Genomic DNA, 68,853 nt, shown 5'->3' with positions numbered 1-68,853 from the left:
AACTTTTAGGGAAGGAACATCTCAAAAGTCTGTTGGGGGAATTTTATCAGTGAGATCTGTGGGTTGAGAAGGAAAAAGATTGGAGGGGAACATACTTCCCAAACTGAGCCTCTCTTAGTAGAGAGCAAACTGAGCATTGTCTTAGTAGCCCAATACCATGGAGACCACCCTGGCCTGTTTGGAAATAGGATTGGTCTAAGAGAAATAATTGTACTGAGAATTGCAAAGGAACAAAGAGAAGGAAAGGCTGGCCATAAGAGTTAAGAAAAGATGCTGAAAATCTGCTCATGATTCAAGAAAAGAGGGAGGAAGGAAACAAGAGAACAGTTCTCCCCAAAGCATATGTAATTCTGAGGTAGGAGGAGGGCAAGTTTTCAATAGTCTCATGGAAAGTTCACTTTTTCAATGTACCATATTTGTAATGTGCAAATTTGGTCATGCCAAACACAGCTGTCTGTGGTCTAGATTTGACTTTGGAGATAACACTCAAAAACAACAACAAACTCAGTTATCCATTTCTTCTAATGTGTGGACTGTAGGGTTCTGCATCAGTCACCACCCACATTCTCATGCAGGTGGTGAATACAAAATGTGTAGGACTTTGATAACAGGCTCAGAGACTTGAAAAAGTAAGCAGATAGTCAAACATCTAGACAGGAAGATTCAGAGTTCCCTCTCCATCAATTCTACACCCTAGGACTCTTCCTCACTAGTCCCCCCAGAAGTCCAGATTGTAAGTTCATTCTGTCTATTCCCCTTCCAGTGTACCAGCCTGAAGCCCACCATTTCTGATAGTGAGAAACACGGAAAGATGGCCCTCAAGGATGCTAAGAACAAGCTGACTGATCTGGAGGATGTCCTGCAGAAGGCCAAGCAGACACGGCCCGGCTGCTGAAGGTGTACCAGGAGATGAATGTCAAACTGGCCCTGGATGTGGAGATTGACACTTACAGGAAGCTGCTGGAGGGCGCGGAGTCCAGGTGAGTAACTCACACAAGCTCCTCAAACATCTGGATGCATGTCCGGGATATCTGGCCATGAGCACAAGTTGAAAGCACTCTAGTTATGGCCACAGTACTACTCTCAGAGAATCATTTAAAAGGTAATTTCTCCATGGGTTATCTTCACATCAAGGCTTCCCACTTTGGCCCAGTGGTGGCTGTCTGAGGTCTCATGATCTGTGTGTTTTCTCCCTCCCTAGGCTGAATGGGGAAGGTGTTGGACAAGTCAACATCTGTAAGTAACTTTGTTTGCCTCCCCTTCTTGCCCTTGCACTCTTCTGACAGGACTCAGGCTGGCAGAATGAACTCACTGTGTCTTGTGTGTCCTTGTCCCCCTTCCCTTCACAACAGTGGTGGAGTCAACCATCTCTGGTGGCCATGGCAGTGCCGGCAGTGTGGGCAATAGCTTAGGCCTGGGTGGAGACAGTGGCTACTCCTATGGCTTGGCTATATGCTAAATAAAATGCAAGAAAAACTTCCACAAGAAAAACAATAACCAATGCTGTTCTAATAATATTTTGCTAATTTGAAGCCATGGCAGAGACCCATCCCCCTGGGTCATGAATCAAATGGCAGTCTAGCCTTATTCCATGGTTGTCCACACGTGGGCAATGGTCTGGCTGCTGAACATGTTGTTAGGCAGAAATTTTGTAACTGGGGGAGGCTTCTGAATATCAGTTACCTCCCTACCACTCTATTATGCAGCTCTAGAGTTTGAGGACAAGGACATGGTGGAAGAAAAGCTTAGGAACTGCCATGCTACAGTTCCTGCAAAATCCCAAAAGCTGACAGGGAAACTTCCCAATGAGCCAGGCTCAGACTCTGGTTCTCCCTCCCCACGTGAGAAGTTCCGGGACAGCAGTTACCTACAGGCCTCCTTCACACCCTTGAGTAAAGACCAGATGAGTCCCCGGTTCTATAGAGGCCAACTATATGCTAGCAGGCATTGTTATTCCAGTCGCCTATGAGTGGGCCACGCAGACAAAATACGCAATATACAGTTAAATTTTAATTTCACGTAAACCACATAAAAAATTTAGTATAGGGGGGCTGAGTCGATTGAACTTCTGACTCTTGATTTCAGCTCAGGTCTCATGGTTTGTGAGACTGAGCCCTGCATCGGGCCCTGTGCTGACAGCATGGAGCCTGCTTGGGATTCTCTCTCCCCTCTCTCTCTCTCTGCCCCTCTCCTGCTCATGTGTTCGCTCACGCTCTATCTCAAAATAAATAAAATAAACGTTAAAAATGTTATAATTATGTCTCAAATATTACATGGAACATACTTATGCTAAAAAATTGTTTGTCATTCATTTAAAATTCAAATTGAACTGCACATCATGTGTTTTTATTTGCTAAATCTGGCAACCTTACCTGTGAAGTAGATCTGTCATTATTATTGAACTATAGACAAGGGCACTCACTAGTGGATGGGTTGCTGTTCTGAATTTCTACTGTAAAAGGGCAGACAGTAGGCGAGAACCAAACTTAAGGCCTTTCCCTCCACCCTACCCTCTCCTTGCCACCTCAGGCTTGGGCTCCAGGCTGCAACTACCCACCTGCCCCTATAATCAGCTCAAGTAACTTCGGACCCTCCCTGGGCTTTCTCACAGTTTTTGCAATTGTCATTGGTAGTTCTTAGTATCCATGCCTTCCATGTGTTTCTATAATTTCTTAGCATTGATCCTGAGGGAGAGAGACAAACCAGGACCAGCTGGTTGGCCATCTTAGCAGGAACTTGAGTCATGAATTGTTTTTAAAGGACACTGCGTTTATTTATTATGTATATGATTTATTAAAATATGTTAACACGAAGGGCACCTGGGTGGCCCCAGTTGGTTAAGCATCTGACTCTTGATTTTAGCTTAGGTCATGAGACCTTGATTTTAGGTCTTGATTTTAGCTCATGGTTCATGAGATCGAGCTCTGTCAGCACAGAGCCTGCTTCGGATTCTCTTTCCTCCTCTCTCTGCCTCTCCCCCCACTCTCTCTGTTTCTCAAAATAAATAAAACACATTAAAAAAAGATGTTAATGTGGAAAAAAGGATGAAAGCAAGTAAGTTAAAATAATAATAGTGATCAATTCTAAAAAGTGGGAATTTGGTAATTGCTCTTTTCCTTTTTGTACTTTTCTGCTACATGAAGATAAACATCCTCATTCCCACTCATGCATATTTTTTAAATAAAGTAAAAATTAAATTTTACTTTATTTAAAAGTGAAAAATACCATTTTTATTAGATGCTGAATTCATACATTTTCTCTTCTGGTCATTGGTCTCTTTGTATGACCACACCACTGTAATTACTAACACTTCCTATTCCATGATGCTTTCTAACCCAGCAATTTCTACTCTTTGTGTATTGTTTGCTTTTAATGTTTTCTGGTTATTCTTGAGCATTTTGTTTTATTGTAACTTACTGTCAGGTAGCCCTAGTTACCTCCGAGTTTTTGTGATGAATGAGAACCCTTTCTTTTCTGTCATATTTTCTAATTACTGAAAGGCAGTGCATGAGAATTACTGATTTCTGTACCCACTTACATCACTAAACTTTATCCTGGTTATAGTGATGAGGTTAAATGAGTAAGAAGTAGAACCAGCATCCAAGGACCGACCTGCCCCCTTTCAGAACCTGACTCTTCGCTGGTGTTAGGGAGGTACGTGCAGTCTTGCTCAGGACTCCAGCTCCATCAGTTCCCCCTCTGGCCACAGGGACAGGTGCAGGAAAGGAGGAACCGACCTAGCATTCCCCCACCACTCCAGCCCTTCCTTGCTTTGCTCGCCCTCTGGTGGGGGTGCCACTACACTGGGGTGCTGCCTCACCTAGTTGGGGCATCTGTCCCCATTTACCATATGATGACATCAGCTGGTGACATACTCACACGCTGAGGGCAAACACCAAGCAGTGCTGCCCTTGAGCTTGAGAATCCCAGCCCACACTGGAAGGAAGAGGAATGACTGCTTTTGCCCAAGCTGGCAAGCTTACTGGTCTCTCCTCCCCCAGCTCTGGACTCCATCCAAGCTTTATTTTGCCTTGCCTTTTCCTGAGAGCCCTTACGAGTCTCTAAAGCATTATGTCCTCTACTCAGACTTTTCATTCATTCTTTAGTGATGAGGGAGTGATGAGTGGAATGTGACTGTCTTTAGCCAGTGCTACCCTTGCCTCAAAAAGTGTCTTCCAAACCGTATATATGTCCCATGTGACTCAGCAACCCAGCAAAGTTACCCAGCAATACAGTTTAAGATGATCTGTGGCATAGCTGGGTTGTAGACACTGCAAATAATTTTTAAAAAGGCGGATACACTATTAAGTTCATGTTGGATTCAATGGAATTGTGTGCTTACCTTTCAAAAAAGCCCCTCTTACTCATAAGAGAGAGAACACCTCCCCCCCTACACACACACGTGCACACATGCACACACACACACAAACCAGAAGGCAAGGACAATGTGTGCAAAGTATGAAGGTGTGTGAACCATGGCAGATCCACTTTGGAGAGGCCAAGTGGAGGTCAGTTCCTTCAAGGGGGAATTTTTAAAGATGTAGGAAAATCATATTTTAAAACTAAATCCTTAAATACCATGATGTCTAAAGAACCTTATCAGGGTACAGAGTATAGGTACTTATCTTATAGAGACATCAAATGCTTCGAAAACTAAACAAAACAAACAAAATTCCATTTGTTGCAGAATCACACCTTCTAAATCATTCCAGAAAGAATCTACAGAAACCTCACCCCTTCTCTGGAGAGAGGATTTCCCTGTTTACCACCAAAGCACAGAGGCCCTTTGATTCTGAGTTGAATTCTTCTCACTGAGGTTTAAGTGTATTCACTGGTGGCTCCAACAACAACCAAGAAACTGACTGGTCTCCTACCCTAATGTCCTTCCCTGCTCCCCACACCTCCCATTTCCCAATTCCCTGCTCATATTCATTAGACTCTGGGCTCACTCCAAGTTGGTCAACTCTTGCTTAATAAACCAGTCCTCACGGGGGAAGGGGAGGAGGGAATGAAAAGCACTTTGACACATTCCTTTAAAGGAGTTAGTGTCTCTCATTGGCCCCATGAGAGCATATCCAGAATACCTACTGGAGGAAATCACTTGGAGGCCGCTGAGACACCTGCCTGTGAGGTCACACCCCTTTTCAGTCCTTTTCCAGGAAGGGAGGTGACAGCAGTGTCCTGGCTGCATCACATACGGTGCTGGCCCGTTCAGTGGAACCTGCTTCATCCCATTGGATTCCAGAAATCTGCCTGGTTTTGCACCCGAGAAGCCCCTCTGCAAAGCTACATATCAATCCATTGCTCTTTGAGTGCAAAGAGAGCCAGCTAATTCAGAGTCCTCCGCTGAGTGGCTCCTCAAAGAGATTAATTCTTGGGGCGCCTGGGTGGCGCAGTCGGTTAAGCGTCCGACTTCAGCCAGGTCACGATCTCGCGGTCCGGGAGTTCGAGCCCCACGTCAGGCTCTGGGCTGATGGCTCAGAGCCTGGAGCCTGTTTCCGATTCTGTGTCTCCCTCTCTCTCTGCCCCTCCCCTGTTCATGCTCTGTCTCTCTCTGTCTTAAAAATAAATAAACGTTGGAAAAAAAATTTAAAAAAAAAAAAGAGATTAATTCTTTTGTAATAATGAGTCATTAATTGGGCTTAAATTTTCACCGCCTGTCTCTGGGCTTTTGAATGTTTACCCCTCTTAAAACAGAGCACAGAGAGATACCCACTCTCCAGTTTACCTTGAGTCAATCACTCCCAGCTTAATGGCTCTCGGTTTCCCGACATCATCATCATTGTCACTGTCCTCATCATCCGTGTGTGCTCACGTGGGGCCCACAGGTCAGCTGGGTGTCAGGCAGCCCAGCATGACACATGTCATGAGGCAGGGACTCCTAGGCCACAGATGGATGCACCATGGGCCCGGCCTTCCAGAGGATGGTGGAAAACACAGTCCCACATCCAGAAGCTCCTGCCCATGGAAAGTCCCAGGTAAATGATGCATCAGAGATGTCTCAGACAGGAACACAGCTTTACAGACAAGGTGGGTGTGTGTTCAACAGATAAATGCAATCCCACCTTAAGTATCCATGGATGGATTCACTCTGTGATTTATCCATGAGAAATGTTAAACCAAGCCAGTTCCCCCAGCCTCTCCCTTCGTGCTCAGGCTGTATCCTCATGTGTGTGTGCCAGAAACGTGGCCTTTGGAGCCAACAGGGAGAGTAAGGCACATGTGAAACCCTCAAGGTCCATCCTGCGATCATTCAGGACACTCACTGTCTGGACTGCATTTTTTTAAATATAATTTAATGTCAACTTGGCTAACATACAAAGTGTACAGTATACTCTTGGTTTTGGGGGTAGATTCCCGTGATTCATCACTTACATACAACACCCAGTTCTCATCCCAACAAGTGCCCTCCTCAATGCCCATCAGCCATTTTCCCCTCTCCCCCACCCCCCATCAACCCTCAGTTTATTCTCAGTTTTTAAGAGTCTCCTATGGTTTGCTTCCCTCCCTCTCTGTCTGTAACTATCTTTCCCATCCCTTTCCCCCATGGACTGCATATTTTAAATTCTGTTATATGGCATCTAAGACGACTTTCACTGTGCCATATGTGTCCATCTTACCTTTCTCACAGCCCGAATTAAAATATTGTCTCCTGGTTTTGCAAGTTATCCCAAGAGGCTAAAATTTTATTTAAAAAATATAAACAGAATGAAGATATTGTCTCCTGGTTTTGCAGGTTATCCCAAGAGGCTAAAATTTTATTTAAAAAATATAAACAGATCGAAGATATTGTCTCCTGGTTTTGCAAGTTATTCCAAGAGGCTAAAACTTTATAAAACAATATAAGAAGAATGATCTTCCTTGAAGCCCAGCAGGCCCCTGGGGGTGAGAAGCATACAGAACAAGGACTGTATGTTTGGCACACAGGGAGCATTGTGGCCCAAGCTCTGTGCGGGGGGACAGGAGACAACAGTCCCAGCTCCAGCTTTACTCTCAATTCTTTATGGGACTCTGGGCCTCACTCTCCTTATCCAGAAATAGAGAACCTCTTTAAGGTGCACTTTGTGAGCTTTTCTGGAGCTGAAGGTGAAGAGCAAGGGCCTGGGGTCTCAACCCCAGATCACACCTGGCCTCTGAGGAGGACATGTCCCTACCAGGTGTCTCTGAGCTCCCCATGCACATGCTGCACCTACTCATATGCATATGGTAACCCTCTGTCATAATGGTTTATTTCCCTGAAACAGTGCTGATGATGGCGCCTCCTTCACGGTCCTTTTCCAGGACCTCATACATCGTGGGTCCCCATGAAGATTTGTTGAAAGAATAAATGAGCAAATGAACAGATGCGTGTTGTATGAAGTCTCCAGTCAGCAGTGCCTCCCAGGGATCACTCGGGGTAAGAGAATGACACTAGAAAGCAAGAAGTAGGGAAGAGCTTCTGTAATGTCCAAGTTTATGAGATACAAAGGTGATGCCAAGCCCGGTATGGCTTCTGGTTGCTACTGCCCAGCAGATTACACACACCCCAGACCTCAATGGGCACCCCCGAGCCCTGGAAGGAGCCAGAGGATGGTGTCAACAGCCTCCCGCCATGCACCAGTATCACCCAGACCACCCAGCCTATGTCCACAGGCCAAGGCTGCAAGCCATGTCCATCTGGTCGGGGTCTCTAGGTATCGAGTTCTCTGTTCACAGAGGCCCAGGAAGAGCTACGGGGGTATTCCTTTTGTCCCCCACTTTCCTCTCGCAATAGTGTCCCTGTTTGGAGGCTCCTCTTCAGCACCAGCCAGAGAGACTTGGTGAAGCACCCTGATCCTGGGAACAAATGAAGCCATTAAAGTGGTCGGAGGCAGCTGGCCAAGACATACCTGAAGCCGTTCTTGTCTAAATCCCTTCACCTGCTTTCTGCGGGGGCCCACGGCGGGGGTGGGGGGGGGCCCTTGAGACGCTGGCATCACACCACCCCCTCCCTCCAGGAGGGGCCCCAAGTATGCTTCCCAGGCAACAGGTGCTTTTTGCACTGGCTATGATGTGAGCGAAGCTCCAGGCAAATGTGAGCGTCCAAAGGAATCAGAATTCCAGCCTGGGTACCAAATGGCTGCATGGCTTTTGACAGTTCTTGCCCTGGGTTTCCTTCCTCATCTCTAAGGTTCCTTCAGGCCTCAAATGCCTGACTCTGCCCCTTCATGTCACTTCTCTACCCAGATGCACCCAACTGCCGCCATGTTGCAACCAGACCGTTATTTTGTGAACGTTCTTAAGACATGTGTGTCCATGTGTCCATGCTTTGCATGTCTGTTGGATGTGCCTGAAGAACTTGATTGTGGAGGGAAGGGGGCTGATCCATCTTCTCTCAGCCACAAGCTTGAATGAAAAGAACACCCCATTTTCTTGCTAAAATTGACAGAAGGGGACTTGAGGGCTGCCTGCCCACCTGCACAAGGCTATGCATCTGCCCATCAAACCACAGCCTGGTATGTTGGCAGAAGGGAGCAGGTCAAACAAGGTTTTGTCCCAAGTGGATGTCCCAAGTCGTGAATCTTGGTGATTTCTTAAGATTGACTGCCACATGCAGTGCCCTTTGGAGAGCAATTATTGCCACTGAATGCAGGAGCAAAGGGAGCCGTGGGGTGGAGGGTCCGACCCCCTTAGAGGCAGGTCAGGTGGTGCCTCTTAGAGGTACCAAACATGAAGGAAGTCAGCTGCCCTGGCATGCATGAATAGCCAAGGTGGGAAAGTGTTCCTGCTTGCTTTGTCTCAGGCACTGCGACAACAGAATTATCTTCTCTCCTCTCAGCCCCTGAGGGCTGTAACTGGCAGAGCCACCTGTGACTGCCCCTGAAGCCTCAGCTCCCCTCTCTGCCTCAGTGTATACTCCAGGAAGAAACGATTGTGTCTGCTTTGTTCACTGATGTACCTCCCATGCATCTGGCACATAGTAGGTACAGGGAGCATCTGGCACGTGGTAGGGACTAATAAATAGTCATTAACTAAAGGTGGGACTCCCCAAGATAGTGGGAGCGGTCCATCCCAGTGTATTGAGCCATGGGGGCTGGGTGGCTTGGGGCCTGGGTACTCTGATACTGTACGCAGGGACTTGGCTCTGTGCATCAAAACAGTCTGCCCTAAGGAATGACTTAATCCTCTCTGTCCCCATGCAGCCTGCCCTTCTCTGACCTTGGCCTGGTTGGAAGTCAAAGCTCCTTGGGGTGCCCCTCTCCCCACTCCTTTGGTCTTGGGAGGCATGCCTCCATGCCTTCTTCTCCTTCTCTACCCAACTCCACAGCCCTGGTTGCCACCCCAGCCCAGTCTCCTTGAAATTCACCACAGCCAAGGGCCTCCGTGTCACCTAGGGGATGGGAGAGACCACCCTGAGCAGGATGGGCAGGGAACAGGGAAATCACAGAGTTTGGCCTCCCAACCTGGGGCACCAGAGCACACACCATAGTTCTTGATCCAGCACTCCCCAAAACTTCAAGAAAATTCCTCCGGACAGACCCAGTAACATTGAGTTGGAGAGACCCTGGAGAATCGCTGAACAGAGACAAATATGTAGCTCTTCTCTAAACTAGAGAACCTAGGAGAGCCTGGGTAGTTCAGCGTCCGACTCTTGATTTCAGCTCAGGTCATAGTCTCATGGTCATGAGATCAAGCCCAGTGTTGGGCTCTGTGCTGACAGAGTGGAGCCTGCTTGGGATTCTCTCTACCCCTCCCCTCTCAAAATAAACTTTAAAAAATAAAAATAAAAAACTAGACAACCTAGCTTGGGTGAACTTCTGCCACATTCCATTTAGGGTGCTAGGAGGCAAGTTGGGGAGAAAGAAAAATACCCTTAACCCTCAGAGGTAAACCAGCCCCCAGATCACCAGAAAACCATAGCGGTGGAAAAATACACTGACCTGCAAGCCAAGCACAGAAGGTCTCAGGAAACAGGCATAAAGGGGTCAGTACTTGGGTGCAGTTTATCTGAGAAGCCTTCTTGGGGGTGAGTTTTGGGTGGAATTATAAACGAAGTGAAAATCAAAACAGAAAACTTCCCTTGGCAGAAAGGAAAGAAGAGGGTATTAATAGTCTCAAGTTCTGAGGCTTTAAAGGGGACGGTGACGCAGGCCGTCAGGGAGTCCGGGGTGTCCTAGGTATTCATGTCAATGTTGTTCACTTGGGAAAAATGTCACACTGAAGGTCAAAGGTCATAGACAAGGGAGTGAACCAGGAAGAGAAGTGAAAGATTTATCCATTTCCTTCTATGTCACCAAAGTCAGTGAGCGAGACAGTCCAGCTCTGGAAACAACAGTCCGAGTAGAAAAATTAGAGAGAGGAGGAATAGAAAGAAGTGGGCAGCCTTGGATGAGAGGCAAACGGAAACAAAATGTGTGGGCAATGCCTGGGAATAGGGCTCCCAGGAGAGGCCATGGGGAAGAAAGGAATGATCCAGGAAGGAAGGCAGATAGGAGTCAGCTCCCACACAGGAAGCGTGATGGGAAAAAGCGGTGGTGGGACCCGTTCCCATGGGCATGGGCTAGGCACTCCCTAAGCCCTGACCCTCCACCGGCCTTTGTTCCATGGAGAGCTCTGAAGGGCTTACTCAGCACAGGTCAGGAAACAAATGCCTCTTCTCTGGGAGAAAAATTATCATGCAATGAATACAGAAAACAAAGACAATTATTTTTTCCGCCCCAGATGCGTGCACCACCCGGCTGGGACCTAGGCACACTGGCAACCAGGTGAGAGAGCACCTATGCTCCTCTTGCCCTGTATCAACAAAAGCTATGATTCATAGGTTCCCTGTGGAAACTGAGACTCTCAAACAATCTCTCGATGGAGGCGAGCCTCCCCCCCCCACCCCTCCCGCCTCAGCCCCAAGGAGGAAATAGCTCAGAGAACAGAGAGCCACCGCTCCAAGTGCCAAGCTGCCATTCCAGGCAGGTGAGAGTCTGCCAAGCCATCATCACATGTGTGTCTCTGGAAGGACACCTGTGTGGGAAGATCATGGAATCTGGATCTGCTTCTCCATAGCTAGGCACCACAGGTTCTGCTCGATTTACCATTCAGGGGCTCAGTTTCAAGCAGACTGAATGCATTTCGGTTCCTCTCTCGCTGTGCTATCTCTCAAAACCACTTCAAGTAGCAAGAAGCCAGCCAGATCAAAGAAAATCGAACAGTTTCTCTGTCTGGCTTCCCCCTGCGGTAGAGGCAGGGAGATGAGGCACAGGAAAGGAGGAGATAAGGAGCTTGGAGACTTCCTATTGGTTTAGACTGACGGGAAGGTGCAGTTCAGTCAACAAGATGAACAGGGGAAACAACACAGGTGTCTTGGGCCCCCTCCACGCTGCAACCACTGGAGCTCTTCTGGTGAAGATTGAGTGCCAGGGAGCAGGGGCTAGTCTGGGAGGCTTCTGGAATAAGGCAGCCTCAGACAGAGCCGGGGGGGGGGGGGGAGCGGTGGGTAGAGCTTTATAAGCACTTTTATTGAAAAAGCACCTTTTTATACATTAATGTGCTTCAGTTCTGTCTTCCCAGCAGGACCACGGGCCTGTTACTAAAGAAAAAGAATGTATATTGTGTTCCTTTTGAATCCCCACCAGAATTGCCATGGGATGGGCTCTCCTCTCATCTGTGCTTGATGGTCCCAGAGGGAGAGAAGACTCACCAAGCATTCACTCAGCATTTGCACGCCCCTAGGCTTTGCAGAAGCTGTTTTTGCACATGAATCCTCATCACAGACCCCACTTCACAGATACCAGCACTGAGGCTCGGAGGAGGTTCATGACTGGCCCAGGGTGCCACAACTAGTAAGTGGCGGGCCGGGATTCAAACCTATCTCGGTCCAACCACAACCTTCCCCAGCAGACAGAGGGTCTGTTCCCGAGAGCACCATAGTGGAACAGACAGGACGTATGTGTGCGTGCATGCACAAGCTCCTGCTCCAGAAGGTCAGGTGTGACCTGCACAATGGAGAGGGCAGCTTCTGAGGAAAAGGAACGGGCAACCAAAACCGGGTGCTTTCCCAAGAAAGATGTGTGCAGTGGGCCTTTCAGGACCTGGAAGGCCAGCTGCGGGAGGGGGCGCAGGCGGTAATTCCCGAGGAAACGCTCAGGAACAGGACTGCCGGGCCAAGGAAGGAGGCCTGGGAAACGGGGAAGGGGAATCGCAGTCACTTGTTTTGACACACAATGTTTGCACAGGAGGGAGTGGGTCCCAGGCCTAAGAAAGCGGTTTAGAAATGAGGTGGTGTTTTTAAAGCCCATTAGGAGATGCATGATTAGGACATGACTGAAAGCAATTAGCGTGCCTCTCATTCGTCTGCTGATCAAGTTGCGACTGGAAAGCAGTTTCCACGTGGGGGAGGGATGCCAGGGGAACCAACCAGTGGCCTTGCCGGTGTTTCCGAGGGGCGCTGAGGGTGAGCTCAGGGTTGGCGAATGCCTGGGGGATGCCATCAGAGGCCTCCATCAGCAGTGCCCGCCCCTCCCCGAGACCCATAAAAGCCCAGGCGGCCCGGGGCGCCCCAGATGCCCGGTCTCTTCCATCCCCCTTCACGCGCACCCGTGTCGGGAGCTCTCGTTGCCAGCCTCGCTCAGCCACCATGTCCAGGCAGTCCAGCATCACCTTCCAGACCGGCAGCCGCAGGGGCTTCAGCACAGCCTCGGCCACCACCCCTGCCACCGGCCGCTCCCGCTTCAGCTCCGTCTCCGTGACCCGCTCAACGGGAGGCAGCGCGGGGCTGGGAAGAATGAGCAGCGCTGGGGCAGGCTTCGGGAGCCGCAGCCTCTACAACCTGGGGGGCACCAGGCGGGTCTCCATCGGGGGGTGCGGCGGCAGCTTCCGGAGTGGCTTTGGCGGCAGGGCGGGCAGCGGGTTTGGGGTCGCCAGTGGATTTGGCAATGGGGGCGGAGCCGGAGGAGGCTATGGGGCCTCGGGCTTCCCCGTCTGCCCCCCTGGAGGCATCCAAGAGGTCACCGTCAACCAGAGCCTCCTGACTCCCCTCAACCTACAAATCGACCCCTCCATCCAGCGGGTGCGGAAAGAGGAGCGGGAGCAGATCAAGACCCTCAACAACAAGTTCGCCTCCTTCATTGACAAGGTGAGGCGGGGGCTGCATCTGTGCAGGGTAGCAGGAACTCTTGGACAGGCCCCCACCAGGACACCCTATGGAAGAGCCGTCCGCTGGACAGGTCCCTTGCGAGTGGGGCCAGATCACCCCACAGGTCCTTGTGGAAATTTCCCTCATCCTCCCTGGGAGCCACCTGGCTGGTTCAGCCAACTCTGAAGAAAGAGTTAACTTGTTCTCCACAGGAAGTTTCCACTGAGCAAACTAACCTAACCCAGAGCAAGTGTTGTCCAGACCCTCAACCCAAGAGTAGAGTCTCCCCAAAGAGACCTCTGAGCTGAGCACACCAGTTCTATGGAAGCCCCAGAGAACTGTGGGGGTAGCTTCAAGGGCTCTCTCATTTCCATTTGGAGATGTCAATTATATAGCTGACAGATGGGTATCAGGTAAAAAGCATATTTTTCTTCTCCCCCTTATTAACTGGAGGGTCTGGCTCTGCCTCCCCAGTTTCTCAAGATGTCCTGCTCCTTCCCTGCAGGTGCGGTTCCTGGAGCAGCAGAACAAGGTCTTGGAGACCAAGTGGGAGCTCCTCCAAGAGCAGGGCTCCAAGACGGTGAGGCAGAACCTGGAGCCCTTCTTCGAGGCCTACATCAATGACCTCCGCCGGCAGCTGGACAGCGTCACCACTGAGAGGGGCAGGCTGGATGCTGAGCTGAGGAATATGCAGGATATTGTGGAAGATTTCAAAGTCAGGTAAGTGGGAGATGGGCTCCTGGTCACACACAGTCATCCCAGGGCTCCTATTTATAAGGACCAGCTGGGTGCAAAGGAGCCAATGCCAGTGCCATCAGGGTGATTTGGAACCTGCAGTCAATATCCCGTGAGATGAAGACAGCATGGTGTGGGATAACAAACGGACTCCCATCTCATGCATCACTATTAACAAGAAGTCTATTTTAATCTGTCCACATGACCTCAAAGGGATGTGTGCATCATCAAACACAACATTGCTACTCTGGAAAGCATAATACTATTTCACAGCCAGCATATTCTTTAGTTCTGCTGGATGTGGGCTCTACTATTGAAATGGTGCATTTCCAGGGCAAACACTTTTGAAGGTAAACAAGGCGATCCTCCTGGGGGAGGCAAAATTTCACTGGCCATCATCCAGGCTGCAGTACTTGAGGTATCCAACAAAAAGGGATGATCCTCCCTAACCCTTTAGCTGGCTTACCCTTGGCTTCTGAGGTGGAGCTACTACTCTACTTACTAAAAGCATACTACTTATACAGCTGCTCTGAGGTTTGGTGAAAATTCATCAGAATCTTCCAGAACAGTTTCCTGAACAGACAAATTTTACCTCATAAAATTAATTTTTTTTCTTTCAGAGAGAGAACAAGCAGGGGAGGGGGCAAAGGGAGAGAGGAGAGAGAATCTTAAGCCCGACGCGGGGCTCCATCCCACAACCCTGGGATCGTGATCTGAACTGAAATCAAGAGTCAGATGCTCAACTGACTAAGCCACTCAGGCACCCCTACCCCACAAAATTTTTTTAAATATTGGAATTGTGCATCTCTAAGACGATGGAGTTGCATAAGTACACATTTCTATTCCTATAAGTTCCATGCTCACCTTCTAGTCTTACAAAAGAAAGAAGAAAAAAAAACATCTGGCAGAAGAAATGATTTCCCCTTTTATAGAAGGAGAAATAGAGGTTAAGTGAATCACCCGAAGTCACACACAGGTCAGTGGAAGAGCTGGAAAGGCTTTGAGGTCTCTGAACTCTTGCTACACCAGAAGCAAGGGAAGATTTCAGCCTGGAAGAATTCAACCGAACACTTGCTCAACATCACGCCTCCTCTTCTCTGTGCTTACAGGTACGAGGATGAAATTAACAAGCGCACCACTGCTGAGAATGAGTTTGTGGCCCTGAAGAAGGTAGGTGGAAAAGTCTCTCAAAGGAGAAGATTCGAAACTGAATCTTGGAGTGTGGGGTGACTCAACCCTTGGGACTCCCAAGAAATGTCCCATAACCCTTGACAGGATCTGGAGAGCTCAGACCTGCCAAAAGGCTCCCTCTGTATTTATGGCCCCACTGACCCTGCTTGGGTTTCTGTGAGCTCAGGGAACTCAAGCTCCCATTCTCTGCAGTCGCCCACCCCAACCCCAAACCCCAGACTCAGAGTTTGCTAAAATCCAACCTAGAAGGGCCAGGGAGGAGTCCGTCCAACTTCTTCTGGACTCACTGCTTGGGGCTGTGGTGTCAGAGAAGGATCCTGTGCTGTTGTTCTAGGACGTGGACTCAGCCTACATGAACAAGGTGGAACTGGAGGCCAAGGTCAATTCTCTGACAGACGAGATCAACTTCTTACGGATGCTCTTTGAGGCGGTAAGAGCCTGAAAATGTTTTTGTCCCTCCTGGGTCTGGAGCCTGGAAAGAAAAAGATGCTGCAGACAATGTTATCTATATAGGGACTCCACCCAGCATCTTGCCCAGATACTCTAAGATGGGGCTGGGGTGATCATGGGGACCTGGGAGAACTGCTTGAAATCTTGCCACCTTAAACCCTACTCCAGCTCCAAGGCTTCAAACCTCCACCCCATAGCATAGCAAGGAGGGAGTGCCAATTCTCGAATCCCAAGTCCCTGGGTAGCATTCCCACAGAATTAAGACCACCTCTCCCTCTCCCTTCCCAAATAAGTTCAAAAATGCCAACTGCCCCTCAGCTCATTGGTCAGGGTACTTCTTGCCCTCTGAAGATGCCTCATTCTCAGCACTGCCACTGTGAAGGCAGAGACCTGGGTCTTTAAAGGGGAGAGAGAAGTAGAGAGTGATGAAGTCACATTGTATGGGGGGCAACAGGGTCCTAAACCTCACTCTATCCTAAAGAAACATTTTATGCTGGCATATCAATCAACATGTCATATTCAGCTTAGTATAATTTGGACCAGAGAACACTGAGCCACCCTTCATGCCCAAGGAAAACACACAGGTAGGGGTCTTGGGAAGCTATGCTGGGGGACACACCCCCATCACACTGATCTGTGACCCAGAAGCTTCTCAGCGATTGGCATAGGAGTCCATAAGTAGCTGTGAGTGCCCAGGGAAGGGTTGGAAGAATCCCTGCCAGGGATGCCAAAGAAAGGATTCCTGACTAGATGGGTAGCCAATTGTGTGATTTGAAGATCCCTCCTTTTCATGCCTTGGTGACGCTGAGTTTACTGGCTCTGCAGGAGCTGTCGCAGATGCAGACCCAGGTCAGTGACACATCTGTGGTCCTGTCCATGGACAACAACCGCAGCCTTGACCTGGACAGCATCATCGCTGAGGTCAAGGCTCAGTATGAGGACATTGCCAACCGCAGCCGGGCCGAGGCTGAGTCCTGGTACCAGACCAAGGTGAGTGTGGGCACCTCTAGGATAGGTTCCGGGACTAGTGTTATCAGAAGCCCCAAATAAGCATGTAACTATTAGCCACAAACCTCAGGAAATACATGAGCATTTCTGTTCATTTCAACATGGCAGATGTGTCTGGTGCTATGCAAAGTCAACCTGAAATGCGTATGGAAACCCAACCATACACATTAATATGTGGTCAGGCATTGTTCAGCGCTCAGGACAGCCATCGTCCCCACATCACTTATGATTTCGTTGGGGCTGGGTGAGACTCTGAAACAACCAAGAAATAGTCATAAAGCTATTTCTAAATGGCTTATTCATTCGACACATGTATGTCAAGTAGGGTTACAGAGTTGTAACTAAATAAACTGCAAACAGTTTATTTTTGGTGTGAGAGACCATGAAGTAAATGGAAGAGGGGGGGTGCGTCAAGAAAGGGAAAAGACCATGTTAATAAAAAGCCTCCAAGAAGAGGTGGGTCTTCAGTCCATTTGGAAGCATCCAGGGACAATAGCTTACCAAGGACAGAGGTGGTATTTAAGGCTGAATAAGCAGTCCTGTGGGGCTAGAAGGCAGAAATGGGCACTTGGCCAAGCAAGAGAGGTTGTATCAGGAAGAGGGGTGTGGGGATGACCATGGAGAGCTACTGTCCAAAGTCACAGATGGCCAGAAGAAGGTTTGGCTTTGGAGGGTGTGGTAGACTGGATAGTCCAATCCATGAGATCAGCTCCCTGACAAATCCAGGCCCCTTTCAGTCTCAGGAGCTCACTTGCATGTGGCATTCCATCTTGTGCCACGCTCAGTGCACTGCCTTAGCCCCTATCCCTGCAACGTGGTAGGAAGGAAGGAAGAGGGTGTCAGGTGCCACGTGTGCACAGAGTGGAGGCAGAGACAGACAGTGAGTGGAGGTGGGATGCGCTTAAGCTGAAATTCATAGTAGCTGATTTACAGTGAACAATTCTCTTTGGGGGCGGGGCCTGTTGTTCCCTTTAACCGTGTATGTCTAGAAACAGAGCAGCTGGGCCACTCAGCGCTTTCAAAACCAGACAGATCTTCCTTCCAGCAGGGACTCTTCTTCCTTGGTAAAGGTGTGGGCAAGAGACAGGGGGCGTTTGTTTCTCCTAAATGAGTGCATCCTGGATATGCACCACCAGATGGAGAGCTCCCTCAGATGCGGGATTTTGTTACAAAGTCTTCAGAACTGTGCCCCCCGGCCCGGCTCCATCCAACACGGATTCCCTGCAGCACACCCTTGCTCCCCCAGCACTGACATCTGGAGGGCTACCAAAATTCATGGTCACATTGGTCTGGATGAAAGCCCCAAGGACAGTGACCAAGTCACCTTCCCACTCCTACAGTTCACCATGCTCCTTCCTGCTGTAGGGTCTTCACACAGGCTATTTCCCCTGTCTGGAATGTTTTCTCCCCAGCTTGTGACTTAGGTCACCCCTTTCCATCTTTCAACACGCAGCCGGAGCACCTCTATCTTTGGAAGGACTTCCCTGGGCCCATCCCCACAACTTCCATATCTGGGTCAGATTCCTTTGTTACACTCCCCTGTTCACTTCCTAAGGGGAACTTATCCCAGTTTGGAAATATCAACTCAATAATATGCTAATTTATTTAAGGTCTATCTCCCCCAATAAACTCTAAGCAAAGGTCTGATTATGCTCTCTTTGATATTCCCAGAGCCTAGCACATGCCTGGCAAGTAGATGTGCCTAAGAAGTAGCACCTCAGTGAATGAGCGAGGGAATGTGTGAATGATCAGTGAATGGGTGGGTCTGCTGGTGGCACTGAGAGCCAGGCTGTGCACACAGGGAGTGCCCAGCCCAGGCGTCTGATGCAGTGACTGAGTCTGCTCTAATTCCATCAGTACGAGGAGCTGCAGGTCACAGCGGGCCGGCACGGGGATGATCTCCGCAACACCAAGCAAGAGATCTCGGAGATGAACCGGATGATCCAGAGGCTGAGAGCCGAGATCGACAGCGTCAAGAAGCAGGTGGAGTTTGGGCAGAGCCGAGAGCTCCTTGCACACTCATTTCTCCTGGGTCGTTCTGCCATGCTTCCAGGACCCCTGCCCAAGAAGTGCTGCACCTCCAGGGGCTGTCAGTAAAGCTCACGGCTTCCTCCTTTTCTTATAGTGTTCCAGCCTGCAAACGGCCATTGCTGACGCAGAACAGCGTGGAGAGCTGGCCCTCAAGGATGCGCGAGCCAAGCTAGTAGAGCTGGAGGAGGCCCTGCAGAAGGCCAAGCAGGACATGGCCCGGCTGCTGCGGGAGTACCAGGAGCTCATGAACGTGAAGCTGGCCCTGGATGTGGAGATTGCCACCTACCGCAAGCTGCTGGAGGGCGAGGAATGCAGGTGGGGGGCTATGCACCTGCTCTTTTCCAGCTGCCGGAGCATTCCTAGGGGCTCGGGTTGCTGTGGCCCCCTTCTCTCCTGGAAAAGGGAGCAAAATGCAGGTGGAACTGGACTATGAGAAAGAAAAAGAAAACAGGCATAATTTCTTTCCAGGCCAGTAAATCATTATTTGAAGTACAACTGCTTTGGGCACCCCGTAGAAATCTAGGATCTGATCAGGTCCTAGGTAATCAAATTCTATCAAAGGAGAATTTGGGTTATGTGGCAGTTCTGGATATGTGGTATGAAAGGCTCTGGGCTGAGAATAAATTGTCCCGGGATCTGGGCATACAGACCTACCACAAACTAGCCGCATAACCTTAGGGAAGTCAGTATCCCTTCTCTGGTCCTCAGTTTATTCAGTGATGGAATAAAGAGGCCAAACCATCAGAGCCCCAAAGCTCGGTGGGACCTTTGCGCTCTGCCAATTACCAGCTGTGTGACTGAGGGCAGATTACTTTACCATTCCATTCCTCATCTGTAAAATGATGATAACCATGGTTTCTATCTTGTACGTTATTCAGAGGGTTGAAACAAGGAAATGCACATAAAGTTCTTGGAACAATGCATGGTACATAGTAAGTGTTGAGAAAATCTTAGCAATCACTCAGTTTCGTGGCTGGAGATACGGGCTTTGGACTCAAATGAGTCTGGCTTCAAAACTGGGCAACTTTGTCAGCTTCTCTGTGCTTCCATTTCCCTATCCATCAAACTGAGATCATAATACCTACTTAATGGGGTCACTGAGAGAATTAAACAGCATAATGTAGGTAACAGGTCCTTTTAATGTTCTAAGTATGTGTTTATGAATGAATGCCAGTTCTGTCCTTAGCATGGTAAAGCAAAATTACTCTAGTTGCTACAATAATAGGCTGATTATTGTTATTGTTATGTTTATGACTCAGACTCTTCTCCACACCTATAATCACCTCAGCACTGCCCAGTGCATGACAACAGTCCATTGTTGAGAGAGAAATCTCCTTGTTCCTTAACAAGCCCTGCCTTTCCAACTGACCCTAGTGTATGATTAGCTTTAATTTTCTCCAGGTGTCTACCTAGTTTGAACCAAAAAAATGTGTCTTTGAGATTACAGGGTTTACTCCTAAGAACCTCAAACTCCACATTATTTCATTCATTAGATTATTGTTTTCAATACTACTAGTATTTAAATAATTTCAAACTCCATTACTTCTGCAATAAAAATAATAAAGGGTTCTTGAATGCACTTAATTGCAGAAATGTTGTTTCAAATGCCCACAAGCTGCTGGACGTAATAGTAACCTTCCTTCTCCCCCTTCCTCCCAACCAGGCTGAGTGGTGAGGGTGTTTCTCCAGTTAACATCTGTGAGTATGACATCCTCTCACGTCATTTGGTGTGCATGTGGTTGGGGACAGGCATCGTGTGGGAGGGTGGAGGGCGTGCATGTGGCATTGGAAGGGAACCCACGAATCAGGTTCATTTTGAGGTCTGAGGTCTTAACTTCTTTAAAATGAGAGCCATATTGGGAGTCTTTTTTTTTTTTTTTAAGAGAAAGTGTGTGTGAGCATGCAAGGTGGGGAGGGGAGGAGAGAGCAAGACAGAGGGTCCAAAGCGGGCTCCCCACTGACATCAGAGAGCCCAGTGTGGGGCTGAACTCCAGAACCATGAGTTAATGACCGGAGCTGAAACCAAGAGTCAGATACTTAACGATCTGAGCCACTCAGGCACCCCTGCAATTTTTTTTTAAGAGAGAATCTTTGATGTCCCAAGTCTAACCTCTTTGCAAGTGAAAGACACCACAGAGAGGGTGATAGGAGGTCTGCTGGAACTCTTCTGCATGGGTTTAGAAAACACACAGCTTCCACCCCCCACCTCCCGGGATTCCACACCTTTCTTGCTGGGGGTGCAGGTCTAGCTCAGAGATGAGCATTTAGCACAGACGGGATTTATGAAACCCTGGTCTGCCCTTGGCCCTCAAAGGGAGCCTTTGCACTGGGTCCAAGGTCCTTGCTGTAAGGCAGCCCCTTTCCAGAACAGTGTAGAGAGAAGCCCTACCGCTCAGTTATGCTCTGCAGAGTATAAACGACAGAAGGTTACCACGGTTTTCCAAGGTAGTGAGAGCACATAAGACAGGGCATTTGGGTGCCACTGCTCAGGAACAAGGAAGGGTGTTGGCAAGCTGGAATGGCCCGGCAGTGTGAAGAACACTCATTCACAGAGCTCAGTGCTGGCATCGTGAGGCTAACAGACATGACTTTCACAGTGTATGAGTGAGTTTGGTTTTCATTAATGCGGGATTCACAAAAGCACTGATTATTGTAACCGATGATTCTAGAAGCCAGAGCCCTCTGAACTACCCAGGTGTCCTCCCTCGCTGATACCCTTGGCTAGTGGCTCCAGAGACCCTCAAAGCCAGTTTTGGGGATGAATGGTATAACCTCTAAAGTTTCTTTTCTCTTGAATGCACCTGAAAGTCTCTGTTTGTTATCTAGGGCAGCAACACAGTACCACAAACTGGGTGGCTTAAAACAGAAATGTAGGGTCTCATGGTTCTAGAGACTAGCAATTCAAAGCAGAGGCATCGACAAGGCCTTGCTCCCTCTGACACTTGGAGCGGACTCCTTCCTCACCTCTTCCTAGCTTCCAGAGGTGGCTATCAACTCTTGGTGTTCCTTGCCCTGCATCATTCTGATTGCTGTCTCTGTGATCACCTGGCCCTTTCTCTATGTGTCTGTCTTCACATGGATGCCTTTCCTCTTCTTAGAAGGACACCAGTCATACTGGGGTAGTGCCCTCCCTAATGATTTTCTCTTAACTTGATTCTGTCTGCAAGGTCCCATTTCCATATAAGGTTTCATTCACAGCCATGTGTTAAGATTTCAACACATTTTTTTGGAAGACACAACTCATTCTATAACAGAGTCCATTTTTATTTTAGTTTCCCTTCTGAAGAGCCCCAGATAGTGTACTGAATACTGAAGGTGATTGGGTGGTTATAAAAGTTAGGAAAAGACAGGTTGGGGGTAGAATGGGAGCAGAGTTGGCCAGCCAGTGGGTCGTCTGTCCCTCAGTCTATCAAGATGACTCCAGCCCCACTCTGGGATTCAGGGTGTGGGGGCTCGAACACTAAAGGAGGCATGTACATGCCATTGAGAAGGAAAGGAGACACCAGAGCCAGGCCCATGGAGAGAGACAGGGACAGAGCCACAGGGGAGTGTGATGGGATAGCAGCCTGGAGGACAGAAGTCTCCATTAAGTTCTGGAAGGAAGCGAGGCACCAAATAGCAGAGGGGAGGCAGGAAGACATTCCAGACTGGAAGGCTGCCTGGCATTACAGCCCAGGGAAAACGAGGCTGAGCACAGAACAGAGATCTCACCAAGTGGGCAGGAATAAAGCAGCCGCCTGACCAGACAACCCTATCCCCACCCCCACCCCCACCCCCACCCCCCACCCACAGACTTAAGGGCACAGGCCCTGACACCCTAGGTGTCTTCTCTCCTGCCCTTGATTCTGACTATGTCTCCTCTCCTCTGGCAGCTGTGGTCACCTCCACCGTTTCCAGCGGCTATGGCGGTGGTAGCAGCACTGGAGGTGGAAGCCTGGGTCTAGGTGGGGGCAGCGGCTACTCCTTCACCACCAGCACCGGGCACAACCTGGGTGCAGGCCTGGGTGGCTCCAGCTTCAGTGCCAGTAGCAGCCGGGGCCTCGGGGGCAGTGGCTCCAGTGTCAAGTTTGTCTCCACCACATCCTCCAGCCGGAAGAGCTACAAGCATTAAGTGCGGCCACCTCGCTTCCTCACCCCTGCCCTGAAGCCTGCCTGCTTGCAGACCTGGCCTGCCTGCACTCACAGACAGGATACCTGGGTCCTTCTTCTTCTTCTCCCCTTCCACAAGGCCTGCCCGTGCTGCTGGGAAGGAAGCCTGGTGCCCTGGCTAAACCCCATTTCCCAACTTAAGCCAGCCTCTGCCCTCCTGGCAGTCCCCACAGTGCTCCTGTCCCCTCCCTGTGCCACTGCCGCCCTCCTTCAAGATTCACATTCAGCTTATCGTGCAGAGACCTCCCCTGCTTCAGCTCCTCCTTCCTTCTCCCCACCTTCCAGTTGCAGAGTTAGGGAAGTCAGTGTTTTCCAGGCCATCTCAATGCCAGGTTGTCAGCCCCACCTGTCTCATGGTGCTTATGAGCTGCCTGCTGGGAGTGAGACACATTCCCTCCCTGGAATGTGTCTATTAAATGCATGTGGAATGTGTTCGGTGTCCAGCCCTCTGTTTGGAATGGGGATGCAGTCCCCAGTGCACATCAGACCCTCCCCAATTCCCTCAGAACGGAGAATGCTGGACTTGGGAGATGGGAGGGATGGAGGGGGCACCAACTGCTGGCTAGATTCCTTCCTGGTCTTTCTGCCCATTTCCTTTGGCCTCATGCTGGGATGCCTTCCTTGAGAAGCCCAAGCCCCTGGGCAGAAGCTGTGTCCATCCTCCCTACTCTGTATGTCATTCAAGGCGATACCATCCCCTCCCAAAACCAGACTGTTTTCTGAGGACACTGACGTAGGGTGGGCGGCCCAGCCCTCCTCCAGCAAAGGGGCTGATTGTTCCCTGACAGCTTCAAACTTGCAGACCTGAGCAGAGAAATAACAGGCCAGGAGAGGAGTTAAAAGTCAGCCCTGGGGGCAATGCTTTCACCAAGCAGGGGAGCCATTTAGGCCCATAATTGCAGGCAGCAGTGAGACATCCAGGATGTCTAACCCACATTCCTGAGTTTAGTCTGCTGAACCCCTCCCATAAGGCCTGAGCCCGGCATCACCCAGACTAGGGACAGCCCATGTGGGCTCAGAGGAAGTGGGCTCCAGGCTCAGGACCACGCTAAGGACTGGCGGGAGCTAGGAACTGGGAGTCTGAACCACAATCAATGAGGGTGCTGTACAAGAAGCTAAGTGGCAGGGGGGAGAGGCCATGAACCAAGACAAGAGAAGACGAGTCTAAAACCAGGGGCTAAAATCAGGAAGGGCTGGGAGGGATGGCAGGAAGAAGAGAAATGACTCTGAGGGCAATTGTTAAATGTCCCTGGTCCTCACGGACAAGAGAAGACGAGGGGACGGGAATGTGGCAAGAAATCCTGTGCCTGCCACCCTCAGATAAGCCATCTCTCTTCCACCAGTGTCAGGTGCAAAGATCCAGAGTAACCTGCTGTCAGACCACTGCGCCCTAACATCGGCTCAGCAGGCATGAGCCACGTGACCTCAGCCAAGTTTCTCAATGACTCTATGCCTCAGTAGCTTCATGAGCAAAACAAGAATAATAACGGCTACCCCTGGTGCTGCATGGTGATTAAATGAGAAGACAGGTGTAAAGCAGCCACCTCTAGCAGCTGCTCAATACACATTGGCAATTATTATTGTCATCCACACTCACAAGGTTATTATGAGAATCAAGTGACATAACACTGGCAATAACCAACCACATGGCCTGGCACAAATGGAATCCTCAGTAAAGGAGGTTTCTTTTCCTTTCCCGGTGACAGGAAGGGCCTAATCAAGTTCAGAGTCTAAGACCTGGGAATCCAAAGAGAGGAGCAGCTGGGAAAGAGTGGGAGTGTCTGCAGCGTGAGCCTGAGAACCTGGGTGGGTGGGGGGCTCAGGACCTGGTCCTGAGCAGGACCTGGACCAGGCCTGGTCCTGCCCTGGGTAGGGTGTTCCCCATGATGATTAGGGGGCAGGAAGATGGGCTGTGACCAGACATGCCATTGAGATGAACTCAACAGAGTGGTCTTTGATGTTCTCCGGCCAAGCCCAGTTCTCGAAAGGCATAAAAGTGAAGGAGAGCCTGGGACAGCTAGACTTGGAAGGCTCCTCGTTCCTTTGATACTTTCGTTCCTCTGCCTCTTTGGCACCAGCTCCCACCATGACCCAACGATCTTCTGTCACCATCAAGTCAGGAGGCACTCGGAACTTCAGTGCTTCCTCGGCCAGCCTCCTCCCAGGCTGCCGGCCCAGCTTCAGCTCTGTCTCCGTCTCCCAGGGTGGAAGGAGCTTCGGGGGTGGATTTGGGGGTGGCTTCGGGACCAGGAGCCTCCACAACTTTGGAGGCAGCAAGAGAATCTCCATCAGTGGAGGCTACCGCTCCAACCGGGCCAGCGGTGGGGGCGCTGGCTATGGGCTGGGTCTCGGAGGCATGGGCTACAGGGTTGGGGGAGCCTTCGGTGGGTATGGATTTGGAGCTGGGATGATGCCTGGCTCTGGGGGCATCCAGGAGGTCACCGTCAACCAAAGCCTCCTGACCCCCCTCCACCTGGAGATAGATCCCTCTCTCCAGCGGGTACGAAAGGAGGAGAGGGAACAGATCAAGACCCTCAACAACAAGTTTGCCTCCTTCATTGACAAGGTGAGAGGCAAGTGGTCCCCACTGGGAAAGTTGCTGGTGCCCAGGGTATGTGTCCTTTCTGTGCTTTTCTGAGGTCTACTGTGACTTGCCCAGGACCTGTGATCCTGGGGGCTGGGGAGACTGCCGGCCAGATGAAGGAGGGAGTGATTTCCCACCCTGTTGCGGTGGGAGCAGAAAAATGTTCATCTCTACACTCTAGAGCTGTCTGACCTACTGCAAGGACATTGTTCTTTTGATGGATAATGAATGTATACTTGGCTTAAAATTAGACAGCAAAAATGGATCGTTTTGAAGGGAAAAGGACAAAGGAAAGAAAGGTTATGAGTTCAGTTCATGGAAGTGGGCTGGGGTCACTTTATCCTGTGCAGTTAATAGAGGCGGTTCCTCCCGTGGTGGCCTCCCTGGTGATTTGGGTATGTCTGTGACTGGCGAGGGGCCGGCTTTCCCACTTTTCTTCTGGTGAGAGCTAAGCTGTGATGTCAGCCCTGAGTGCACCCTGCTGGATGCCTGGACTCTTAGGGGTTTCCCCAGGTCCAGGGAAAGAAGCTATTTTGTTTTGCACCACCACCGGTTTACATCTGAGCTGGTTGCTCTTGTTTGGGAAGAAGCTGTTCAAGGGTCTGGAAAGAAGAGTGCCAGACTCTTCCAGCCCAGGCTCTACTGCTAGGAGAACGTTCCCTAACTTCTTGGGCCTTGGTTGGGTTGGATAGACAGACCTCAAGGTGACTGTGCATGTCTAACAGGCTATGAAATGCTTCATCATATGGTCCCATATCTAACCAAAGGGACTGTTGAAGCAGTGCTTCTTGAGTTTTATCACCCATGCCAGCCCACTTGGCCTGGGGTTTGCACCAACAGATGTGAGATTTCCAGGAGGCCGGCTCTGAGGGGAACCGTGGGCCCTCCTTTTCTTGGTTTATCTGGAGGATAGTGGAGAAAAGGGGATGTGCTATGGAGGGACTTGGAGTCAGGATTGCCCTCCGGCCTGTGACAAAGGAAGAGAAAGGTGGGAAGGGGAAGTAGGGTGTTTGTTAGAGGCTCTCTGTAGGCACACTGCCATCTTCTCTGTTTGGGAGGCTCCTCTGTTCCTTCATTCTGAGACTGCGTGTCATTCCAGCTGCTCCCAAAGGAAGGACTTTGTTTAGCGAGAAAGTATTCACATATTCACAGGACTGCCTCCCAGACAAAGGAGCAGATGAGTGCAACTTAAGAAAACCAAATAAGTAGCACAAGACCACAAGGGACCTGGGTGCAGAGGGGGCTTGGCAAGGCCACACAGTTGGCTGTCAACATGGCTGGGATTGTGCCCAGTTCCCCTCAACGCGACGTTAGAGTGACCCATTTCAGCATTCTTGGACTGTATGGGCAACTGAGTTCAGATTCTAGATCTAGAGAAATCACGTAAGAAAGGAAGTGGACAGATTACATTTTCTGCCAAGAACCTCCTGCCCATTTAAGGGGAATCAAAATCCCACCCAGGAACATGGTGGTGGAGTGTTCTTTCCTTCAGCTACCACACATCAGCATGATTTGGTGTATATGGATGATTTCTAGCCTCTCTGGTCCTGGTCTCACTTCTCCCATCTCCAAACCAAGCCACCACCTGCCTCCCAGGCCATTGCACCAACATTTGGGTGGCTCTTGACATTCCAGGCTCCTTCCAGGATGAGGAAGAGGAGCCTGCTACCTGGACTCCAAGGTCTTTCAGGGCCTCTCTGCACTGTTGGTGGGTCCTGTATCCCAGAGCCCTCTGGGAAGGCTGCACAGGGCAGCCCTCACAGTTTCTCTCCTCTGGCTGGGACAGGTGCGGTTCCTGGAGCAGCAGAACAAGGTCCTGGAGACCAAATGGAGCCTCCTGCAGGAGCATAAAACCACCAGGGCCAATATCGAGCCCATGTTTGAAGCCTACATCAGCAACCTGAGGCGGCAGCTGGACTGCCTGGGTGGAGAGCGGGCACGGCTAGAGACGGAGCTCAAGAACATGCAGGATGTGGTGGAAGACTTCAAGAACAAGTGAGTGGACCCTCCACCAGCTTCTGGGAGGTCCCTGCCCTGAGGCTCCTGGGAGGCCCTGCTCTCTAGAAGTGGCCAGTCCAGCGGAGAAAGGGGACACAGGCTCAGGGCAGTGAGATGGAATCAGAAAAAACAAGGGGACCCTGTGGTCAAGAATGTTGAGGCTCTGGGGAGGGGTGGGGCTATAGAGGGTGGTAACTGACATGGTCACAAACAGCAGGATTTGAACAACAATCTGGTAAAGTCTGCAGACGGAAAGTAAGGCTCTGAGATAGCAACTATTTTATCCAATGTGATACAAGTGGCAACTCATGAGTTAGGACTTAAACCTCTAGAATCTCACCATCACATTTGTTCCACTCAGTCCCACGGCTAACTTGGACAATGTTTGGGCATCTACCCCAACCCTGGCCAAGGCCAGGATCAAAGCAAGAGGAGACCTATCTTCTGCCTCCTCCGCAGAACCACACACACACACACACACACACGCACACACCACTAAACGTGATGGCATGTTCATGCCTGTACATTCAAGCAGCTCCTTATTTTTATTGATTTCATTTATTTCTGATGTTCTTGGTCCAAACAAAATAAGTAATTTCATAAGCAGTTTTGGTTATGCTTTGTATAATGTAATGAGAGTTCAGGTCTGAACTGAGTTGAAATGGTAGCCACTACCCGCATGCAGCTATTTTAATTTAAATTAATTAAAATTAAATAAAATTTGAATTTAGCTCCTCAGTCACACTAGCCACATCTCAAGTGCTCAGTTGCCACACGTGGCTAACGGGCCCCGTAGCCGATGCAGATATAGAGCATCTCTATTGTCGCAGAAAGTTCTACTGGACAACACTATAGACTCTAGAGTCAGTGGATTTAGAATCTTGGCTCAACTGCTTACTAACTGAATGATCTCAGACTCTCTGAACCCAGGTCCTTTGTCTGTTAAAGGGGATATTAATAGTGCCCACCTCATAGGGATTGAGAATATTATATCAAAACTTGCATATGAAATACTTGGTAGGGTGACCAGTGCCTGGCACATAGTAAGTGTTAACTATTTTTATTATAGAGATGATTAGGTATGTAATGATGCAGACATAGGCAAGAGAAGCAATTGCAGATGGCTAATTTATAACATGTATGCAAACACGAGGTAACCGTGTTTCAGTCCAAGAAGGCTTCCCGGAGGAGGAGATAGAAAGGTGGAGAAGGAAAGAGACACAGGGGAGAACTACTGGGGCGGGCGGGCTGGGGATCTGTTGAAGAGCATGCTCCCGGCTGATGGACAGCCATGTTCCTGTGGCAGGTATCTAAGAGGCCCATGAAGGGAGAGTGACTGTGAGCTGGGAAACACAGAAGACAAGGACAGTTGCATGGAGTTAGGTGAAGAAAACACGTTCAGGGGCACCTGGGTGGCTCAGTCGGTTGGGCAACTGACCTCGGCTCAGGTCATGATCTCACAGTTTGTGGGTTGGAGCCCCATGTCAGGCTCTGTGCTGACAGCTCAGAACCTGGAGACTGCTTTGGATTCTGTGTCTCCCTCTCTGCCCCTCCCCTGCTCGTTCTCTGTCTCTCAAAAATAAATAAATGTTAAAAAATAAAAAAAAAGAAAGAAAACATGTTCAGATTTAATTAAAAGGCAGCACGAGGAAGCAATAAGGAAAACCACAACAGTTCTCCCAGAGGACTTGGGAGAAGGCATAGTATTGGAAATTCAATGGCAGGAAAAAGCTTCCCTCAGATCCTGCTGGACAGCTGAGGCAACATCGAAGTGGGGAGATTCCGGTTATATACATAAGGCAGGATAGTGCTTGGTGGTTTTAAAAAAATAAGGACAAGCCATTCAAAGATGAGAAAAAGCCTCTGAGAGGTTAAGTGACCTGCCCCTGGTGACTCAGCTGGTAGGTGGAGGAGATAAAGCCCCAACCCCAGCTGCCCAGAGCTGCTAAAAAGGGTGGGGTTCACTGATGCTCAGGAGGGTTGGGAGGAAAAGGATCACCTAGAGCAGAAGGGGAGCTTCCTTCCCAGAGGCCAGTGTCCCTAGGGGGCGGGACGAGTGGGGCTGCTCTCGAGGGCCAAACTGAAGAATGAGAAACCTGGGCAGCTGCTGGTGGGAGGGACTGCTTCCTCTCCATGGTTCAGTGCAACTAAGAACAGAGCGGCAAGGCCACATGAGGGCAACACAGGCCGCAGGAGCCAGCCAAGGCCTGGGACTGTCTGCCCTGGGTCAGACCATCCTCTCTGTTCTTCTCTTCTGTTTGGCTTGGGGCGATACCAAGGGGGTGAAAAAGGAGGCATGCTGGCCCCTTTATGCAGCCTCAGCCCTCTAAAGATCAGAGCCCTGAGAAATGCAATCTCAGGAGGAATGAGGGGGTGACTTTGCTTCACTGTTGTTTTGGGTTTGACTTTTGTTTGGGCAGAGGTGGTTGTGTGATTGATCTGGGATGGGAGTGGGGCATGTGTAACAGGGGAGCTATGCTCCAGTAGCACGTTCTCCATGTCCGTTCTGGAGACCCACACTATCTACCCACCTACAGCCCCCACTGTTTGACCTCACTCCCAGAACCCTGCTCCTAACACCAATCCACTTTTTTAAAATTGATTTATAATTAGCATACAATATTATATTAGTTTCAGGTATACAACATGTTAATTCCATATTTTTATATGTTACAAGATGGTCACCGTTGACAACCCACTTCTTGATCCTTCCCACAGGTACGAAGAAGAAATCAACAGGCGCACGGTAGCAGAGAACGAGTTTGTGGTGCTCAAGAAGGTAAGGGGACAGGGTTTCTCCCTCCTGACGCTGAAGCCCAGGTAGCGCCTTCTGGGAGTGACAGCTGCCACTGAAGCCAGTGGCCTTACAAGTTTAATCTGTGCAACTAATTTTTGAAGCAGGTTTTACTTCATTTTTTAATGTTTTTTAAAGAGAGGGAGAGATTGTGTGTGGTGTGCACACTCATGGTTGCATGTGCACGCACGTGCACGTGTGGGTGAGGGAGAGACAGAGAGAAAGGGAGAGAGATCTCAAACAGGCTCCATGCTGTCAGCGCAGAGCCAGATGTAGGGATCAACCCAACCAACTGTGAGATCATGACCCGAGCCAAAATTAAGAGCCAGACCCTTAACCAACTGAGCCACCCAGGGGCCCCAAAGCAGGTCTTACTTTAGAAGTGAGAAAACTCAGGCTCAGGCAGGTTAAGTAAATTGCCCAAGTTTACCCAGATCATCAGCAGTGAGTCAGGATCTGGGACTCCAAAGTCCCAGCTGTAAATCATGACACCAGCTCCTCCCCCATGTGGAGTCCCTGTGGGGAGAAACAAGCAAAATGGACCCTGTGCTGAGCTGAGTCTCCAGGACATCAAGTCAGGCTCAGGAGGACAGGGGCAGGACAGGGATCAGCTCCATGGAGGTATGGATCTTTCTGCTCAGCGGGGGCAGGCAGAGGGAAGGGATACCAGCCAGAGCGGGGAGAATGGAGCAGCGGTGTGTAAGGTGCAGGGAGCTGCTGAGAGTGTGAGGAAGGGGGGAGGCCACGGAAGGCGTGGGGAGAGGCTGAGAGAGCCCAGAGGCAGCAGAGGCCCAAGGAGCCAGGATGGGGTTGACCTGATCACATGCAGGTGACAAAAGACATCTGTTCATGTGGCACCAGCTGGTGAGTGAGTGGGCATTCCCCAAGAGCCCTGGTCCCCACAGAGTATGGGCCCTCCTGCAAGTTCCCCTCCATATCCTGGAACAAAGAAACACCCTCATCCCCGGGAGATGAACTTCTCCAGCCTAACTCCCAGTCAGAGAGGCTGGCTGACCCACGAAGGATGGGATTCAGAGTGACAGCATGTTCTGTGCCCAGGACGTGGATGCTGCCTACATGAACAAGGTGGAGTTGGAGGCCAAGGTGGATGCCTTAATGGATGAAATCAACTTCCTGAGAGCTTTCTATGATGCGGTAAGCAGTGCCAGGTGCTCTCCCCACAAGCGTTGGAGGCTGGGGTCCTGGGCTGGGCACAGAGACTGACAACTCCTTCCTTCATCTTCTCTCTGCCCTCCACCCCATCCCTGGGCTGGAATTCATGGAACAGATGGCTGCCTTCCCTACTAAGGAACAAAATGAGGTTCCCTAGGGCAGCTCAGATGAGGTGAGAAATTCCACCTTGACCATTTGGTGTTGGTCAGACAAAAAATCCCTATCATTGAATTATACGTGATTTCCACAGACATATCTGAGCAGCCAGGCTCACCCAGTCCAGCTCAGACTTATCAGCTACTCTTCCTAGAGAGGCTGTAGGGTGATGCAATTTCACAAACCAGGTCGCAATTAATGAGCCCTTGGGTGCTTCTAGAAGCACACAGCACAACTGCCTGGTTCTTCTGAAGACACATGTTGTCATGCACTGCTGTATGCCAGATACTGTTCTAGGGGCTACAGGGGCAGTGCTGAGCAGACACAACAAGGCGTCTACATTTTTGGAGCTTCTGTTACAGTAAGAGAGACAGGCAGCACAGAGAGGATCGAAAACTATACCATTTAAGGCATAGCAGGGGCAATAGAAAGAAACAACAAGGAACCGTAGCAGGTAGGAGGTGGGTGATAGTTGAAGAGAAACTGAAGAACTGAGGATCAAAGAATGCCAAGAGGAGGCCATGGTGGCTGGAGGATAGTGAGTGAGGTAGAGTGGTAGAGATGGGGTCAGTGATGTCAAGGCGGGGGTGCAGGGTGCATTGTGTGCCTCCAAGTGGGCCTGGTAAGGACCCGTGATATGCCTGTGCATTGCATATGTTTGGTGCCCAACAGAAGTTGGTCATGTTCTGGGAGCAGAAGCATGGGCTCCATGTAGTTGGACAGGCTCAATGACCACCCTGCAGCCCACATAAGGCACAAAGGCATCATTTTTCTCTTTTTTTTTTACTCACTTCAATGCTGACAGCTGCAAGCATGTGGGCTGAGACCCCCTGAGCTAGGTCAGCTATCAGAAAACTACTTGGGAAAAACGGATTGTGAAACAACAATGAAATAATAATTTCTTAAAGCAGGAAATACATGAGCGGGGAGAATGGAGCAGCGGCGCTGTTTAATAAACAAAGGAAAGGAATAGTTTCACTTAGATTTCTGCTTTGGACCGATGACTCGCAGGTTTCAAAGTATGTCAGAATCTTCTAGACATCTTGTTAAAACACCAGTTCTGATTCAGTAAGTCTAGGGTGGGACCCAAAATGTTGCACTTCGAGCAAGTTCCCAGGTGATGCTGCTGCTGCTGCTGCTGCTGCTGCTGCTGGTCTGAGGATCCCATTTTGGGAACCACCACCTTAGATGATCCTGGAAAGTGATCATTAACAAACTGATTGTGGTTTACCTTTTCAAAAATCGTGTTATGTGGATACGAGTTGACTTAATCCTCACGGAAAGCATATGAAGCAATTCTAGGATGAGCCCCTCTGAGACTCAGAGAAGCCATCTAACCTGCTTGGCAGACCTGAGACTCGAATGTGTTGTTCCGGTGCCCTTGCAGCTGTCTCGAGCTGATTTCCATTTCCCATCCCTGAAGGGAGGAAGGAGCCAAGTTGGGAAACAGGATTGAAATGCAGCAGAGTTTCTGGCTCCTCCTGACTCAGTGTTCTGTCATGAGAGGATTTCTTTTTCTGGTGTGAAAGGCTGTGTTTTCTCAGAACATGAGACATCCTGGCACTGACAGGTCACAGCAAGGTGCACTCCCTTGATAGTGGGAGTGACTTCTGGAGGATGCTGGCTAGAGTTACTGTGAGGCTGCTCTCTGCCTGCAGATGAGGTGATGATAAGGCTATGGCATAAACTCAGCCATCTTCCTAATGTCCCTCCCATCCCTTCGGGCCTAAACAAGGTGCTGCACCCCAACAGTGCAAGTGAGGTCCTTGATGCCGGGGTCTGTTCCCCTGGCCACCATCTCCCAACACACACACCCGGCTTCAGCTCTTTATTTTGGCCCCCAACACAGGAACTGGCTCAGCTTCAGGCCCAGATCTCAGAAACCTCCGTGGTGCTGTCCATGGACAACAACCGCAAGCTGGACCTGGACAGCATCATCTCTGAGGTCAAGGCCCAGTATGAGGACATCGCCAACCGCAGCCGGGCCGAGGCCGAGTCCTGGTACCAGATCAAGGTGAGCGGTCGAGGCCAAGTCCATGAAATAATCTTAGAGAACTGGGATTTCAAAGGCGAATTAGGTCAACAGCCTTGTCCTCTCAAGTGTCCCAGTCTGATGGGGTCAAAGGGATATGCGTTCAGCCTGGGGCTGTCCCTCCATCGGGAGCACCCCTTGGGCAGCACTGTCAGGACCTGAGGGAACAGCCAGATGCAGGCAAGAGGCGGTCAGTCCTCTGCCAGGGAGGAGGATAGACACACCTCCAATGCCCTGTGGAGGACAGCAAGGGACAGCTGGATGGTACCACCCATCAGTGCCAGCAGGAGCAAGACAGGCAAGGTGGGAACAAGAGCAAGGCCTAGTCTCCTGGATCCAGAGAAAAGAGGTTCAGCTGGCAGTGGCTGAGGGACTGGGAGCAAAGGCTGGACATGGGCTACCCAATAAGATCTTCCAGGTTAGAGCTGGGTGGGGGTCACAAATGTGAAAAAAGCTTTAAAATCAGAGAGTGACACGCACGCCTATATGCTGCTGAGCTTCTGAGGATAAGACCCCTGATGTGGAGGGACTTCCAGGCACAGACAGGAAGGGTCCAGCTGTGGGCTGGAGCCCGCGGACATGGAGAGTGAAGGGCAGAGCCAAGAGACCATGCAGATGGAATTAGATGGAAAGTAGCAGTGGGGGCAAAGGGAGGCACCGCCAAGCAGCGCGCTGGAAGCCTGTTGGGCCCTGAGAAGCCACGGCCATCCTTTCTCTGGCCTGACGGCCCCTGCCTCTTGACTCCCCTGCCCCCAGTATGAGGAGCTGCAGCGGTCTGCTGGCCGCCACGGGGACGACCTCCGTACCACCAAGATGGAGATCTCCGAGCTGAACCGTGTGATGCAGAGGCTGCGCTCTGAGATTGATAACCTGAAGAAACAGGTAAAGCTGAGCTCCCAGAGGACAGTCTATCCATGTACCTGCCCGCCGGCAGACCTGGGCCTGGTCCCAATTCAGCCCATGCACAGAGAAGCCTCCCCAGATACGTGACTGCCCAGGAATGTAACTGTGCAGTCTTCCGCCACTCCAGGGACATTGGGCCCCCCTCTAGGGAAGAGTCTGTCCTCTGGGGGCATACAAGACAAAACTATCCAGAGAAGTGTGGCATTGGAAAGGACCCCCCCCCCAAAATCATTTTATCCATTATAGCTAAGTCTCAGATTATCCAAGGAGGACAGAGATTGCTCTCATTTTTATTTTTTATTTTAATTTTTTAATGTTTATTTATTTTTGAAAGAGAGAGATAGAGCATGAGTGGGGGAGGGGAAGAGAGAGAGAGAGAGACACAGAATCTAAAGCAGGTTCCAGGCTCTGAGCTGTCAGTACAGAGCCCAACACGGGGCTCAAACTCACAAACCACAAGATCATGATCTGAGCCAAAGTCGGACGCTCAACCGACTGAGCCACCCAGATGCCCCAATTATTTTTAAAGGTGATGAGGCTCCCACCTCCTTTGCATGAAATCCATTTCAGGAAATCCTCCCACATTTTTAACCTAAAACCCACATCTTACTGCACTGTCTATGGGCGAGCTCACAAACCCCTGTGTGCTCCTGGCAGTGTACCACACTCCAGAACGCCATCGCTGATGCCGAGCAGCGCGGGGAGCTGGCCCTCAAGGACGCCAAGCACAAGCTGGCCGAGCTGGAGGATGCCCTGCAAAAGGCCAAGCAGGACATGGCCCGGCAGCTGCGGGAGTACCAGGAGCTCATGAACGTCAAGCTGGCCCTGGACATCGAGATCGCCACCTACCGCAAGCTGCTGGAGGGCGAGGAGTGCAGGTGAGAGGCTCAAACAGACGCCACTAGGGCAACAAACACCACAGACACCAAGACCCCTACAGTGTCGGCCCCAGACAGAAAGTACAAGGGCAGAAACGAGGTTAAAACGCAGCTGCTCCCCAGAGGCACCCTGCAGTCTCAGCCATTCCTATAGTTCCTTTTGGACCCACGGCAGAGGGTCAAGGAGACAGGTGTCGGGGAGAGGTGGCCCACGACTACCTAGAAGGCCATAAGCAGAGCCGTTCCAGCCCACACCCATGACAAATGACGCCACACAGTTGTTGAACCTCAGGGGCTCTGTGTTTGCCCAGAGATACCTACAATCTGACTGCCCCTTTCTAGTGAACACATGTCCTTCCCCATTTCTCTATGCACTTTCCCTTGGTCTGTCTTCTAGATTTCCCTCACGGATTCATATTAGCTAGATGAACAAAAGGCTTGCTAAGCACGGGCCTGGCATACAGAAAGCACTCCGTGCTGACAGCTATAAATGCCAAGAGCCCAGGGCTCATCAGCTTCTCAGCAAATTAAAATGTCTCTCTCTCTTCCCCCTTGCAACAGACTCACTGGGGAAGGTGTCGGACCTGTGAACATCTGTGAGTAAATGTCTTGGGATAATAGAAAAGTGGGAGTCAAAACAGAAAGCAATAGCATCACTACCAGGGATTTGGTGATAGATGTGGGCAGGGATGCCTTTAAGACACTCTCAAGGGCTCTGTGAAGACCCCTTTCTTCTTTGGCCTTTCCTTTCTGGGGGGTCAAGAGAGACCTGTGGTGATACCTCACCCCCCAGGGCCTGTCCCAGTGTGGTCACGTGTCCACAGGAAGGACTCTACTGTGGTCTCAGAGGACCTGAGCTACAGGACAGGACAGACAACTCGCAGAGTGATGGCTTAGCGAGTTCTGGCAGGAAATCAAACGCACCCAGCTAACAAGAGGCTACCAAGCTGATTAAATGGAAGGAGGCATATCTAGAATTGAAGCAAATTCACCAAACAAGTAGAGCAGTGACTGACCCGGCTCGGCCTCGGCTCGCAGAGGGGAGAGCAGGAAGAATCATCTCACAGAATAGTCCAGCAGGATGAGGGGACATTCAGGGAGCACTGAGTCCTGGGCACGAGAATTAGAGTCTCCTCGGGCCCCGTGTGGCTCAGGCCACCAAGGGAGGCCAGAAAGCCAGGCTAGGGAGAGCTCAAACCCAGCTGATCACAGGGACGGGTTTGCTTCACCTGGAGAAATGGACACACAGAGGGGAGGTCAAAGAGGCATCTTCAAATGTTTGACAGGCGGTGGGGAGCCACATCCCAAGGTAGTGAGCTCCCCATCACTGAACATGTTTGAGCAGGTACTACAAACCATTGACTTTCAGTGATGTGGCATAGGTGATTCCAACTGGGGGAGGTTCATCTGGATGGCCTTTGGGCCTGTTCCAGTGGGGAGCTTAGGATCCCGCCTAGGAGAGGAGAACTCGTGCTCCATCCAATAGGAGAGGCCCATGGAGAGGAGGAAGGAGCACAGAGCAGGTGTGACCCTGGGCAGGCTGCCTGATGTCTCTGTGCCTCCGTTTTTCCTCTGTGGCACGGAGGCGATGGGAGTAATAGTGTCCTCTCGGGCACGTTGAGATCAACGTGCTCACAGCTGCGAAGGTGCTCTGAAAACTGCGCAGTCCCTCAGTTGGAATGCTCAGTGTGGAGCAGTGTGTGACGGGGACAGCGAGTCCGTGCCCACCCTCTCTGACCCCTGCCCCGGGTCCGAGGAGATTCCTGTTCCCTAAGAAAGCACCACAGGAGGGAGCCCACCTGGGCTGAGAGCCAGGGAGGGGATCTTGGGGACTCGGAGGAGAGTGCCAGCGTGCCCTGTGCCTTCTCTCCACAGCCGTGGTCTCCTCCACCGGAGGCACAGGCTACAGTGCAGGTGGCGGTGGCCTCTGTGTGGCCGGAGGCGGCTACAGCAGCAGCCTGGGCTACGGCGGGGGCGGCGGCTTTAGCTCCACCAGTGGCCGCAGCATGAGTGGCAGCAGCTCCAGCATGCGTATCATCTCCAAGACGTCGTCCACCAAGAAGAGTTACAGGAGCTAAAGGGCCCCGCCAGCCTCGGCTGCCCCCTCAAGGTCCCCAATGCCCAACCCTAAGGCCTGCCGCTTTGCTGATGCTCCATGCACACAATCAACAGCCAGAGGCGAGGGGAGTGGTCTGTGAGTTCTAAGGTCACCTTGCCCATCCCTCTGTCTCAAGGAGGTACCCCCCCTTTCTCCTCATCCCAGAGCCCTCCAAAGTCCCCAGGCATCCAATCCAACTAACGCTGACTCAACTGCTCTGTGCCAAGACCCAGGCTAGGACTTTGCCCGTCGGTGGCTTCCAGAGCAAGGGTGAAGAAGTAGGGTCTTCCTCTCCCCATCCGAGCCGAGTCCACTGCACCCATACTCCTTTATGGGGGAGGGGTGAGCTTAGGATTGACCTTGGTACCCCCAAAGAAGTTGAGTGTAATCTCGGCCAGAGTTCACACGTGTGTGCTCTCTCACTGCACACAGAACCATCTCCTACATGCCCCCCTCACACCAGGGAATGTTGCCAAACTGGCCGGCATATTGTGTCCTCACCTCCTGCCTTCTTGTCCCCACCCAGCCACCAGCCACTTCCCCTGACAACTCCCACCATCAGAATATTGGAATAAGAAATCAACACCACACAAAACATTACCAACTCAATTATTCATGCTAAAATAGAATAATTTTATCAAGAACCCAAAAGTTCTCCATGGCCTAGGACTATGTTCCATGATTGTTCATAGCCAAACGCCTTCAAATCAGCCTCATTGAAGCCAATATTAGAATTACTGCCCCACACAGAACCGCCCTGCTGCTGAGTGGGAGGGAGGCAGGCTCACGCCAGGCTGTGGGAAGGCAGCGAGGCAGAAGGTGCACCAGGTAAGGGAGTCCAGTTGGCCTGTGTTAGAACTGCCCTGGGAGAATCCCCCTGCAGAATAATCCTCCGGGCTCAGGAGTCTTTCTCCATCCTCTGTGGTAGCCATGTCCCTTTTCTGGAAAGTTCTCTTTCCTGCTTACTTTTCTCTTTCCACCTTCTCATCCACCCTCCCTCCTTATTCTCCTCCTCCTCCCCCACCATATGTGATTCCTCTCCCGATCCCTCCTCTCCGCCCCTTTATTTCTTTTCTCCCTCTCCCATTCATCCATTTGGCAATAGATCTCCTGCTCCCTCTCTCCTGACCTTTCTTTCTCTATCTCCCTGTCTCTGAAATATCTACAGTGTGGATTTTCCTGTCCCCAGCCTTGGCTACAACCACAACTCTTAAGGCAATCCACCAAACCCCCTGCCCCACAGGGAAGACCTAAGAGGGCAGACGCGGGAGAGGGGCAGTCCTCCCCCCTGTGTCTTTCCTCGCTCTCAGAGGATTTTTGCTCAGCCTGTGAAGGAAGCAGAGGTAGGGGAACAGTGGAAGAGGGGAGCCACGTAGGCACAGAGATCTTTCCCTACTTGAGGAACTGTGAGCCTTCCCAATACCTGCCACGTATTCAAGACCAAAATGCATTCCAAAAGCAGGCAGGGACTGGCTGCCAGCTGTAGACATGAAGACAGGAGAGAAAAAAGTCACCCCGCTCTGATCGTCTCAAACCCTTCTGAACTGCCTGCTCCCCATGCCTGCCTATTTCATAAAATCGCTTCAATAAAGTGTCACCGAGCTCTCTAGGTCTTGGTGGAGTCTGCGTCCTATCTCACATTCTGGGCAACATTGGACCTGGTGTTATCCTGGAGCACTTGCCTTCCACCCACAACAAATCCAGGGAAGCATCCTACTCTCTGTTCCCAAGCTCTAGTCCTGGGCTCCAGGGAACCCAATGCATCATGGCAACATACTCTGGTCTACCTAGGGGTGGAGGGGGAAGGCTCTCCAGCCTGGCTTCTTGGTGTCTCCAGCACTGTCTCCTGGGCCCACCTCTGGGACTCTTACCCGAGGGTGGAATGGGAATCCCCTTTTTCTGACATCATGCAACAAGACCCACTCCACCCCACCTCTGCCTCCCACCATTGCCCACAGCCCCTTGTTATACCCCTGACATCCCCAAGCCCTGCTTGCCCTCCCCAGCACTCTAGGACCCAAAGTTAAGACTATGAAAAAAGGAACTGTGTGAAATGTCACAGTTAAACCAAAACTGTGGGGTCCCAATCTCCTAATTTACAGGTGGAACCAAGAAGTCATAAGCATATTGGCAGGAGCCTCCATTCTTTTTTTAAATGTTTATTTATTGTGAGAGAGAGAGCACATGTGGGGAAGAGACACAGAGAGAAGGAGAGAGAAAATCCCAAGCAGACTCCGTGCTGTCAACACAGAGCCCCCATGAGGGGCTTGAACTCACAAACTGAGATCATGACCTGAACCGAAATCAAGAGTGGGACACTTAATTGACTGAGCCACCCAGGTGCCCCAGGAGACCCCCATTCTTAACCAGGCTTCTCTCCATCAGAGCAGCAGAGCATGGTGATGTCAGAAACAATAGGATCGAATCCCAGCCTACCACAGATAAGCTGTGTGGTTTGGGGTACTTTAATTAAGTCCTTTAATCACTCGGCTCCTTACTTTCGTCATCAGTAAGGCAGAAACTGCTTCACGACATCATCATACAATTAAATGAGATAATGGATGTAAGGCTTATGGTGGTCCCAGCACACAGGAAGCACCCAATAAGTTGCTATTATTATTATTGGCTTGATTTTGACCTGGAGAACAGCCAGTGAGGGAGGGAAAGACAGCTGGCCCCAGCAGAGGTCTCACTGATGGAACTGACAGAAAGGGAGGAAGGAAGAGAATCGGGGGGCATTTCAAACATCTCCAAAGAGCTGTGACCTGGGTGCTGGGGAGAAAGCCTGTATCCCGCATACACCTGAACAATTCCTGAGGGCAACAAATGTCCCCAGAAATGTCCTCAGGCCAGAGCAGACTCCGTCTACCTCAGGGAGGCCAGGGACGGGGTGAGGAGAAAAGGCAAAAGAGTAGTGACACAATAGTATTGATCTGATGGTTGACCACAATGCGTCCTTGAGGGCCCAGAGATTCTTGGGGAGAGATCCCTTCCTCTCCCCTCCTCAAGCACAAAGCATCTCCTCTGGAGTCCCCTGTAGGCTTTTTTTTTTTTTTTTAACTAAATGAGCCCAAAGACAAGAGTCAATGTCAGGAGCCCTCGTGGCACTGAGTCGGAACCAGTACCCGCCTGGCCTGAGCCTGTTTGTGGAGGCTTCTCCCACCCCAAATCCTCCCTCCCAGAAAGCCTCTAGGATCACCTAGGAGCCCATGATGAGCCTTGCACATCAGCAGAGAGGCAGAAAAGCAGCCTTGGGGAAATAGAGCATCCCCAAGCATAGTTAATTTGGCCTCTAGTCCTGGGGCAACCGGAGGGTATAATTCATCCCCCACATATACCATGAAGTTACGTAAAGTCCCAACTCTCCCTTTCCTTGAGGCTGAGCCACCCAATATGCCCACCGTCTGGCTGGCTGGCCCCTTTCATCACCCCCATAAACGAGGAAAGGGGACACCAGCACTGGCCACTGGCTCCCTCCCTTTGCTCTCTGCTACCCTAATTATCCACCTTGGTACTTAGCTGCTGCCAACAGCCCAAGCTTATAAACCTGTTAATGGTGGTTTGGGCTTTGACCCTGCCCAGCCCTCCATCTCCCACCAAATAAAAGGGCAGAAGCTGGGCTGACTTGGTAACTCGCACCACCCGCTCTCCGGGCCAGCCACCTCTCTGCCCCTGTCCCGCCATGTCGTGCCGCTCCTTCCAGCAGGGCTCCAGGTGTGGCAGCCGGAGCTTCAGCTCGTGCTCAGCTGTCCTTCCCCGGATGGTCACCCACTACGCAGTGAGCCAGGGGCCGTGCCGGCCCGGGGGTGGGGGGGGCCTCCGTGCCCTGGGCTGCCTGGGCTCCCGGAGTCTGTGCAACGTGGGCTTCGGGAGGCCCCGGGTCGCCTCCAGGTGTGGCCTGCCTGGCTTCGGCTACCGCACAGGGGCCGCCTGTGGGCCCTCAGCCTGCATCGCCCCCGTCACCATCAACGAGAGCCTGCTGGTCCCGCTCGAGCTGGAGATCGACCCAGCCGTGCAGAGGGTGAAGAGGGATGAGAAGGAGCAGATCAAGTGCCTGAATAGCCGCTTTGCATCCTTCATCAACAAGGTAATAGGCAGGCCCCACACTCTGGGGCTGTGGGATGCAGAGAGCACCTTGTGTCGGGTCCAGGCAGGCAGGGACAGACCGGTGATGGAGAAGCCACAGTTGATTGATTGGCTCTCCTGAACTGTATGACCGCTAATCATTGAAAGCTGCTTACATCAGGCTCAGCACTAGACATCTCTGCCTGCTCGCTCGTTCTTTTTTCACGACGTCATTTCTCTCTCTGAATATTATCTGGTAACATCACCAAGGCTGCCTGAGGTCAGACTACAAGAGGAACTTCCAAACAATGACAGATACTGAAAAGAAAAACCAAGGAGGTAGATGAGGCTTTAACAATAGAGCCACCTTCTGGGGCACGTGGGTGGCCCAGTCGGTTAACCATCTGGCTTCGGCTCAGGGCATGATCTCCCAGTTCATGGGTTCAAGCCCCATCCTGGGCTCTGTGCTGACAGCTCTGAGCCTGGAGCCTGCTTTGGATTCTGTGTCTCACTCTCTGTCCCTCCCCTGCTCACACTCTGTGTCTCTCTCTCTCTCTCTCTCACAGTCTCTCTTAAAAATAAATAAACATAAAATTTATGAAAAATACAAGAGAGCTGTCCTCTGAGTGCCTGAGCTGGCACGAGACCCTTGGGCCTGGATTTACCACCAGCAAAGGCCCAGGGTGAGGAGAAGACGGAGAAGTCAGAGCTGGGAACACAGGGAGCTAGCTGTCACCAAAGCCTTGTCTCTTTCGTCCTCAAAGCCACAGCTCTAGAAGACTACAGGGAATAATGGTGTGCTGCCTTTGAAAGGCACTGAACTGACCAAGTGGAAGTTCATGCAGCTGCCTCCGTACCTGTCCGCATACCCCAGGGAGGCTCTCGGGATGAAGATACATGCCAGGGGCTGAGCCAGCGTTTCTGCTGACCCCAACGTGTAGGGCAAAGAATCCTGGGTCAGCAGTCGGGAGGCCAGGGCCCTGGTGTCGGCCCTACTCCCGCCTGACCCCGAGGCCCCGTGCAAACCTCTCACTTCCCAGCCTCAGGGCCCTTGCTGCCCAGCAGGGAAGGGGGCCGTGATGGTGGAGAATCAAAGGTGGTAATACACATAAAAGTGCTCCAAAAAGAAACTTATTTCAGTAAATGGGAACTGTCACACTTACAGTTTTATCTTTAAAGCTCCTGAGGTTCTGGGCTCTGAGCTTCGGCAACATCACTCTACCTTCTGTAGGTCCGGTGACCAGAAGTAAGGCAACATTTCTTCCTCTGCAGGTTTCTTTTGAGGATTGGATGCTGTGTTCCCTCTGCCAATGGCTAATGGGGTGGCAGTGATCAGCTCACCCAGCTCCTACTAATTAATCTTGGTTTCCAAGCCACCGAAAGGGAGAAGCTGGGCCAGCAGATCTCCCCGTTGCTGTGACAAGGATACTTTTTGGATGCAGCCACACAGGGTGCGGCAGAGTCGGGGAAAAGAGCTTAGAGCCCTAGAACGAAGCCTTTAATCTGACCTCCCTGAGTGCCCCTGGGCTGTGACCAAAGAAAGCCTGAACTCCGAAGCATAATGTCACCAGCTGACATTAGTAGGAAGATTTCTGAAGTGCTTCCCATATACAATACCAAGCAGGAAGCTTAGGGCCAGGATGTCTCGGCCAAGGTTACCAGGCTAGTGGGAGATAGGCAGGCAGGGCTGGAAGGGGGACCTGTCCCAGGCCTCTTGGGACAGTAGCCCTCCCATGACAATATGCAACCCCTGGGTGGAAGGTGGGGGGGGGGGTCCCATAAGCTCCCCGAGGCAGGGGAGAGATGGAGATATGCTGTGGTGCCAGTCTACGCGGAGAGCCTCATCTGAAAATGTTAGCACACTGGCAGCAGTGTGTTGGGAGTAAGAGCACACGCTGATCCCACCGCCCGTCCACCCCGCCACCACCGCTTCCTCTCTCCCGGCCGTGGTCCCCAGGCTCCCTGCTCTCCAGTGACAGCCCGTTCTTGGCGACAGGTGCGATTCCTGGAGCAGAAGAACAAGCTGCTGGAGACCAAGTGGAACTTCATGCAGCAACAGAGGTGCTGCCAGAGCAACATAGAGCCCATCTTCGAGAACTACATCAGCGCCCTGCGGAGGCAGCTGGACTTTGTGGCGGGGGACCGGGCCAGGCTAGAGTCAGAGCTCGGCAGCCTGCAGGACGCGCTGGAAAGCTACAAGAAAAAGTGAGTATGGCCCACTTTCGCCCTGCCAGGGGACCTGGAGCCAGCTACATAAACCACCTGGGCCTCAGTTTCCCCATCTACAAGATGAGAAGCCTAAAGCTTAGTTGATTAGGTGGAGGAACAGTGCAGTGGATAAGACAGGCAGGGCATTTAGACACGGCAGAAGCTCTGAAATGGTGTTTGCCTTCACCACCCTTCCCGCCACCTTCCCTCAGTTAGGCCCTCCTCACGTCTATGTGATACAAGCTCTTTCTCCTGCCTTCTTCCCGCGTTTCAGGGCTCTGTTCTACCACTCGTCCTGCCTTATCTTCCATCGGTCCCCATTCAGATCCGGAACTACTTCTTATTCCCTGAACAGGCCCCCAAACCCTCTTCCCTCCAAACTTTTCCTCCCGCTGTCCCTTCCCCCTGATAGGCCCCTCTCGGCATCTCTTCGGACCACATCCAAGCTAACGCAGCCCACAGTTCCTCTCGCTCCCTGACGCTCAGCTCCCGGACTTCCTGCCCACAGCTGGAAGCCACCACCCATCGGGGCTCCACGTCCCCAGTTCTTGTGGTCAAGGTTATGGAGACCTGCTACACTCGCCCTCCCTGAGGGCAGCTCCTGGCCTGACTCACAGGAGAAGGCAGCTGAGAAGCAGATGTTAATTAAGGGTTTGCAGGCTACTAGGTCCAATGCCCGCAAGAGGCTTGAGGCCCAGATAAACTGCCTCACGGGCCCTAGGTGGGTCTATCCAGGTCTAGGGTCCCATGGGACCACATGTTGGGGAGGGGGGTTTGAGAGAGACACATTTCCATAGACAAGAGGCGGTGAAAATACGCTCAGAGCAATGGTTCCTAAGGGATGTGGATCAGTGGAACGGAGCCACATGGGGGACACTTGTGCTACAAATGTCAGTCATATGCTTACTTGGTGCCAGACACTGTGCTGAGCTGGCTCCTTCCCTCACGATACCCCAGTCCGGCACAGACCCCCATGTACCCCCACCCACAGCAACAACAGGGTACAGGGCAGAAAGAGAGAGGAATACCCAGAGAGTGAGAGAGCAGGCAGGGCCCAGGGAAGCTTCCCAGAGAAGGTGCCATTTGCTTGGGGCCTTGATGAAGTTTCATTCCAGTTGGGTCTTCCAAAAGGGGAGTCCAAAGTAGACCCTAGGGAAGGGGAAGGGACAGGAGCAGGTGACAGGAGGGCCAGAGTGTGCCAAGTGACACAGGACAACTCAAGCAGACTGTGACAGGTGGGACATGGCAAGGCCAGCCCTCTCAGCAGGAGCAGTGCCTTTCTCGGTGGGTAAGACACAAGATGGTCAGGAGACATGGTTTGCATCACAGGATGAAGACTTTGGATTGGGAAGGTGGGGAAGCATAGGAGGAGTTAAATGGTGTTAACTCACAGCAGCTCTATGAAGCCGCACAAGTGTTCCTCTCTTGCTGTACATGATGACTGCGAGGCACCAAGAGGCCAAGTCCCTTACCCCAAATCACATGACTAGCACCTGACTGAGCTGGGGCTCACACCCAGGCAGCAGGCTCCAGCTTCTGGTGGCCGTGCTAAGGCCAAGCTCTGCCACCAAAAGGAAGGACGGGCGTCAGGAAGCAACGTGAAGCTTTTAATGGATCAGTGTCGCTCATCAGACTGAGTCATTCCAACCAGACTGAACCTAACCCTGATTCCACTGCCCAGGGGGGCACTGAGTGGGCGAGGAGCTCCCTGGGAGCCTAGAGGAAAAGGTCAGGCTGTCTCTCCAGCTCTGGTAAGTGGGTCATTGCTACCTCTGCAAATGAGCTGCAGGTAGAGGCAAGGCTCCGAACTCTCCTGGAGGGGAGGGGCCCCGGGTCGGCTGCGATTTCAGTGACTGTAGCCAACCCTCAGAACAACTCAGAGAGGACAGCAGAACCAGCAGCAGACAGCCCACTCTGCACCACCTTCCCAGAGGAAACAACTCTGGGACGAAGTGGGCTTCCTTAGCAGCAAGATAGAATGCAGGTAGCCTTAAGAAGGACTTCCCAGAAGATGACTGATCATAGGAACAGGCTACTGGGGAGCAGGGAAGGAAGTAAACATGCAAAGTGGCTAAAAAGAGGCTATGATGACAACCATCTGTCCTGAGTGGCTGGAAGAGCCAGAGGTGTCCAGTGACAGGGACTGGACCTGGCGGTTCCTTAGGGGATTAAGCCAGTGAGAGGCAGATCTGTCCCAAAGGCCCCCTCCCTCAGGCTGGATGCCCAGGAGGCTTCCGAACGGCCCCAAGACAGACTAAAACATTTCTTCCTGCTCACCCGCCAGGTACGAAGAGGAGCTCTCCTTGCGGCCTTGTGCTGAGAACGAGTTTGTCGCCTTGAAGAAGGTGAGGGAGGGCGGCACAGGGACAGAGAAGGCCCCCAGAGCTGGCCCAGCCGGCCTTGCCACACTCGGCCCCAGGCCGTGTTCAAACATGCGTGCAGCCCGCCCGCCCACCCCCAACAGGGTCTCTCATCCCTCAGCCCCCGGGGGCCATCCCCATTGACCCTGGGAAAGAGGAAGCCAGCCCCCACCCACTTCTTACAGAAGGGCAGCGATTGACCTGGCCTCCACCTCCCAACTCATGGGGGTCCAACCCGGTTAAGGGTTGTGTCTACACCTGCCCAAGAAGCTGGAGATATGGCGAATGCCAAATCAAAAGCAAAACAAGAACTCTGCCTCTAACCACAGAAGATAAAAACAATAGCAGTGGTTTTTCAGACAGATGCCTAGGTACTTTATGGCCCATGCCCTGCACGGTGGGCTTTGAGAAGCTGCATTCAGGGCTCCTTCAAAATGCACTCCCTCAAATCCTTCACCCTCAGGGTGCCGCGCCCAGGCCTGGGGTCCTGGGACTGGGGCCCCTCCCCCTATCCTTGGCTCTGTCACCTTTTCACTTCCACGTGGGCCTACACATGGATGCCACAATGCCACCAGCTTGCCTGGGAGGTGGCCCAGTCGGTGGAGGGGGTGGCCTTCGCATGTTCCCCCGGCCCCAGGTTATGGCTGTCACTGCTCTGGCCGCAGGACGTGGACACAGCCTTCCTGATAAAGGCTGATCTGGAGACCAACGTGGAGGCTCTGCTCCAGGAGATCGACTTCCTGAAAGGCCTGTATGAGGAGGTACCCACAGCCCCGCTGCCCGCAGGTGCTCAGTCAGGGCCACTTCCGTGGGCAGGACAGAGTAGGGGAGCTCCAGTAGGGACGGCCCCAGGCAAGCTGACTCCAAAGTAAGATGGGGAGGAATCAAGCAGACAGCTTGTGAGACCCCCAGAAGACACAGGGCCCAGACCTTGGCTCTTGGGTCTACGTAACTAGAAGGGGGACAAGGAACAGGTCAGTGATAGAAGGCTCGGGACAGCCTTTCAAAGGGCTATGCAAATCTGCTATGGGAGAATCAGAGTTGCTTCCACCTCTCCCCCGCCCCCACCTTTATCCTCAAAACGCTCACACACTCCCATCTGGGGCCCCCACCCCCAGGAGATCTACCTGCTGCAGTCTCAGATCTCAGAGACCTCCGTCACCGTGAAGATGGACAACAGCCGGGAGCTGGATGTGGATGGCATCGTGGCCGAGATCAAGGCCCAGTATGACGACATTGCCAGCCGCAGCAAAGCCGAAGCTGAGGCCTGGTACCAGAGCCGGGTGAGGCCCGGGCAGGGCGAGGCCGGGGGGTGGGGCTGGGGGACCCCAGACCCCCTCTCCCCCAGGAAGTGAGTGAGGAGATAATGAAGGCAGAGGGAACCCCATAAACCCAGTTCCTGTTGTTCCTGCCAGGCCCCAGGCCAGGGCCCTGCAGAGCGTGTGGGAGGGGACCCCACAGACAGCCCAGGCCTGTCATCAGGGTGTCAGCGCACCCAAGCTTTACCCACCCACGGACCTACTGCAATGTTCCTCTAAGCAGCATTCAAGAAACGCTAATTGGCAATGACTGCAAAGAGGGGCTGTGGGCACTAATGTCAGGGCAGGAGCCATCATTAAGGCGGCCCCAGACTTAGGGAATTAGGGACTGGCTGGGAGGGAAGGGGATGCCCCCAAGGGCAACTTGACTTCACAAATATTTTCATGTCTGTCTCACCTGCCCTGCCTGAGAAAGGCACCACGCACTCATTCACTCATTTATTCATCCAGTAACTTCATTGCCACGCACTGTTCTAGATGCTGGATTCTAGCAGAAAACAGAATAGACAGCAATCCCTGCCTTCATGTCACATTCATCCCAGAGGCAGGGGCGGGGTGGCAGGTGCAGACAAGAAATGAGGTGAATAAGTACAGTGGATGTACGTTAGATGGTGACGTGTGCCATGGCGTTACTGAGGCATGTGGCACCAGGATGATGCTAAGAGTCACACCATCCCTGTCCTCAAAGAGGTTACAGAAATAGACCATCCACAGGTGACACGGGGGCTCTATGTTGCCATCAGGGGCACAAGCTCCTTCTAGCTTTTTATGCTGCCACCCTTAACATGGCTTTAATCCTCACGGTTGCCTCATGTCCCAAGAAGGCTGCCGTAGTGCTAACTTCACATGTTCATTCCAAGGAGGAAAAAGCACACAGGGCAAAAGAAGCATGCTGAATGAGTCATCTCCCACTTTAAACAGCTTTCCTGGAAGTATTACCCATAGAATTCATTATGAAAGGGCCAAGAAATATTCTCTTATCTGGGCTCACTGCCACCCCAAACAAAAGGAGAGTTCTGCTTGAAGAAGAGGGGAGTGGATATTTTTTAGACAGCTGCGGGCTTTGTCACAACAGCCAAACAACAAAAGAGCCAAAAGAGAGTGATATGTGCTTATCACTTGTTTTGCCTTCTCTACGCAAAATGCTCCCATCCATTATGTGCAGAAAATCTAAAGTTGGCTGCTTTTTTAATCTATAGATGTAGTTGATAAGACATTATTCAGAAATTGAATTCCGAGTTGCGTAGGTTTAAAAAAAAACGTTAAGCCAAAGTAGGAGGTAATATTGCATTTCGTCTTCAATTGTTTTGAAGGAGAATAGACAAAGGTACTCACCCTGGTGGTCTGTCCTCACTCCCAGATGTGTTAGGCATCCCAGGCTGAGCACAGAAACCCCTTCTCAGGTCCAGAGGGAAATCTAATGGGGAAGGAGCCCTCAGCAGACCCCCGGGGCGGGGGGAAGATGAGCCACAGAACAGCTAAAGAGAGAAAAGGAGAGCTTGGAGAAGCATTTAATAAGGCTGAAGGTTCAGGGCTGGGGAAGGAAATAAGGCGAAGCCCAGAAAAGGGCCAGAAATGGAAAAAGGAATGGGGGAGAGAGCAAGCATAAGAATCCAGAGAGCCCTGAGCTAGGAAACCACTGGAGAGACTCAGGACAGTGAGAAGGGGGGCTGTGAGGCGCTACAGGGTGGGCGTTGTGGCGTTCTGACCTCCCCGGTCCCGGCAGTATGAGGAGCTGCGGCTGACAGCGGGGACCCACTGTGACAATCTCCGCAACCGTAAGAACGAGATCCTGGAAATGAACAAGCTGATCCAGCGGCTTCAGCAAGAAACTGAGACCGTGAAAGCCCAGGTGAGGCCAGAAAGATCTTGTTTCGAGAACCCCGTTAGAGGCTGCCCTGCCGGCTGGTCGGTGCGGGGGTGGGGGGGGGGGTGGGTCCGCTCTCCCTGGGAGCATCTCAAAGAGGCCATGAACTTGTGCTGCCCTCGCTTAAGAGGGAACAAGCCCTTTCCACGAAAGCTGACCGACAGCAGGAACAGCGAGATCCCAGCATAGGCTAGGCAGCCTTCGGTCACAGATGAAATAGCAAGGGTGCTTCACTAGATGGGGGCTTAGAAAAGATGCTCGCCATGGCCCCTCCCTACCCAAAGGCTCCAGTCCTAGGATCCTACAATTCATGACTCCCAGGAGTCCATACACGTGGCCCCACTCCATTCTCCTAGGCTGGTGAAGACCAGCCAGACACTCCAAATCTATTAGCCTCTGAGAATTTGCTCGGATCTCCTTGAGGTGTTATAGATGGAACTGGCCTCAGTTCTCTGGAGTTCAGCTGTCACAATCCTAAGACGAAACGCACAGCAGCTATGAATCTGGCACATCACCATGACTGAGAAGGAAACCTCCCTCCTCCTCCTGTGTGTCCCTTTTACTGTCACATTACTCCCACACGCATGAAGTTGCTCTCACAGCCGGTGCAGCCACCCCAGCTAGTGCCCAACAGTTCCATTCAACTCTGACACTACCTACCTGGAGAGAGGGTCAGATCCCACAGGGTTAGGGCTCAGTCCCACACAGCTGCCCTTGTTTCAGATGCCGATCGTGGGTCCAGGTTGTCCCCTGTGCTTCTGATCCATCAGCTGTAACTCGGAGGTTCCCAGGACCCCCTCTTCAGGTTCCATTCACTTGCTAGAGTGGCTCACAGAACTCAAGAAAACAGCTTGCTTATGTTTAGCAGTTGGTATAAAAGGATATGATAAAGAATACAGACGAGCATCCAAAGGGAAGAGACACACAGGGCAAGGGAGGGAGGCGGGAAGGATCCAGAGCTTCCGTGCCCCTCTCTGGGCACGTGATGCTCCCTATACCTCCTCATGTACACCAACCTGGAAGCTGCGTGAACCCCATACTTCGGGGACTTTTATGGAAGCCTCCTCTCGTAAGCATGATCCACTATTAACTGCATTTCCAGCCCCTCTCCCTTCTCCAGTGAAGGCAGGGGGGAGTGGGGCTGGAAATTCTAAGCTTCTAATCATGGCTTGGTCTTTCTGGTGACCAACCCCCTATCTAGGAGCCATCCAGGACCCACCCAGAGTCACCTCATTAGAACCAAAGACATTGCTCTCATCCGGGAATTCCAAGGGACTCGGGAATTCTGTGTCAGAACCAAGGGTCAAAGACCAAGTATTAGAACAAAAGATGTTCCTAATGCTCTTATCACGTGGGAAATTGCGAGGATTTAGGCGTTTTGCACCAGGAACTGGGGCAGAGACCAATATACATATGTTTTATTATCTCACAATGGCCATGTTCTCCCTGTCCTTCTGAGAGTCAACCTCAGGCTCCAGAGGCCCCCAGTAATGCCTTTCTGTGCCCGTTCCCCCAGCGCTGCAAGCTGGAGGCCGCGGTGACCCAGGCAGAGCAGCAGGGCGAGGCGGCCCTCAGTGACGCCAAGTGCAAGCTGGCAGGGCTGGAGGAGGCCTTGCAGAAGGCCAAGCAGGACATGGCCTGCCTGCTCAAGGAGTACCAGGAGGTGATGAACTCCAAGCTGGGCCTGGACATCGAGATCGCCACCTACAGGCGGCTGCTGGAGGGAGAGGAGCACAGGTTAGTCAAGGCGAAGCACCGAGGACGACGTGTTCCCCTGCCCTCTGGTCCCTGGGGCTACGATTGTGCGTCCTGCTAGTCAGGGAACATCCGAGACAGTGCATAATCCACAGGCCCTCCTCCTTAACATTGTCCACAGTGGGGGCAGGAGAAGGGTGCCCCACATTCATTGACCTTGTTCTCTGTGATGCAGTGACCTTGTGCCTTCTTCTTTCCACTCCAGGCTGTGTGAAGGCATTGGGCCGGTGAATATCTGTGAGTAGACCAGCACTCCCGTGGGGCTCTGGGGTTGTAGGGGCTGATCAACCCAACAAGGACAGACCACTGTCCCGCCCAGACTTCAGCGTGCCTCCCCCACCCCCAAGGAAGGGCTCTGTCTGCCAGGAGCTCCTGGGCGGACGGAGAAGCTCTACTTCAGGACCGTCCAAGTCTTCGGGAGTCAGAAGTAGGAGCTGATATGCAGCAGGGCCTCGGTGCTTTGGGGCCCAGACGCTGCCAGGAACCATCATGACAAGGAGATGCCTCTATGGAGGAAAGAGTTCTGAAGCAGGCTCAGACAAGTAGAAACTGACAGCATGAAGCGGAGGCCAAGGGTTTGGGAAACAAGGAGAGGCAGAAGGGGGGGCAGAAGGGGAAGAGGCAGAAGGCTAAGCACTTTTTATGGCTAGAGTGGGAAGTCGGTGGCTGGCACGGGGGTGTCCTTATTGGTGAGTGGCAGCAGGTGGGGGGCGTGGCCTGGTCTAGGGCAATGCCCTTCCAGCCACCCAGTGCCGGACCCTGAGCATCCCTCTCTGTTCCCACAGCCGTGAGCAGCTCCAAAGGCGCGGTCCTCTACGAGCCGTGTGTGGTCAACACACCCGTGCTGAGGACCGAATACTGCCCAGGGGGCGCCAGTGTCCTCAAGAGCAGCGGGGGCTGCAGCGTCGTGGGCACCGGTGAACTCTACATCCCCTGCGAGCCCCAGGGGCTACTGGGCTGTGTGAGCGGGAGGAGTTCTGGCATGAAGCTGGGGGCTGGGTGCGGCTCCTCCCGCCACAAGTGTTAGCATTGCCCCAGAAGCTGCAAGCCCAGCGACAGGGCGCTAGCCCCCAGCCTGGATGTTGTCCACCGATCAGCTGAAGACAAGGATATTCCTAAACCCCTTCCTGTATTGACCACACGTTTCCCTCCTGTTTTCACACTGGGAGCCGCCCCTCGGGTATCTTTAAGAGTCACCTTTCACTTGGCTATGTGCAGACCCTGAGCTAGGCCTTGGGGGTGGACACATTAAAGTTCTGCTTTGTGGACTATCCCCTGGAAGATTCCCTACAAAGCCAGTCTCCCACCCCCTACCCCTGGAAGTTCCCCACCTCCCTTACCTCTGGCTCTCACGCACTTAAGAAAAGAGAACTTCTTTTAACCCCCAGCTAACACTTAAGAAAAGAGAACTTCTTTTAACCCCCAGCTAACACATGCACTGTCGTAATTATCAAAAAGAGGCACCCCCAAATCTCCCATTCTGAATTCCAAAGCCAAGTGCCAGCATTTCAGGATCACTCCAGACCTGTCAACGGTTCTCTCTGGTACACAGAATCAAGAGGGGGTTCTTTAGGGCAGTAGATTTACCTGCCCGTGTGTGCTAAACTCACACTATGAAAATACATTTTTTCCTGAACCGCATCGGCAGCTGATGGGCGGGGAAATGTCTAGAACAAGGGCAAGGGAACAAGGAATACTTACTAGACGGAGAGAGTCAAGACCTCCTGACTTGACAAGAGTCAAGGACAAGCCCTTCTCCCACCTTCTGTATATAGCCCTCCCCTCCCCACCCCATCTACCTCCAGTCCTGCTCCTTCTCCCCTTAGGTCCTCTTGCTTTGGGTCTGTTATAAATGTGTTTTCCTGGCTACGGTGATGTGGGGCTGCCCAGAAACTTGGAGGCTTTGGCTCAGGGGCTGTCACAAGGGGTTGTGCTGACCCCCTCTCCCCAGAGGCCCCTAGTGCTGCATCAGGCAGTAGCGTCACCCATCTAGGGAGCCACCACCTCTGCCATGAGCCTCTGGGTTTGTCTGTTCCCAATAAATGGACTGTTCACAGGCGGCAGGAATCAGGATTATTCCCCTTGCCTTGTGGGGTATGAGAAGGCTGAAGGGGAACCAATGAGCAGCCTTTGGGGTCTGGGTGCTGGGAGGCTTGGGAGTGGAAACCAAGGCTATTATACAAACGGAAAAGCTACCTATGAATAATTTGCGAGTAGCCTGTGGAATAAAGGTGGATCCACACAAATCACATTTAAAACCGGCATATCCCACCCCTATAGACTGTGAGTCACTTGCCTTGTTGAAAACCATGGCCTTATGCACATAGGCTTCCTCACCACATGGTCACCTGCACACCTCCTAGAGAAAGCCTGTGGGCCCCCTATCATAGCTACACTCAGTGGCCTCCAAGCCTTGGGCTCTGTGCCCCGCCCCATCCTGGACCAGTCTCTGTGCAGATCAAGTGATGGCCTGGGGACAGCAGTGCGGATGGGCAGTAGCCTACCCAGTGGGGAGGACCCCCTAGTCTCCTCTCCCTCCTAGGGAGCCCTAAGACCTGGAGCTGAGGCTTGGTGGTAGCATTTCCACCCTCTGTGGGGCCCCCAAACCCTTCCTGCTGCCTCACTCATGTCCTGTAACAATCCCCCCACCACAATCCCCTCTCCTGAGTGTTAGGGTGCAGCTCCCTTTTCCCCACAGCCCCCTGCAGAGCATCTATTCTGTGCCAACCCCTGCATTAGAAGCTGGTGATACAGAGGTGACTAAGACACTCTCTTAACCCTGGAGGGACTCTTGACCTTACCGAGGAGTCATAGATAATGAGAGGCAGCGAGCATGGAAACAACAAGAAAAGACAACTAATGATCATGCCCAGAAAGGGGGTCAAGAGAGATGCTCACAGAGAAGATTGTAAGGATAGAGCCTGGGTGAAAGCGTAGGGCAGCATATTCAAGAGAACCCATTCATTCACTTTTTCATTCCTTCAATACACACTTAGGAATCACCTGCTAGGGGTCAGGCCACCCAGGGGTGCTGGTGACATGGTGATGAGCAAGACAGCTCCAGTCAGTGTTGACTTACTCAGCAGACAGGGTAGATACAGTTCCTAGAGCCCACAGCAGGGCCTGTAAAATGGTGCAGGCACTTTGGAAAACAGTCTGGTGGTTTCTCCAAATGGCAAATACAGACCTGCCATTCGACCCAGCAATTCCACTCCGAGGTATATACCAAGGAGCGATGAAAACATGTGTCCACACAAAAACTTATATGTGAACACTCATAGAAGCGTTATTCACAACAACCAGAAGGTGGAAACAACCCAAACGTCCATCAGTGGACAAACAGATCATCAAAATGTAGCGTATCCACACAATGGAGTATTATTTGGTCATGAAAAGGCATGAAGTACTGATCCGTGCTACCACACGGATGATCCTTGAAAACATCATAGTGAGTAAAAGAAGCCAGACACAAAGACCACGTGCTCTATTACTCCATTCCTGTGAAAGTCCAGAATAGGGAAATCTATAGAGACAGAAAGCCAACTAGTGGTTGCTTAGGGCTGGAGGGAGGAGAAGATGGGGGTGGGGGGTGATAGCTAAATGCTTATTTTTGAGGTGGTGAAAATGTTCCAAATTTGGCAATGGTGACAGTTTCGTGAGTCTGAGCATATATACCACCACACTGTGTATTTTTAAGTGAGTGGATTCCATGGTATGTGAATTATATCTCCATCGAGCTCTTTGGTTTTTTTAATGAGGCCCTGGCCCTAGTCCGTGCCTCCCAGGGCGTACAGCCTAGCAGGGCATAGAGACCTGGAACGGGAGATTACACATGTGAGAACTGCTCTGGAGGGGGTCATAACTGAGGGTCCCACCCAGCCCCAGGCTTCGGGATGGTCCCCAGGAGGAGGGCAGGCAAACTGGACCCTGAAGGGAAGCAGGACTCAGGGGAAGAAAGCCCGGTGGCAGTTCCAGGCCAAGGGCCCGGCAACTGTGAGCCAGAGCGCACCGTGCGTGAGCCGGTGAGAGTCAGGAGGGCGGGACATCCGCACAGGGGGCAGGCAGGCGGGCACGCAAGAGCAAGGCCTCCCAGCATCCGTTCCCACTTGCAGCCCCGGCACTATGGGCCTGGCCCTAGAGCCCTGCTAAGAAGCAACTTGCTGATGAATATACAAAGCTCTGAAAACTACAGGGGTGCTTTGGCCTGGAGTCAGCAAAAACAGAGATTCCAATAGACCACCCACCTCCAGCTCACAGATGGCTCCCTGAGGCCCAGGAAACACCCCACTGGAATAAAGGAGGGGACGGGTTCCCCACCCTCATTGTGAGGTGGGCTCCCACATGCCTACCGTCCCTTTGGGACTTCTCTTTCAGAGGGCAGAGACCCAGGGAGAGAGGAGGCTATCTGAACAGTCCACGAGGCAAAACTGGCCCCAGTGGTGGGAGACCCAAGCTCTGTCCTGGAAGGGAGCCCGGAGGTGTGGGCCATCCCCCTCCAGACTGCCCACCATGCAGTCCCCCTCAGTGTTGTGCAGCACCACCCCCATTCTTCCTCCCTCCCCCCACTAGGAGCTGACTCTAGGCAGATGGGACAAAAGTGCCTCCTGGTGGTGGCCCGGTGGTTCACATTCCATTCACCTAGGCACCTGCACCCAGGGCCAGCCCTGTGCAGGGAGGGTGCTGGGATACAGACAGGATCTGCGAGACCATCGTCTGCCTGATGTCTGAGTTTCACTGCATCCCTCTGGGCCTCGGGAATCCAAATCCTGGCCTCTTCCAGAGCACCCCTGTGAAGACAGGACGGGAACAGCCCAAAGGGGCCTGGGGACAGTGGAAGTACCCAGAATGAAGCTCCTTGTTTCCGTGTCTGTCTCCCCAGAACGTCTCCTATTTCTTTGTCCCTCTCCTCACCAGAACCCCTCTTCTCCCCACGAGGCCCTTCCCAGCCCCACCTCCTCCTCCCTCAGGTCCCTTCTGCCCTGCCCCGACGGCCCCTTGTCTGGCCAGGATCCCTTCCTCACCCCAGTCCTCTCAGTGGCCCCAGTGCACCCGCCACTGCTGCTCTCCACCAGGGCTTGGACTGGGGGAAAATGGCCTCCGAAGCAGCCCTGCGAACAGACCAGGGAACAGGATCGCTGTGTCTGCTGGAAAGCACCCAGCTGGGCCCCAGCCATCCCAGCAGCTAAACGCGGTGCCGGGCACACAGCAGTGCCCAGCAAGGCTGTAGAAGCGCCTTGACCAGTGCACCTTCCAGAAGCAGCATTTTCACCCTGGTCAGGTGACAGCTGCCTGGGCAACGTAAGGAATTGGGATTACACCTGAGAAAAATCCTCCTGCTTGGAAGAGTGGGGATCCGCAAACAAGAGGGGTGCTCTGTCTCTCCGGGGGAGGTGTTTAAATTCCATCCAAGTGTCATTAGTCTGAGAGGGTAGAGGGGTGGAAGGCCTAAGCAGGGGTGGGCTCAGCCTCTCCCCACCACTCCCTCTTTCTGCTGGGGGACTCCCAAGCTTCCCTTCCCACAGGGGGGGTTGCAGGTCCCAGCATGAACACCTCCCAGGGAGTGTCTTTTTCCAGCACAAACTTGTCTCGGGGCAAAACGGAAACATTTGGAAGAAGGCGGCTTTAAGCAAAGCCTCTCAGCCTCTGGGATTTCCCTGTCTTTCCCTCCCACACGCGCACACAGCCACAGCATGCCCAGGGTTCCCAGACCCAGGACAGGGCCTCTCCCCATGCCTCAGGGGCTCTGCCTCCCCCCACGGCACAGAGGGCAGATCGCTGGCACCCGTCCCACAGCCATCCTGGGAGGAGCCGTGGCGGGGCTCAGCCCCCAGATCTGGGGATTGCACCCGGACTGACTGACAGCAGCAGGAAGGAACTGTCAGGGCAGCAAAAGCTCCCGCCAGCCCAGAGTTTCCAGGGCACCTGCTGCCTACGTGCCACCCCCCTACCCTGAAGAACCTGCTGAGGGTTGTGTTCTGCATCATCTGGTGGAATGACACCTCAGAACTATAAACTGCTGATGGTGATAGCTCATTCCAGAACCGGAGTTATGCCTGACTGGTCCCACCCGCCCCGCCTGGTCAGGCCCGCAGGAAGCAGAAGCCAAGGACAGCCCCAGAATGGCTGGGCTGGCGGGTGATGAAAGTGAAGTGTGACTGTGGTGCGGGAAGAGGCGGTTGCTGGATAGGAACAGGGGTGGCCGTCTAGCAGGGAGGGGAGGCTTGTGCAAAAGAGACGGGAGGGGCAGAGAGAGGGAGGGAGGGAGGAGAGCGAGGGGGAGAGATGGATGGCAGTGACCACGCCAGCTGCCACAGCGTTGTCCCAGACATTTTCACATGTATCCCCACAATACTGTGAAGGAAAAGGAGGTGTCAGTCCATTTTACGGATGAGAAAACTGAGGCTTAGAGAGGTTAAAGGACTTCCCCCAGGTCACCGGTACACCCCAGAGGGGGCATGTTTGCTGCCCAACACTGTTTGAAACGACCAGTGAGCAGTGATAGTAACAAGCAGACTGACATGCAGTCGGTTGTATTATAGTTTTGAAGTTCTCTACAGACAAGAACCCACAGCAGAGCCCTGTTCCCCATCTGCCCTCGGTGCACCACCATCCAAGGTCACTCTGCTGGCAGGTGGCAAAACTGGGAATGAACCCAGGTCCATCTGACTCCAAGGACTGTGTCAAGTCCCTGTCATTGGCCTGGCACACTCACCGGTGTTCTCAACGCCTCTTTCCCACTTTCACATCCCCAGGGGTCCTCCATTCTCCTTCCCAACCACCTAGATCCCCTTACTCACAGCCGCAGAGGCCAGACCTGGAGGGCAAACTGGTCTGGGTCCCCAATAAGCACTTGAGATTCTACCCCACCATCATCCTCAGGGCCATGCCTGTCCATTTTGGAGCCCAGAGTCTCCTCTTCATGAAATATCTCCAAAATTAAATGCTCAAATTCCTCTTCTTCCTACTTCCTGCTCCTTTCTCCCCCTTGTCCTGCTTTGAATCTTTGAGGTGTATTCATGCATTCTACAAAACTAGGCATTCCCATCCTGTGCCCCACTCTACTGGGCCCTGGGGACACAGAGTGCACAAAATGCACAAGTGCCTGCACCCTGCAACTTGCATTCCAGCCAGGGAAGGCAGAAGACCAGCAAGCAGACCCATACAGGAGAGGCCCCCTGATGGCAACAGTGAGAGGAGGGACGGGGAAAGCTTGGGGAGGGGACTTTAGGGGATGACCTATGAGCAAGGACCTTGAAGAGCTGAGGGACTGGGCCACGAAGCTATTTGAGGAAAAGAAGTTCCCAGTGGAGAAACACCAAGCGGGAAAGTGTCTGAGGCAGGACTTTTCCTGTCTGTTTCATGGACAACCAGGAGGTCAGGGTGGCTGGAGCCTGGTAAGCATCCAGATGGATAGAGAGAAATGAGGTCTGTGAAAGGGGACCATAGACTTCTGCATGCCATTTACTCAGTGGGATGGGAAACCAGGAGGGCATAGAAATGACATGATCTAACAGGTTTTTAAAGGATCACTCTGTGCTGTTAAGAAAGACTGAGGGGGAAAGGGAGACTAGCGGGAGGGCACACCAATGGGCTCTGTGAGAAGTGATGGGCTTGGGCTGAACATGGTAGCAGTGGGGTGGTGAGAGGGAGTAGGAATCCTGGAGTAGGATTAGCCAATGAATTGAATGTGGGCTATGAAAACAAAGCAGAGGAACCAGGATAATGCTCAGATTTTTGGCCTGAGCTACTAAAGGGATAGTGAGCTTGGCAAGTAGAATGTATTTAGTGGGAATGGTATTGGGAAAACAGCATTGGATACATTAGATTGAGACACCTATTTGATATCCAAATAAAGATGTTGATTATTAAAATGTAAGTGTGAAGGACAGAAAGGATGTTCACCATAGCGATATGTCTTGGTAGTCATCAGTGAATAGACAGTTTTAAAGACATGAGACTTGGGATGCCTAGGTGGCTCAGTGGGTTAAGTGTCCGACTTCAGCTCAGGTCATGATCTTGCGGTCCATGAGTTTGAGCCCCGCGTCGGGCTCTGTGCTGACAGCTCAGAACGTGGAGCCTGCTTCCGTTTCTGTGTCTTCTCTCTCTCTCTCTCTCTCTCAAAAGTAAATAAACATTTAAAAAAATTTTTAAGACATGAGACTGTATGATGTCACCAAGGGAATGCATGTGGATAAAAATGTGAACAGGTACGAAGCTCGGGCCCAAGGATGCTGCAGTGTGTAGAGGTTGGGGATACGATAAGAAACTGGCAACTGAAAAGAAGCTGTCAGTAATATGGCAAGACAATCAGGATAGCATGGTGTCTGGAAACCAAAAGAAGAAAGGATTTCAAGGAAAGGGGAATGATCAACGACGGCAAATATAGCTGAGAAGGTAAGTGAGGGCTGAGGACAGACCACTGAAGTTAGCAACATGGAGATCACCAGTAATCTTCACAAAAAGAATTCTCTCGTTATCACTTTCCTGCTTCTCTCTTTACTCATGCACCTGATAGCTGGGTCTATGGAATGGAGTAGTAAACTAGGAACAGAGGGAAACTTCCTCAATTTGATTTTTAAAAAATCTACAAAAACCTACAACCAACATCATACTTCATGGTAAGAAACTTGAAGCTTTCCCACTAAAATTAAAAATAAGGCAAAGATGCCCCCTTTTACCCCTGCTTTTCAACATCATACTGGAAGTCCTAGCTAATGCAGTAAGACAAAAGGAAATAAATGCTGTAGAGCTTGGAAAGGAAGAAAACAGTGAAGCCTCAAGCTGGATAGCTCAGGGCAAATGCACACACCTCCCTCCAAGTAGAGCCCCAAGCATCCTAAAGGATCCCAAGCATCCAGTCAAGCACAACAACCACCAGGCACAGGGCAAGTAGAATGAACCGTGTGCCACACTACGATAGAAAAGGCAAACACTTGTCTTTGGATCCTGAAAGAGCTGCAATATTGATAACAATGATAATATCCAGTTGCTTATAACTTTCATTTTCTGTCCAGATGCTTATTCTTTGTCTCCCATCCAAGTACTAACCAGACCTGAACCTGCTTAGCTTCTGAGACCTGATGAGATCAGGTGTATTCAGAGTGGTATGGCCATAGGCCAGACACTTATAGCTTTGGATCTCTCCAGCCTAACCAAAGATTCATCAATAATGCAAGAAACCTGCACACAAGACTGTAGATCAGCCCTAATGTGTATTTGGGGGGTTCAAAATCATGTGGTTAACTTTCCACACAGGTACATGGCCAAACCATTGCCATGCTTTGGCCTCAAATTATGCCATGGGAGTATTGACTAGTGGAAGTCCTTAAGCTAAATCCTCCCCCACCATTGAGACTGTCTATCTGTGTTCCCTCAGCATCACGCACATTGCCTGGGACAGAGTAGGCAACTGATAATTTTTGAATGAACTAAAAATTAGTGAATTAATCTCTTCTGAGTATCTCAAATCAGACATGCGTCTGTACTAACCTAAATGAGCTTTCCTGAAGGTTCAACTCTTACATAGGCAGCCAGACTGGAGCATGGAGAACAGATAAGGCAGTACAAAAGGTTTTTGGTCTATTTAATCCATCTGTAGAGATGCAATAAACCATATTCTTGCCATACCATTTGTTACTTGGAACTGTGCAGACCCTGTCTTTTCTGTACACCCCCATCTATTCAGGAGTTTATATCTGTATGGGTGCATCCTTTTGAACCTCTTGCTGGAGTTGTTACCAACCTAACTTTCTGGTGGTTAGCCACAGTAACAGTGAAAAAGTCTATTGGATTTATGACCAAGGCAAATTAATGTCCCCATAATGGCAATTGTGGTGGACTTGCGGGAAAAAAATAAGACTATAATGTTTGTGTTTATGTGTTTTTAATGTTTATAGGTTTGATGTTGTAGCCCTGATCTTGAGGAGAATAGGTGTGTCTGAGATTAGCTCATTATTAATAAACTTACAGGCATGAAGAGTTTCTGCTAACTACCCAAGCTCATAAATGTGTCCAAATGGATTTTTTTTTGTTTTTATGGGGCCAATCCTCAGATCCCCAGACACATAAAAGGGGAAAGAGGGATCCACTAGCCTCAGAGGGACTCCCAGCTCAAGCTTGCCCCACTCTGCGATCCCTGCTCTGTCCTCACCCAGGAAGTCATCATGTCTTGCCGCTCCTACAGAGTCAGCTCTGGTCGCCGCATGGGCAACTTCAGCTCTTGCTCAGCAGTGACCCCCCAGAACCTGAACCGCTTCCGGGCCAGCTCTGTCTCCTGCAGGAGTGGGCCCGGCTTCCGGGGTCTTGGCAGCTTTGGTAGTCGGAGTGTCATCGCTTTTGGATCGTGCTCACCCCGGATGGCAGCAGTATGCCCTCGTCCCATCCGCTGTGGAGTTGGCTTTGGTGCTGGCAGTGGGATGGCCTTTGGCTTTGGTGATGGGAGTGGTGCTGGTCTGGGCTTTGGGGCCAGCGGTTGTGTTGGTCTGGGATTTGGAGCCAACAGTGGCCTTGGTTATGGCTTTGGCGGCCCTGGCTTTGGCTACAGAGTTGGAGGAGTTGGAGTCCCAGCAGCCCCATCTATCACAGCAGTGACTGTTAACCAGAGCCTGTTGACCCCCCTCAACCTGGAGATTGATCCCAATGCCCAGAGGGTGAAGAAGGATGAGAAGGAGCAAATCAAGACCCTCAACAACAAATTTGCCTCCTTCATTGACAAGGTACTTATAACAGCTCAGTCTCTGGGTCTGGGATGGTGAGAGCTAAAATGCATTGGGGTGTCCTCTCCCTTAAGAAGAAACAGCCCAGGCCTGGGGAATCAACCTTGACCCAGAACCTTCAGGCACCACAGTATGATTTCTGGGTCACTCTGCTGCAAAACAAGGACAAACTTGAGGAAATGCTGCAAGGTGGAATAGACTAAGACAGAGGTTGTGTCTTCTTGAGGAGAAGGGAGCATCCAGCCAAATCTGAGGGAATCTGGACAAACTAAGACCTACCATCTAGTCACTTAGAAATATCTCCCCAATAAGCTAGAAATTAGGACTTTGGCCAGATGTTGGCTACATGTTTAAAAGGTTTTATCCTTTGAGACCTTGGTGCCCTTTTTGAGATTGTCATAGCTTCTGAGGCTGTGTGACCACATCTGTTCAGGCTCAGGAAAGTGGAGCATGGAGTAATTTTTGCACAAAACAAATAACGTATACTCCCCATGTGGGGTACCCAGGTTCAGCTGAGTTGCCTAGATTGAGAGAAATAGTAGGGAACTACCAGAGGAAGTCATGACGGTCAGACTCATGAGAGAAACAATGATGTGGAACTGACATCCCACAAACCATGTCTCCATGGAGCAGGAATGCTCTGTGTCTGAGAATAGAAACTCACCTCTGTGAGCTTCAGGTTCCTCATCTCTGAAACAAAGTGTTGGAGCAAATGATCTCCAAGTTCTCCTCCAGCTGATGGAGGTCTTCAATTCTCAGCTGATGGAGTATCCGGGATGGTGGGTATGACTTATGACCTGAGAATTCCTACCTCCTAATGCTTTATCCCACCTCAATATACTTTACCTTGCTCCTCATTCCCTGTGAGAGATGGCCAATATCAGTTTTTAGATACAGGTAAATCCCTGCTCCCCTTTCTTGGAGGGTAGAGGCAAAATGGTACTGTGGTGCTTTGGTTCGAAAGTTTCTGTTTAGCTGAGCCTGGCTGAGCATGAGGAGGGGGTCACAGACCTACTCTTCCAGCTTTTACTGAGCTAGAGGATGAATGAAAAGCCAACAGGCAAGAGGACAATGTCAACATGGGGCTGAGAGTCATCTATGGCCACCTGAAAAGCCGGTCAACGTGTAAGCGACTCTATCAAGCTCTTCAGGTGCCATTTCTTTGACTCTGTGGATTTAGGTGCGGTTCCTGGAACAGCAGAATAAGCTCCTAGAGACCAAGTGGAATTTCCTCCAAGAGCAGAAATGTGCCAGGAGCAACCTGGAGCCCCTCTTTGAGAACTATATCACCAACCTGCGGAGGCAGCTGGACGTAGTGAACAGTGACCGGGCCCGGTTCGAGGCTGAGAGAAACCACATGCAGGATGTCCTTGAGGGTTTCAAGAAGAAGTAAGTGGCATCTGGACTGCATAGACCAAGGATAGTCAGGGTTTGGTCCCCAAAGCAGCTGCCAAGTTCAGATAATAGCAGCTGGACAGATCAGAGTTGAATGCTGGTTTCAACACTCAGCCTAGAGATAGCAGTGGGGGAAATGATATGTAAGACAGGAGGGGGATGCCCTCTGTGGTTCCTGAGTAAAAACTAGTCTTGGTATTGGGCATGATTTGTCCCTAGTCTTGCCTGTGGGAATGGGTCTGTTGACTCCAGAAAAATAGTACTCAGGTGTAACAATGAGTTGGGTCCTACATCCTCTATGTTCAAGTGCAGTGACTCCAAGTCTTTTCTAGCAGAGGAGCATAGCAATGGTCCACATTTTCAGACCCCAAATCTAATTTGAGAAAGTAAAAAGAATTTGGAAAAACTGAGGGTCACAGGCTCATAAAAGGTCTTAAAGATGAGACAAAGATGAGATGTGAATATGTAGGTGCCAACAAGGACCCGTGCTCCTGGATGCAGCAGAGATGTTTTAAGAGGCTCACTGGGGAGAGGAGAGTAACTGGCTCTCAGTCAGAATGAGAATGAGAATTCACCCTCTCCATCCTTACCATCCAGGTACGAAGAGGAGGTAGGATTCCGGGCCAACGCTGAGAATGAGTTTGTGGCTCTGAAGAAGGTAAGGGAGAGCCATAGGTCCAAGCAAACTTCTCCTCCAGACAGCAGAATGTTCCAAAGACACCTTCTGCCCTGGAAACGGCCCAGGCAGCCCTGTGGAGTCTGGGACCACTCGCACAGAGTGGGACCTCTAAGGTCATAACAGGTTCCCTTTGGAGTTTCTATTTGGCCTCAGATTATTTAGGACTGGGTCTTCACGAGAACAGAGGACTGAAGAGATGACCTTTTAAGAGTCTTAGATTATCCAGATTCTCCTTGCCTCTAAATAAGCATCAGAAAATGTCTACAGCCCCCAGGGGAGTTTTCATGTTGTAGTAGGGAGAAGAACAATGGTCACTAAGCTGCATTCCAAGGATTCCACCATCCATTGCAAAGCTGGCCTGGCCCAGTAGGGACTGGCCTGATTTTTCCACCCATCTCCAGACCCTGCCAAGCTTAAACGGTGTACAAGTAATGACCATTTTATCCTTCTCTCTTTTATGTAGGATGTGGATACATCTTTCTTAAATAAGTCTGATCTAGAGGCCAACGCAGATACCCTAACTCAGGAAATTGACTTTCTCAAAGCCTTATACATGGCGGTAAGCAATCATCCCCTTCTGAGCTAAACAAGGAGATCAGTGCTTGGCCTGAACTCCCAGGAGGAGGTGGGGGGGGGTTCATCTGGACTGGCATAATTTCTAACATTTGGTATTACACATCTTCCTCCCATTCAAATCTATATCCTCTATATGTTGATGTGTCTATAAATGGATAAGGGAAGGTAAGCAGGCAGGCTTCTTGGCCGACTAACTCAGCTCTATGATAAATTCCTTGGATCTATGATCCAGCTCCTTATTGGCCAATCCAAAGACTGGGGTCTAGGAGTTTCACTTCCTCTCTACTGGTCAAAAGACTCTGGAAAACTGATTTGCTAGGAGGTGTAAGAAAAATTGTGGTTGACCTACTTAGCTGGATGAATTAGTTGCGTTTTGCTTTGCAAGTGGTCTGTTTGGTCGGGTACAGAGCCAGCCAGTGCTAATGTCTGGCTCCGAGTGGAAAGGCTGAAGAAAGCTCCCTCTGGAGCCCTTATAGTCCAAGCCCCTGGTTCTATTAACAACTTGGGATATAAGAATTCCTAGACCACCATGTTCTAGAATATTATCAACTCTCAATGATCCATGAGCAGCACAGCCACTTTGTGGATATGCCAGGGAGAAGTTTCAGCCCTAGCACAGCTCTCACTCCCCTCCACTGAGCTCCTAGGCACCGTGTATTCACCTAAGCAAAAGAAATGTGAAAGGGAGTCTTCAAGTATATAATGAGGGTTTAAATTCAAACTGAAATGGTTTGCAGTTCATGTCCTTTCCTTTGCCCTCGGTTTGGATGGTCCACTCCGTTGCTTTGATCTGAAAAAAGGAGCAATGCTCTCTGCTCCTAAAGCCACTCCTGGGGCCCCTGGGGCAGAGTCCCGGCCACTGATGGGATGCTGAGCCCATCTGTCTCACTGATCCCCCAACACAGGAAATCCAATTGCTGCAGTCACACATCTCGGAGACATCGGTCATCGTGAAGATGGACAACAGCCGGGACCTGAACTTTGATGGAATCATCAACGAAATCAAGGCGCAGTATGAAGAGGTTGCCAGGCGCAGTCGGGCTGATGCTGAGGCGTGGTACCAGACCAAGGTGGGTGGTGGAATGGGGGGGGGGGGCACTGAGGAAGAGGTGTGGGCAGCCTCAGAGTAAGACTCATGTACAATGGAGTGGACGCAGCGGAGGTCTAAGGCCCCCATCTCAGCTGGGGCTGTGGTCTTGACTCAGACTTTGGATCCTCATAACATCCCTCGCTTGCCCCCAGTACGAGGAGATGCGGGTGACAGCCGGCCAGCACTGTGACAACCTGCGCAACACACGGGATGAGATCAATGAGCTGACCCGCCTGATCCAGAGACTGAAGGCAGAGATTGAGCACTCCAAGGCTCAGGTGGGCAAAGGAGAGGGGAGGAGAGGGAGGGGGCAGTGTTTCTAGCCCCACCTGAGGATCTGCTAGTCCCTGCCAAAGCCCACCTGCACGCTGCCCTTCCTGCAGCGGGCCAAGCTGGAGGCTGCGGTGGCCGAGGCAGAGCAGCAGGGCGAGGCGGCCCTCAATGACGCCAAGTGCAAGCTGGCGGATCTGGAGGGCGCCCTGCAGCAGGCCAAGCAGGACATGGCCCGGCAGCTGCGAGAGTATCAAGAACTGATGAACGTCAAGCTGGGCCTGGACATCGAGATCGCCACCTACAGGCGCCTGCTGGAGGGCGAGGAGATCCGGTGAGAGCTCTCCGCGGGAGTGAGGTCAGACTTAGGCATCTAGAAAGACTCAGTGGGGGAGGGGACCAGGTGAAGAACTGCTAACTTGAAGTTAACAGTCTCTTCTCTGCAAACATTAGTCCCTTTGCCCTCACCAAGGAGTTAGAAGATGGTTCTAGATTTTCGCCCCCCAAATGAGAGTTTGTAGACAAGATGCACCGGAATCACAGGGAGTTCTGCTTCACTGATTATCTGTTTAAAAACAATAATAATAACACATTTCCTCAAATATTTTGATTCAGTGGTTTTGGGGCAGAGTCTAGGAACGTGTATGTTTTTTCAAAGTTCCCGGGATGCTTGTACAGCTAGGGGTAAGAACCACCGGTCCACTCTGCCAAGAAAGCCCTTCAGAGAGCAAGCGGGTTTTCAGGGAATAGCACTGCTTGTGAGCTGACTTATTCCTTTCCATCCCCAGGATCTGCGAAGGTGTTGGACCAGTAAACATATGTAAGAACCTTAAGTCTTTTCCTCTTCACATTTCTCTCCTGGGGCTCTGGAAATTTCCTTTCAACCCAGGCCCACGTTGGGATCAGGAGCCCATGGCTGGGCTGGCCATGACCGTCAGGGAAGCAAGGACCAGCAAGCCCCTGGACTGGGGACATCACCTTAGCTGAGGTCCAAGATCTCCCCAGAGCCTTCCTTCCCCAGGGTTAAGCAATCACAAAGGTTTGCAGGGCCTAACAGATGGGAGAGCGTTCTGGAAGAGAGTCCACCTTTTTCCTTTGAGTGGTCTTGCCCTTCAGGGACAAAGGCCAGAGACAGAATGAAAAGATCTGTGCCAACGAGTTGCCCCATGCCCATGGCTGGGGATGGGACAAGAATGAGCGGATGTCTCCCTGTTGCTGCTGCTGCTGCTGCTGCCAAAGTATTGTTTGTGGCCGAGCGTACAGGGGGTTATGCTGGGCACTGCAGGGTGGGGGCACAAAGACCAGGAAAGACCAGCCCCTGCTCTCTAAAATTACAATCTTCTTTGGAAGACGAGCTCTCTCCACTGTCCACCTAACCCTCAAAGCCCTGAGGAGATGAATAGGCATTAGTACCCCTTTTTTATTCACTTAGAGAAAATATGTGGTTTGCCAGAAGCCACAAAGCTAGATTTCTGATCCAAAGGTTTAAATCTACACAGGTGCATGGTGGAGCTGAATGCTATCCTGGGTGGGTCAGGTAGTCACAGCTACTTGTCCTCGGATGTCCCTGCCCTCAGAGAGGGGGAGGCAGCAAGGAGTGGCTTTCTGCAAGAGGTCAAGCTTGAGTGAAGGTCACAGATGGTAGGAAGGATTCTGGTAAAAGGAGAGGAAAGGAGGGGCGCCTGCGTGGCTCAGTTGACTCAGCATCCGACTCTTGATTTTGGCTCAGGTCATGATCTCATGGTTCATGGGATCGAGCCCCGTGTCGGGCTCTACGTTGACAGAACAAAGGCTGCTTGGGATTCTCTCTCTACCCCTCCATCTCTCTCTCTCTCTCTCTCAAAAATAAATAAACATTAAAAAAAAAAAAAAAAGGAGAGGAAAGGACCGGGAGCCCTCTCCACAGATGGGGCTGAGCTAAGGAAGCTTTAGTTGGATTGGCATCCTGGGGTACAGAGGCAGGCCCAGGGGATACCAGAAGGCTACAGAGCAGAGCCATCAGTGGGTGGGAAGAGAACTGAACTAGCGACTCTTGTTGGAGGAACAACGTGGGGACCACCAAGGGGCATGATATAATCAGGAGAGAGAAGCCCCAAGCTTTATAGGAGCTACTGCTCCAGTATCTGGATAATCCAGCTCATGCCCAACCTGACTTCAGCCATTTATAAATGACAGCCAATTTATGGCTATATGCAACCTGGGGGATTGGCTGAATTCTTCCATTTTAATCTGAATGTTCAACTTCAGTTGAGTCACGGCCTTTGAGTCACCCAGACAAGAGAAGGGAAAAATGGGTGTCATCTGTGTGGACGATAGGGACCACTTGCCCAGACCACTTCCCCTGATGTCACCAGTCCTGTCCCCTCCTCCGCCCCCCTCAGTGGGGAGGCCACTGGAGGACTGGGCCCCAGGAGTGGGCAGCCCACCTCGCTGACAGTTTCCCCTCTCTCCTACAGCCGTGAGCAGCTCCCGGGGTGCCGTGGTGTGCGGGCCTGAACCCCTGGTCGCCAGCTCCACCCTCTCCCGTGGTGGGGTCACTTTCTCGGGCAGCAGCAGCATCCGGTCCAGCAATGCCTGTGGCTCCAGCCTGGGTGGGACCCGGATTGTCACAGCCGGTGGGGACCTGCTGAATGTGGGCTCCCGGGGTGGCTCCGTGCTCACGGGCGAGGCCTGCGTCCCCAGCGTCCCCTGCCCGCTGCCCACCGAAGGGGGCTTCAGCAGCTGCAGCGGGGGCCGCGGCAGCCGCAGCTCCAGCATCCGCTTCGTGTCTACAACCACCTCCCGCCGGACCAAGTACTGAGAGGCCAGTGCCAGCCAGCCACTGCCCAGGGAAGAGCCATCTCAATGTCACCTGCTTCTGTCCCCAGAGGCGTCTGGACTCTGGGCCAGAGGGGACCCCAGCTACCCCTCCTGCCAGGAGGCCGACACTGCCCTCCCCAGGGATTGATCCGCCCAGCGCCTGTCCTCTGGGGGGATTTTCTCACTACCTAGACGCTCTGTCCGCAGCCCCAGTACACTGGCTTCTCCCTGACTCCCCATTCCTGTCCTTTGAATCACTCTCCACCATTGAACAGCCTGAAGAAATGCGCATTCAATACAGTCACACAAATCAGTGCGCCAGGGAGAAAAGGAACCGTCCAAAGCCAAAAAGAATGTGCTTGGGTAGCATTGCCACCCATGCCTTGGACTAATTTGGAGAATGGAGAGTTGGCTGTCTACACTGCAGGCGTCTTTAGCCCACTGTCCTTTGCTTCCTTCTTCTTCCTTTCCCTGGCAGGAGAAGGTTCTTT

General features: G+C 51.6%; 4 protein-coding genes across 4 annotated transcripts; all 4 read left to right on the top strand.

Annotated features, from left to right (window-relative positions):
• The first annotated feature begins 12,586 nt into the window (after positions 1 to 12,586).
• LOC124501560 (keratin, type II cytoskeletal 75) lies at positions 12,587 to 22,610 on the top strand. The gene is made up of 9 exons (XM_047065856.1): positions 12,587 to 13,084; positions 13,590 to 13,804; positions 14,929 to 14,989; positions 15,345 to 15,440; positions 16,286 to 16,450; positions 18,326 to 18,451; positions 18,594 to 18,814; positions 20,163 to 20,197; positions 22,372 to 22,610. Exons 1-9 carry the CDS (start codon positions 12,587 to 12,589, stop codon positions 22,608 to 22,610), a joined length of 1,656 nt encoding a protein of 551 aa, XP_046921812.1.
• A 2,124-nt stretch (positions 22,611 to 24,734) lies between these two features.
• LOC124501544 (keratin, type II cytoskeletal 5-like) lies at positions 24,735 to 37,244 on the top strand. Its single transcript, XM_047065807.1, has 9 exons — positions 24,735 to 25,214; positions 27,019 to 27,227; positions 29,949 to 30,009; positions 31,084 to 31,179; positions 33,203 to 33,367; positions 34,142 to 34,267; positions 34,946 to 35,166; positions 35,728 to 35,762; positions 37,042 to 37,244. Exons 1-9 carry the CDS (start codon positions 24,735 to 24,737, stop codon positions 37,242 to 37,244), a joined length of 1,596 nt encoding a protein of 531 aa, XP_046921763.1.
• A 3,702-nt stretch (positions 37,245 to 40,946) lies between these two features.
• Positions 40,947 to 52,760, top strand: KRT82 (keratin 82). Its single transcript, XM_047066984.1, has 9 exons — positions 40,947 to 41,351; positions 43,326 to 43,534; positions 45,822 to 45,882; positions 46,563 to 46,658; positions 47,016 to 47,180; positions 48,943 to 49,068; positions 50,600 to 50,820; positions 51,044 to 51,075; positions 51,624 to 52,760. Exons 1-9 carry the CDS (start codon positions 40,947 to 40,949, stop codon positions 51,863 to 51,865), a joined length of 1,557 nt encoding a protein of 518 aa, XP_046922940.1. The 3' UTR covers positions 51,866 to 52,760.
• An 8,241-nt stretch (positions 52,761 to 61,001) lies between these two features.
• KRT84 (keratin 84) lies at positions 61,002 to 68,363 on the top strand. Its single transcript, XM_047066983.1, has 9 exons — positions 61,002 to 61,553; positions 62,734 to 62,942; positions 63,546 to 63,606; positions 64,091 to 64,186; positions 65,109 to 65,273; positions 65,446 to 65,571; positions 65,677 to 65,897; positions 66,352 to 66,383; positions 68,020 to 68,363. The coding sequence occupies exons 1-9, from the start codon at positions 61,002 to 61,004 to the stop codon at positions 68,361 to 68,363; spliced, it is 1,806 nt and encodes a 601-aa protein (XP_046922939.1).
• The last annotated feature ends 490 nt before the right edge of the window (positions 68,364 to 68,853 follow it).

Source organism: Lynx rufus, unplaced genomic scaffold (assembly GCF_022079265.1).
Source record: "Lynx rufus isolate CCGP_SWC_20201006 ecotype Redwood Valley unplaced genomic scaffold, mLynRuf1.p SCAF_7, whole genome shotgun sequence".
NCBI lineage: Eukaryota > Metazoa > Chordata > Mammalia > Carnivora > Felidae > Lynx > Lynx rufus.
This window is presented reverse-complemented; position numbering and strand designations above follow the sequence as displayed.

Excerpts from the sequence above, each read along its gene's own strand:
- LOC124501560 (XM_047065856.1), top strand. The coding sequence starts at position 12,587 with ATGTCCAGGCAGTCCAGCATCACCTTCCAGACCGGCAGCCGCAGGGGC. Across the intron at positions 13,085-13,589 it reads TCGCCTCCTTCATTGACAAG|GTGCGGTTCCTGGAGCAGCA; the intron begins GTGAGGCGGGGG and ends CCTTCCCTGCAG. Across the intron at positions 16,451-18,325 it reads AGTCCTGGTACCAGACCAAG|TACGAGGAGCTGCAGGTCAC; the intron begins GTGAGTGTGGGC and ends TAATTCCATCAG.
- LOC124501544 (XM_047065807.1), top strand. The coding sequence starts at position 24,735 with ATGACCCAACGATCTTCTGTCACCATCAAGTCAGGAGGCACTCGGAAC. Across the intron at positions 25,215-27,018 it reads TTGCCTCCTTCATTGACAAG|GTGCGGTTCCTGGAGCAGCA; the intron begins GTGAGAGGCAAG and ends TGGCTGGGACAG. Across the intron at positions 35,167-35,727 it reads CTGGAGGGCGAGGAGTGCAG|ACTCACTGGGGAAGGTGTCG; the intron begins GTGAGAGGCTCA and ends CCCTTGCAACAG.
- KRT82 (XM_047066984.1), top strand. The coding sequence starts at position 40,947 with ATGTCGTGCCGCTCCTTCCAGCAGGGCTCCAGGTGTGGCAGCCGGAGC. Across the intron at positions 41,352-43,325 it reads TTGCATCCTTCATCAACAAG|GTGCGATTCCTGGAGCAGAA; the intron begins GTAATAGGCAGG and ends TCTTGGCGACAG. Across the intron at positions 49,069-50,599 it reads CTGAGACCGTGAAAGCCCAG|CGCTGCAAGCTGGAGGCCGC; the intron begins GTGAGGCCAGAA and ends CCGTTCCCCCAG.
- KRT84 (XM_047066983.1), top strand. The coding sequence starts at position 61,002 with ATGTCTTGCCGCTCCTACAGAGTCAGCTCTGGTCGCCGCATGGGCAAC. Across the intron at positions 61,554-62,733 it reads TTGCCTCCTTCATTGACAAG|GTGCGGTTCCTGGAACAGCA; the intron begins GTACTTATAACA and ends CTGTGGATTTAG. Across the intron at positions 65,274-65,445 it reads AGGCGTGGTACCAGACCAAG|TACGAGGAGATGCGGGTGAC; the intron begins GTGGGTGGTGGA and ends GCTTGCCCCCAG.